The sequence below is a fragment of the Cydia splendana genome, chromosome 1, assembly GCF_910591565.1.
Source record: "Cydia splendana chromosome 1, ilCydSple1.2, whole genome shotgun sequence".
NCBI classification, from domain to species: domain Eukaryota; kingdom Metazoa; phylum Arthropoda; class Insecta; order Lepidoptera; family Tortricidae; genus Cydia; species Cydia splendana.
Window position 1 is genome coordinate 2,777,881 of NC_085960.1, and position 72,089 is coordinate 2,849,969.

Here is a 72,089-nt window from a genome sequence, read left to right on the forward strand (position 1 = left end):
AATAAATAATGATATTATAGAAAACTTGCAGTCATTAATTTGTTTAAATATAAACTGTATTTACCCTTATAATTAAATATTATTGAAATAAGAGTTGACTTCATTAAAATGAATATTTAATTTGCACTATGTTTCATTTATTTTTCCAATTTAACTTTAACGCCATCTATGAGATGCGTCATGCTTTTTTTCAGTATTTAGTAATACGTTTTACAAATCAGTGTCCTGTTAGTTCATTTAAGTCGCTACTTCTTGCGTGGCGCTGTTGTATCGTCATTGTATCTAGGGGCGGGATGGGTGGCGTGAGGGGAGGCTCGATTGTAGATTTCATTTGGGTACGGGAACGGCCTTAAGCGTGGGTCAGAGTGATCTCATATATACTTATAATTTGTTCTACAATCGTTTATTTTTTTTAGTTTTTCATAAATAACTCGTAAACGGTAGCCCATAGCAAAAAAAATATCTTTTACGTAAATAATCTACTTCAGATTTGTCATAAAATAAGTGCTACTTTTTTTCGCTACAATCAATATTAAAAAAGATATTAAAGGAAGAAAATAAATACTAAGGTCCCCTTTTTTAGTCATTCGTAAATAACTCGTAAAGGATGGCCAATAGCAAAAAATATTTTTATACATGAATAATTAGCATACAATTTCCTACAGAAAAGGTTATTCAAACTTTTTCGCTTGGATCAATATTTAAACACCTTAGAATTTATTTTCTCTCTTTAATATCGTTTTTAATATTGATCCCAGCGAAAAAGTTTGAATGACATTTTTAGTAGGAAAATTTATGTAAATTATTCATGTAATAAAACATTTTTTGCTATTGGCCATCGTTTACGAGTTATTTACGAATTACTAAAAAAGGGGACCTTAGTATTTATTTTCTTCCTTTAATATCTTTTTTTAATATTGATCCTAGCGGAAAAAAGTAGCACTTATATTATAAGAAATCTGAAACAGATTATTTACGTAAAAGATATTTTTTGCTGTGTGCTACCGTTTACGAGTTATTTACGAAAAACTAAAAAAATAAGCGATTGTAGAACAAATTATAAGTAACCTTCCCACCTTCATATGAGATCACTCTGACCCACGCTTAATATTATTTCTTATCTCCCATTTATCAACAGACTTGTATAATAAACCATATATTTTTAAACGTAATAAGTGTAGCTTTACGACTATATTTTTTAATTTCAGATTCCTGCAACGCTTTTAAAAAAAAATGGTAATTATAAAAAAATCAAAAATACGTTTTTAGTCTTTTCTACTTTATGCTTTTTTTTTTGTTACAAAGTGCATTGTTTTTGGTCTAAAAATAGATTGCTCGTCCTTAATTTATCCGAAAATGATATATCACATGCCCTAATAGGTATAGTTTTAGGTAAATGTTGCTCCAAGTGAAGCGCGGCAGCGTCGAACTTCCCCCCCTCCCTCCCACTAAATGAGAGGTGGCTCTCGATGTCTCCCGGTCTCTATCTGCTCAAGACCAGCTAAGAACCAACTGTGCCAAGTTTCAGTGCATTGTCTCAAAGTGCAAGGTCCCCATACAACGGTGTGCACTAACAAACCAGCTATACTAGATTCAGATTCAAAAGCGCATTTGTTTAAGTAAACAAGTATTTTTAATATTTGTCGACTTAATAGTTATAAAATACTTACCTACGAAAAATCAATATTCAATAATGGTACCTATACCTACATAATTTTATTTACAGATGAAGTCCATAATTGTTTACCTCGTATTTTCTCGGAAACGTTCGTATTTGTCATACTACTTCAGTCGACCTCAGTACTTTTTGTACCTACTGAGACTGACTGAAATAACAAGACACGTTCGTTGATACGTTATCGCAGTGATGGGCAAACTTTCTTCATGATGAGGGGCCAAAAGTTGAAGGAATTTCAGAGGAGGGCCAGATTTACAGCAAAAATGTATTATTATTATATTGCTGGCCATATTATAAATTTTTTTAAATGACCGGCGGCGGGCCAGATAAAATCTTTCGCGGGCCGGATCTGGCCCGCGGGCCGTACGTGAAAATACTAAGAAAAAATTATTATGCACTACATCTGTACAGAGTTTTGTCGGCCTTATTTACTAAACTTTAATATCCATTACCAGCACGGCTATCACGAGTACTAATTTGACATTTTATTTGATTTCGATAGCATTCCCTCTCAATCGCACCAATACGTCAGTGCGAGGGAGATGGACTGCGATCAAGTTTACGCAGTAGCTAACGTAAACGTCAAGTGTCAACTCGTGGTACTGATAAAGTAAGCCGCATCCATGAGTTTATACCAAGTTGCGGCAATAGACCACTGCCATTGTAATTTTTTTTGACAGAAATAGACACTTACCCAGAGGAACCACATTCGCTGATACTGAACACAGGCCAACGACGGCCAACAGGCAAGCAGTAACGTATTTCATCTTAAATCTCTGATCAAAAGTCCTCCGTGGTAACCCTGGTTACCAACTACCGAAACACTGAAGCAAAGAACGGTGATACCGCTATTTAAGCAATTTTCTGTAACATGCAATACAATGGTACCAACCATTTTATTTGAACAGTTTGTGATGAACTCATTATTTAAATTGATAATAATAAATATCACAAGTAACAAAATGCAAAAGGCACAGATGGGTGTAGTAACCAGAGTAACAGTTTCAATAGCAGTAGCAGTGCACATTCACACACCCTCTTCATTCCTTGACTGGCAATAACTTAATTTTCATGCGCGGACTGTACCTACATTTAATTTTGTCCGCTGACACCTCGCTTGTCCTCTGTCGAAAAAGAAGTACCAAAGTAACGCTAAATAACTCAATTCAGATATGCCGCTCCATGAAACATGGCACTTCATAAGTAGTTGGAGTCTAATACACCAAATTTTTGTATTTGTATTTGTATTTATTTATTTGCATAATCATGTACATTACATTACACAGATGTTATTTGCAAAGTAAGAGGCACTGATACCCTGGTAGGGCATAGCAAATATCTTACACACTTTGCGCTATTGTTAATTAGAATTAGGACATAATGTCCTGAAAAAACGGTTCATTAAGTACCTAATCGAAAATACAATTGTCTAAAATTTGACGCTGGTTGAATGTGTACACTAGTTGTACACAGCACGGTTGTACATATACTCGTAACGTTTTTACTCTGGTTATTTCAACTCTGCGTTACTATTATTGAGTAACCATTATTATAATAGATTGATACATTATTAATTATAAAGAAAGTTTACTTACAGCCTGATATTTGGCAGAGCTAAGATTCCACCTAAATATGCATGCCATTTTTAGTCTTATGTTATATAGTAATTCGCTTTATATTTACGTGAAAAACAAAGTAAATAAAATTGATATGACGTCACATCTTTCGACTCTTTTAAATCATTTTATTAGTCATATATGTATTTGTTTGCTAAAGTTAAAGCCCCAGCGATGGAAAAATAAGCGTTCCTTACAAATGTCAGTTATACAATAGGTGCAAAATATAACAATGAATCTATACAATAATTAATTACGCAGCTGTGCAATAAATTATCTATTTTAAAAACTTTCATATGTAAATGTACGAATGGTCTTCGGTTAACGCTATAGTTATCCATGAAATAAAACTACATATTAAAACTATTTAAAAATTTATAGGTAGGTATGTGTATTATATCGCGTAAATATAACGAACGAACGCTGTAAAGGGTTAGAAAAGTCGGGATGTATTTAGTTTTATAACAGAGTATCTACAAGGACGCTTAATGTGAATCCGTAGTGAAAGTTGGAATAAACGTGTAGAATATAAGAATTCGAAAGGAACCTTTAACAGGAATCTGAAATCAAAATTGTATATAATAAGCTGCCGCCATCTTGAATTTCTTCACTTTTGCTCCAATCATGATGAAAACTAATATCTGAGGATCCGAAAGGCCTCTTAAAATGGATCTGCAGTCAACATTCTAAAAACCTTTTATTATGATTATGATGATAATTTGATATCTATGTATGTATATCTGAAGTCTCGAAATGTCCCTTAATATGAATCCGTCAAAATCTGAGAGTGATTGCCATCTTGTTTTCTTATTTGTTTTTTTTGTCGTCATCTAGTAGCTATTCATTTTATTTTGTGTCTACTAATGTCTTATTTGTATCACATTTAATAACATTTTAATTGCGTTCGTAATAACCTTGCAACCCCAAGGTCCAATAACACAGTAACTAGCGCACAGCACATGACACTTGTTCCAATAAAATAAATCATTGGAATTACTTTTTTATATAAATTTTTATCTGCTCGGCCGGTATAAAAATATACACCGTGTTTTTATTGAATTCCGTTAACTTCGGGGTATAGTTAAGTACGTTTATAAGAACTAAATGGCATAGTTAATTTTCAAAAAAAAATTTTTTTTTTGTTTTCTTTTTTGTTTTTTTTTTTTGTTTAAAAGTAATTAAATGTAGCATATAGCGTTGTTGTAACACGGGCATTACATTTAACTCAACCAAACAATTGAAATCTGTGACATATCAATGTCATTTCGTACATCAATCGACCGAGATTGTACTTAAGTTTAGTAGCAAATGTATGAACTCATTCTAAACACTAATCAATATGTAAGCCGGCCCTAAGGCAAGTGTACACGCTTGTAGAGGCCTTATAGTAAAAAAATAAATTATGGATTATCTCCGAAATGGACTTAATTAGAACATCGGTGTCTTTGAGAAAGTTACTTGATTTAAGCTCAGGAATGCACCCTTGAAATTAACGGAAATCAAAAAAAACACGGTGTATGTTTAGGTGCTTGAAATTAGTTTGCCAATATAAGCAGGTCCGATGATTAGGTAAATTTTTTTTGGCGATTCAGTACCTAGAAATTTTTCAAAATGGGGGTCCATACATTTTTTTATTTAACTGTGCTCGCGAGGTCTACAACTCACAACTCACAGAGCCACTGATTTCCACTGATGACACAGAGATCTGGATTTGTTATGGATATGAGTAGGTAGTAAAACACTTTATTGTACACAAATCAAAACAAAACAGGAAAAATAACATTCGTCATTAGTACAAAGGCGAACTTATCCCTTTAAGGGATCTCTTTCAGTTAACCTTTGAGCAATTGAGGGAGAATTGGTGACTGTAGACATCCGTACTGTACCAACGGCATAAATGAAAGTAAAAAAGGAAAAAATATATAATAATATTAGGTCATTACCTATGAAATTGGCGTTTTGTCCGGAGAATTTCAACGAAACACGAATTTCCATACAATTAATTTTGCGGATATTTTTTTGATGGCTAATTCAAACCAAACAAAATTTTTCCAGTAATTTTTGACACCTTTAAGGTATGTTTTCAATATCTCCATTTCTTGAAAATTGGTACCATTAGAAAAATATAAGTAATTTTAATACTCGAACCGACAGCACATGAAAAGACCTATTTTCAAGGCTTAATTCTGAACACTTAACAATAAAAAATAACAATTAATTGTATGTAAAATCGTTGTTTATTGAGTGCACTGTAGTTTTATTGTAATTGTGTATGTACTTTTGTAAAAAAAAAAAACTAGGATCAGACTTATATCTATGAACAAAAACGCCAATTTCATAGGTAAGGACCTAATAATAACGAAAAGTTTCTAGTTACTTATAATATTAGTAGCTTACCTACAAAAATATATACATATATATATAAATACACAACTAAATACATATATATTCTATAATACATATTACATACCTATATACAAAACTACACTTGTTACATTACTACATTTGTTATTAAAATGTGTTGTTTCCATTCACAAATTTATGGCAACTTTACACAACAGATTCCGACAGACATGGTCTTTGGGTAACCGGAGTTCATGGATTAACAACTAGAGGTCACATGCGTTCTTGTTGTTACAGGCGTTCTTGGGTCACAGGCGTTTTAGGAGTCACAGGTGTAACTTATTTTCTCGGGCAGTCGCGTAGCTCCACGCATTGGTTAGTTTCCTCGTTCCTGACGATCGGCCGACTGCAGTAGTAAGCCTGGAAGTCGCATACTTAGTGACTACTGGAGTCTTTACACTCTGTAGGTACCCTATATCAATATTTGTTCTATAAGATTATTGTTTTACCTGTTAATTTGAGATATTACAAAATGTTTGAATAGGTTCTAAATAATAGCAAGATTTTCCTTCCTTACCGAAAATAAGTAGATATCGTGTAATTCGTAATGATTCGTTTTAAACTGGGTACTAATGCAAAAGAAGCTGTTACTTTCACATATTTATGGCAACTTTACACCTTAGATTCCGACAGATACCTAATTGGCGGCCAATTCGAACGCACACTGACATCAGAATGATGTCATTTAGTTATCGTACGTCTCGCTCGCGCCAATCCATGAACAAGCACGAGCGAAATGCACGATAACTAACATCATTCATCTGATGTCAGTTCAGTGTACGTTCGAATTGGCTTGTTGGGTTAGGTAACCAGAGTAAGGATTAACAACTAGAGGTCACAGGCGTGCTTGGGGTCGAAGGCGTTCTTGTGGTCACAGGCGTTTTTTGGGGTCACGGGCGTTTTTGGAATAACAGGCGTTTTTGGGGTCACGGGTGTTTTTGGGGTCACTGGCGTTTTTGGGGTCACGGGCGGTTTTGGGGTCACGGGCGTTTTTGGGGTCACGGGTGTTTTTGGGGTAATAGGCGTTTTTAGTGTCACGGGCGCTTTTGAGGTAACGGGCGTTTTTGGGGTCACAGGCGTTTTTGGGATAACAGGCGTTTTTGGGGTCACAGGCGTTTTCGGGGTAACGGGCGTTTTTGGGGTCACGGGCGTTTTTGGGGTCACGGGCGTTCTAGGCGTCACTGGCGTAACATGTTTCCTCGGGCAGTCGCATAGCTCCACGCACTGGTGAGTTTCCTCGTCCCTGACGGTTGGGGGACTGCAGTAGCAGGCTTGGAAGTCGCAGATCTTTCCCTTCGTTTCTTTTTCTGGCCTCGGATTTTTGCAGGTTGGTTCTGGTTGGAGGTAGTCGCAGCCGAGGGCGTACCTATAGGTGCCCGGTGGGCATTTTATTGGACCTAAAAAAAATTCAAAGTCTGTGATAAGTTTGCTATCTCTCAGCATAAATTAGTATTTTGTTCGATATTAAAATATAAATAATGTTACATGTGTTAAGGGGCAAAGAAACTAGCACTGATAACAATTTAGTTCGTTCAGTTAGGAGGCTGAAATAAGTGTGTCAACATCACGCACGGGAACAAAAGCTGTTCATAATATTTAAACATTTGTTCCACGCGCGTTTAAGGATGACTCACGTTAGACCGGGCCGGGGCCGGGCCGGAGCTTCCAGCGCTTCGTTTTCTATGGAAAGCACCACGTGATCACCGATCAGCCGTCATGAATAGAAAATGACATATGTCGGACGCCTCGACCCGGGCAGGGCCCGGTCTAGCGTGAGTCTTCCTTTATGCTGCTACCTATTAACCCTTAAACAGGTAGTGTATCTATAATTACCACATAGCAAATGATTTTTTTTTGGCGAGCTGAGTAAATACAACTACCGCAAAATATCATTGCCGTAAAGTCTATTAAGTGGGTGATATCGGAACGTAAAAAAATGACAGGTGTCAAAACAAATTTCTTTGAAAATTTAGTTGTCAAGTTCAAATCGACAAAAAATGGCAGTTTTTGTACGTTTCTCCCGCTGTATAAGTTCGCCACACCCAAAAAAAGTGCTGTAAGTATTTTGTTTTGTATTTTTATGGTAGATTATTAGATAATGTATGTGTAGTAAGTCATAACTTACCTTAGTTATTGTTTTCTGATAAAATATTCGATGTAAAAGTTTGTGGTTCGTAACATGAACCCTCTGCCCGTCTGGGGCACGTTCTAGTGGTTTATAAGTGGCCTCTGCCCTGCAGGGAGTTTACATGACATTTAAGGGTAAGATTCATTACTATGAATGAACCCTCATAGTACAAAAGTAATATATTTTCCTTTGGTTTTTAAATTAAATATTTATTTAACGGTCAATCTTACGAGCCACGACATCCATGCCAACCAAGAAAGTGCTGGCAGTTAGTGCATTTCGTGACGCAAGACTTACTCTTAAAACTACTCTGTATGGCTAACAAGGCAGTGGCCATATAAGGACCACGTAGCACCATTGGTAACGAGCAGTGGGCATATATAAACCACCGGGTTGTTTTTATTGAATTAGGGGTAATAAAAAAAAATCAAGAAATTACTTTTCTTTTTAAGCTATTACCTACCCGAATCAGTAATCAAAAGTAAAAAATGCGTCAGGCCTGTTTAAGGACAATATTCTAGCCGTCTACGAAGACAATACTTTTCTAACAGTCGATATGTTATGGACCAAGTGCTTTATGAGGGCATAATGAATCACACCATTTAATATAGTAATAAAAATCATAACAATCATAATACATATTCAAAGGAGTAAATAATACACAGGTAGGGTAGAAAAGGGGTGTCAATCAATGAGTGGAAGGGCGGCACCGTCGTCGAACCCAAGCCACATCATGGCAGTGGACTTAAAGCGGTGGCGTGTGCCTCGGATGCACACGCTGGTGGCGCGTATAACGGCGATACTGATCCTGCATCTCAGCGAGCCCAGTATGGTGTGGTGCTTAGTGAGCGGTTCCACCGTTGAGATATAGTTTCTACCATGTTTGATAAAGGAGGACATTTGGGGTGCATAGACGCTGTCAACAGATGTTACAAGTGGGGTGAACGTTGCATGTCGCATTTCGCAGGCCTTGGAGTATTTTCTCTGCTTTTCGTCATCGGCTGATTTTAGTACAGATGTGACGGGTCGTGAGAGGTGAGAAGGAGCGTCAGTGTCGACGACACGGATATCAAACAACGCCTCCCTCTGCGCATCCCAAACGCCGCGACAAGATAGATCTGCACGTAGGCCGCAGTCATTTTCCGAGATTATTGGTTGGGTCAATTTTCAAATAGGCATTTTTTGCTATCCCACGGCTAAAACTCGAAGTCCATAGGACTAAAAGACTGGGTATGTATATATTTTCATTCGATGTATTATATATGTCGCAGTCGAATCGTATAATCCGCCGTATTACATTACGGCTAGCCGTTTTCAAAAACAGGGGCGTTTTGAAATGCGGCGGTTTAACGATTAGCCGGATTGAATGCGGCTGAATGAGAATCCGCCGGAATGTATTCGGCGCCATACGTTCTTCAACACGGCTAGCCGTAATGTAATACAGCGAGTCATTAGCCGCCGCTTTGACAGTTTATAGTTCCCATTTTTAACACCCGTGGCGCTGCCTGACAAACGCTGGGGTGTCCATCAAATCTGGAGTTCGTCGGACTGTTTCTTTTCAAAAAACATTTCCTTCGCAACTTAACTAGACGGAGCCCCGCTTCGCAGGGCTCCTATTTCTGTGCGGTTTGCCCTTCGGGCATCTGAAGCTACCTAACGAACCTAACCTACCTACCTACCTATTGATTAGTGAGACGTCCGTGAAAACATTACACTTTGGGGAAAAAAGCGTAGGTAGGTAAGTAGGTTAGGTTCGTTAGGTAGCTTCAGATGCCCGAAGGGCAAACCGCCCAGAAATAGGAGCCCCGCTTGCGGGGCTCCGTCTATTTAAGTTGTGAAGGAACTGTTTTGGAAAAGAAACACATGTAGTGCGGTGGGACCATGGTAAAAATAAATTAAATTGCAAACATTGTCAAACTCCGGTTACGTAGGCGACCGAAAGAACTGGTCACTCTACAATCTAAAATAGTAGTACGATGCGGCTAAACGTAGGCCGCCTTATTGAAGAACGTATCGCAATGACAATCCGGCTAATCGTCGAGCCGCCGCATTTCAAAACGCCCCTGTTTTTGAAAACGGCTAGCGGTAATGTAATACGGCGGATTATACGATCTGACTACGACATATATAAGCTTTAAAATTAATGCACAACTGTACCTAAAATATTATTTGTTTCTGACATAATCGCATTTGAAGTTCCAAAAACGGCGAAATTTGCCGCTTTTTCGCGTGTCCCAGTGGCGGCATAGCGCAATAAAAAAAATCATAACTTTGGATGTAGGCAACGTATTATAAACAACTTTGTATTTTTATAAAGAGCATTTTCTAGAGAATTGATTTAATCAGATTGATAAATTAATGCGTTATTTAATAAAACCCTTTTTATCGCTGTCCCGCGCGGCACCTGTTTTGTTATGACTTAAATATACCCCCTATAATCTTCTTTGTCTATTGAATAACGGTTAGATTAAATTTATGACGCAATAGTGCGGTTAGTTGGGCATCGATTGACATCGAATGTAGACGCGGAAACAATTTAATTTATTTAAAAACAGGTAAGAATCTCTTTCGATATATTTTGGTACGACTACAATGACATTTGTTTGGACGCTTAATGCGTTGGTACATAGTTGAAATAAAAATGTTTATTTTATAATAATAGTTGCCAATATAGTGCTAAAATATATAGTAAAATAAATAAGTGAATCGGTTGTATTGTGTAGGAAATATCGCTAAAAAATATTATTGACGACATGTCGCGACATTTGTATGGCGACATTTATACGGCTATTTTGACCGTAAAAATGCCGATTGTGGCATACAAATGTCGACATAGTGTCATACAGATGTCGAGAAGGTGCAATAAAAATGTCGTCAGGGTCTTATAAATGCAACAAAAATAATAAAAAGTGGCATATACATGTGATACTGCCATACAATGCCGAAAAAAATGCCTTATACATGTCAAAAGCGCCTTATAAATGGCTAAATAGTGCCATACAAATGTCGAATTTTAAACGTCCATATCTAGCTAACTATATAAAGTACAGAGGTGCCTCGTACAGTATATTATTTGTTGTTAAAAACCCTTCCTAAAACGATGATTATAAATCAGATTTTTCAAAAATAAAAACATATACATAATGAGGGCATTATGTATAATTACAAGCTATATCTATTGGGCCAAGTGATTAATTATAATTACACATTTATTAATAATCTATTGTAACACATAATAATTATTAAAAGACAAACAGGAATATAAAACTAAAACTAACTACAATTAAAATAATTAAAACTAAAAATTAAAAATACGTATCATAATTTGGTGCCCTCGGGAGGGTGCCCAACACGCAGGCAGCGTTCCCGCGCTGGATTGCGATTGAAATTCTCTGCGCGAGAAAGCTGCCCGCGCGGGGGTCGCCCGTTGCCTCCCTCAGCCGTTTGCCGAGCGCCTTGTGGAGCATCTGTGCGCCTCTGCCCCATGAACCAAGCGTCTGGACGCCAAACGCGACGAATTCGTATTGGGCGCCGAGACAGATGTATTTGGCTACCTTTTGACGCTCCCGAGTGTCCGCCGCCGCGCCAGCACGCCTGCTGCTCGATGGGACGTAGGACCCCGCTAGCGTGTCAGCGCAAGTGGCGTCCCATACCAATGCACGACCCATCTTCCAGGGAATCGATGACATCCCGTCAGGGCGCTTACCGTCGTTCCGCACTATTTGGGGCTCCAGAGCGGCGGGAACGCCTCATTGAGGGTGGAATGGCGAGACAGGCGGCCGGCACCCGAAGAGCAGGCGAGCCCGTGGTGACCGAGGCTATCTACTTGGGATCCACAAGAAGCGAAGTTGCAGTCGCAGAGAGCAACTCCTAGCCGGAGGCCGGCGGCTATGCGAAGCATCTCTGGGTCGATAAAGGTGGCGGTGTTAGGCGAGGAATACGTGTGTAGCGAATGTCCTGACTCTGGCCTAGATGATGCCAGAAGCCTCGCTCGGTCCCTGCTTGTCGCGGTGTCCAGAAGTGAGTTTAGAGTTGAGTCTGAAGCTATGTTATCCCAGGCCCTTTGTATCTTCGGTCGAGACGGAAAATTTTAACTCGGTCCAGCTAGCCAGGCATTCGAGGCCTCAACCAGGCACGCGATCTCGCAGTTTGTAGCCGGAGAGGCTTTGAGAATATTACCTGCGAGATCGGAGGTAACACTTGAAATTTTACGGGTACCCAAGCCACCATACCTTATCGGTAAGGTGGATTGAGTCCATGCCTGCTCGTAAATCGAATGTTCAAAATTGATTCAATTTGGGATTTTAAAAGTAGGTCAAGAGGTCGGAGTAAATGGGGGTATTTCCAGATAGGACAACAGCGGAGCAGTAGGTGAATTTTGGAATGAGTAAACAAAATTTTAAAATAAACAGTGCAGAATGACTGCTAATTTTGAGAAGGCGGTCCGAATAGTCACTAAATTTTGAAATAGATTTACTCAGAAGGGGAAGGATGGCTTCATTGAAGATGGGTGCTCCGAGAAGATGTAGACTGTCTTTATATATATTTTTGATGGATGGCGCGATGTTATTAAAACGTTGAATAATTTGGGATGCCGAAGAAGAATCTACATTGTCGGAAATATATAATTCGTATTTATTGAAATTTAGTTCCAACCCAATATATTTAAATTTATTTTTAATTTGTAATAAATCTGCTAAGACAGTCTGTGAATCGCCACCTAGAGTCCCATCGTAGTAGTAGTAGTAGTAGTAGTAATCACTTTATTGTACACAACACAGGTTTACAAAAATAAATTACAGTAATGGAAGTACAAAGGCGAACTTATCCCTATAAGGGATCTCTTCCAGCTAACCTTCGATTAGATGAGAGGAAAACTCCAGACAGGTCAGATAGACAAACTTACGGGATGTACAGTAATATTTAGAAAAAGTAAACTAACGTATTGTCAACTCATAAAATACATAAATAATATTATTGAATAAAAATACATAAAATACATACTAGCATACATACATACAATACAATATATATATATATATATATATATATATATACACAAGTTTAAAGTAGAAATAAAGGTTTAGTACTTAACCAGATCACGCTGATTGGAAAGCCAAAGCTTCTTCAGATTAGCCTTGAGTGACGCCACAGACCGGGACCGCTTGAGCGACAGGGGCAACTCGTTCCACAACTTCACAGCGCGCACCGTAAAAGAATTTGCATATGTTCGCGTCTTATTAGGCGGAATAGTAAGCGTGAGATTACAGCTAGATCGTAAACGGTGATCACTTCCTTCACCCAGATAGTTAAATCTTTCCGTTAGGTAAGATGGGGAACGGGGGTTGAAGAGTATATTGAACAGCAACGACACGACATGCACATCTCTGCGTCGGCGGATCGGTAACCACCCGAGCTGGGAGCGAAAGTTGGAGACGTGATCTTATTTACGGAGGCCAAATATATACTTGATGCAAACATTTTGTAAACGCTCAAGTTTATCCAGCAATTCCTCATTAAGGTCCAGATACGCAACGTCACCATAGTCCAGAAGAGGGAGCAAGAGAGAACGGGCAAGAGTCAGTTTAGTATGAAGAGGGAGAAAATTCTGCAGCCGTCGAAGAGAGTGGAGGGATCCAAAAACTTTTTTACTCACCTCAGCAACATGGGGAGACCAAGAAAGCGTCTGATCCATGGTGATACCCAAATTTCGGACAGTAGATGAGAAAGGGATATTCGTCAAGGTACCACACGTTTAATTTGGAATTTAGACTGTGAATTATTGAAATTGTCAAACCAGTGATTAATTATTATCTAAACTTCATTATCTATCACATTGTCTGGTCATTATGAATATTGCTAAGTGACCATTGGGCAATTTGATAATAAATTTTATGGACCAAGTTATTAATGAGGGCATTGTCAATTGTAGGTATGGTGTGGGAAGAAGAAGATGGATTTTGAGTCGAATATTGCCAAAAATGCGAGCGAACGTTATACGTGTGCGCTTCGTTAGGGTGCAATGGCGACTAGAGGTCAAACGGTGCACACATGCATACCACTTCCTTCACATTTCGCTTTATTATAAAAAAACTGTTTCCTTAACTAGGTACATAGATGGCGTTACAGGTAAGCACACTAGGATATTTATATAAGAAATTTATTCATATATATGGTACAAAAACAAGTCAAAAAACAATAAATAAAATAACTTAAAATTACAATTAAACTCAATACAAACTATTCTAAAATAAAATTAAACTAAACTAAACTAAATCTAAAAAAGGCCCCTGTGGCAAGGTCCCCAAGATGCTGGCTGCGTTACCCCGCTGAACTGCCAGACTGAAGCGTTGAGCGAGGTAACTGCCAGCTCTTGGGTCCCCAGTTGCGTCCCTGAGTCTCTTTGAAAGGTCTCCAAAGAGACTCAGGGACAATGAAGTTTAGATAATAATTAATCACTGGTTTGACAATATTTATATTATATTTTTACCTAATATATATGTGTATTTATTTATGCATTTATAAACTATTATTATTTATGACAGATTTTACGTAGGTAAATGTTTTCAGGAAAGTTTTAGCGAGCATTATCCCACACAGGTACGTATGAGTTTCTATCGTTAACAGGCATTATGTATAATGCCCGGGCATTCGTAAAAACCTACGCCAATTCTCGGGATTAGTTGCCAAATTGTTGGTAAATGCCGGGATAACGCGAGAAAAATGATGAATGTCTACAGGTGCTAAATTATACAGATACTTACACCAAGGCCCCTTGCATTCTGGTAGCTCTCGCGCCTTCACAAACACGAAGAAACTTACTAGAATCGCGAAAAGTTTCATTTTAACCACGTCGACGCCAAAGCGAATGCTCTATCGTCACTTAGTTTCATACAAAATATGGAGCACTTTTATACCTTTTGATTGAAAAAACAATTCTTCTTGCTGTTATATACTTATGTGTGAAGTATTTCTTCAAGTGTTATTAAAGTTACAAGCGATTATGATGCTTGTATGCTTGACTTTTTCATAACTTTTTTTTCTACAATGGTGTAAAGTTTCATTTCACTTAAGTAGAGCATTTTTTGTTTTTTTCGTTTAACTTTATCGTATTAGCTGTGTTAATATTTGTTGCTCAGGTCTTTATAGGTTATGCCATTCAATTTATGAAAGTAAATAACATTAATCATAAGAAAATGCATTCATTAAGAACATTAATTTACCACATGGAATAAACTAACATAACTATTCAATTAAAAAAATTAAAAACTCTACGCAAATATGCCAAAAAATGCCTTGCATCATTTGGGAAAAGAGCTGATCCCCTTTAAACTGCTAGATCGATTTTTATCAATCATAGCTAAGAACCACCGCAAGGAATCTCGCTATCACGTAAAAAAACCGCATCCGTTTGAGAGCTACGATGCATACATACATATAATCACGGATTTCCACTTGCTACGATCCTGACATACCTCTTTCGCTTCCTTCACTTTCATAACATTCCTCATACACGCTCGCCGGTTTAGGGTGCTCTTGACCTGGCCTTTCTTCAGGATTTCCCCGATCTGTTCAGAGAAAGTCCGCCAGACACACATACCTGTATATTTTCTTGCGTCGGGGGTGCATTGCCCATGTCTAGCTCAATTTATGAGTTGGTTTGTTAATATGTGTTTACCTAAATGAAGGTAGGTATGTCAGATTTCAGATCTAAACTTAAAGATTTTGTTTTTTTTTCTGTTTTTTATTGAATAAGTATAAATTAGAACTTCTTCTTTCTCGTTCCGATATTGCTGGTGATCACCACCGCATGTAATTTGTCTCCATTTCGTGCGGTCATAACATAAGTCTTGTGGACTCAACGGTGCAGACTGCCGCCAGCCGACCTCTTCATAGCTTCCAACCAGGTCAATACATCACATACACATCAAAAATTATTCATGCATTTATTTTAAATAAATCAGATATCTATGGTTAAAAGAAATCTACAATCACTTACACTTAGAAAAGCATGTGCAAAAAATAATACAAAACGTGTAGCGTTTGTTCGCACCCGAATTGACGCACGAGGCGAACTCCACGTGCAGAGTGGTGCGTCATACTTAATAGCAGCTGGGTACCATCACGCTCCATGATTGTTGCGCCATTTAGGGTCCCAGCCAAATTAGTTGTTCACAATACTTACGCTATAAAATGTCCAATTTTTTTTTTATACCACATCGGTGGCAAACGAGCATACGGCCCGCCTGATGGTAAGCAGTCACCGTAGCCTATGGACGCCTGCAACTCCAGAGGTGTTAAATGCGCGTTGCCGACCTTTTAAAAACCTGTACACTCCTTTTTTGAAGAACCCCATACTGTAGACCCTCCGGAAAACCTCGGAAGGGAGCTCATTCCACAGCCGGAGCGTCCGCGGGAGGAAATTCCTCTTAAATCGCACAGTACGTGACCATTTAGGTTCTAGGGTGTGAGGATGAACACCCTGCCGACGGCGAGCGGTGCGGTGATAGAAAGCGGCCGTTGGCATCATGTCAAATAGTTCCTCAGAGCACAGCCCATTGTACAAGCGGTAGAACACACACAAGGAGGCAAAATCTCTCCTTAGACTTAAAGGTTCAATACCGCTTGTGAGTTTGCGATCATCGACGATTCATACAGCGCGCCTTTGAACTGAGTGGAAGGGTCCAAGCTGGCATCCAGGTGCTCCTGCCCAAAGGTAGCAGCAGTACTCCATATGGGGTCTGACTTGCGATTTATAAAGCAGCAGTCTTTGCCCCGGAGTATTATTGAGCACACCGAGTTTTTTGGATGCCAGCGCAGCCTTACCTTCCAGGTGGGTTCGGAATTGGACGTCACTGGAGATGTCAACACCAAGGATCCCAATACTCCCTGACATGGTAAGGGCTGTGCCTTGGTGGGGTTGAATCGCACTAAATTGTCCCGACCCCACACCGAAACTCTGGATAGAGTGCTCTCAATGTCCGACACAAGCTTTTCACGACTCTCCAGCACCACAGAACGAGGGATATTGGCACGGCCTGTGTAATAGGCATCCCCAGTACTGTCGTCTGCATAGCAATGAATGTCATCGATAGACAACATGCCATTGATGTGCAGCAAAAACAGCGTTGGGGATAGCACAGAACCTTGCGGAACGCCAGCGTTAATGTCCATGCTATCGGAGCAGCCAATCCAAGCCAGCAGTCCAATTTAGCAAGAACTCTAAATGCTATAACAATCCCGTGTGGTGGCTGTACAATGATTTCAGTTAAGTCAATATTAGTTCATTGGTAAAATTCAGTGGAAATAATATTAGCCGAACTACCTACTTAATTAAGTAATTACTAAAAAAAAACCGGTCAAGTGCGAGTCGTCCTCGCGTCCCAAGGGTTCCGTACTACACACATTTTCGAACGAGCGAGCAAAGCGAAGTTCTTAAGTACATTCAACTGTTCATTCAATTGTTCCACTGGCTAAGGGCACGCCCCGGCTTTTCCGTGTTTTAACTGAGCTATCAGAGGATAGTTACGCAATATTTTTTTTTTATTTTGTTCATGTATTGTGTTAAGCATAGTGCCAACATTTTTTTGCATTGGTTAGGCGTATCTCTGTTATTGCAAGATAACAGGGCTATAACCGCGCAAATCGAAATTCGCAAATAACTGGCATTTCTCTCTGTCACTCTAATTACGGTTTCATTGGAGTAAAAGAGAAATCTCCGCAATTTGCGAACTTCGGTGTTCGCGGTAGACCCTCTCATATACTACGTACTTAAACCAATTATTTGTTTATATTATTTGTTCTGTTTGAGCACTAACCTCCTACAGCTCATCCTTCGACCTTACGTGGAGACGCCACGCACCTCTCTCGGATGCTTCAGGCCTTCTGCCCAACGCAGAGCTTGGCCTTCGACCTTCGCACTAGCTGTCCACACCACGTTTCACGTAAACAATTGCGGTTGTGGCCTAGATAGAGCTTATCCGCAATTCTTATTCTTAAGTCCCGCTCACGCTTAATTGCAGAATTTTTATACATTTTTCCAGTAATAGGTATCGGACCCAATCGCACAAGATCAGAACAAAATCGACGATTTCCTTTGTAGGAAGCATGCACATGTCAGAGGCTCCGGGCATTCAGGGCCTTCGACATTCGCATTCAGACACTTGTACTGTAATTGTTCTGTGTTCGAGCACTAAGTAACCTCCCGCAACTCGGCTTTCGGCCGTGCGTTTCAAAAAGTCTGAGGGAAGCTTCGGGCCTTCGGCCCTACCCGTAGCTCGGCCTTCGGCCTTCGCAAAAGCTGTCCACACCACGTTTCACGTAAACAATTACGGCTGTGTCCCTAAAACAGCCCAACCACGTTTTTTTATCTTAAGTCCGACTCACGCTTGACTGTAGATTTCTAATAGGTTTTCCTGTCATCTAGAGGTGAAGAACTATCATGTGTATTTTTTTCAAAATTTTAGACCCAGTAGTATCGGAGTTAAGGGGGGGGAATGGTCATTTTTTACCTATTTTCTTAAATAACTTCTAAACTATTTCATATACAATTATAGAAAAAATATATTTGAGATCCTCAAAATAAGCCCTTTCATTTAATATGTAACACGATATGGTTTGCAAAACTTTGTTTTTTAATTTTCTCATATTCCCCCTAAAAGTGCCCCCTATACTTAAAATTCATTTATTTTTATTACATGTCCGTCTTTGGGTCACAGACTTCCACATGTGTACCAAATTTCAACTACATTGGTCCAGTAGTTTTTGAGCAAATAGGCTGTGACAGACGGACGGACAGACAGACGCACGAGTGATCCTATAAGGGGTCCTTTTGAGTTACGGAACCCTAAAAATAACTTAAGTAATAGTAATCAATGTTGCTCAATATCCTAAAATTTATTTTGTGACAGGGAATTTAAGTACCGTAAAATGGGGTGAGTATAGGGACGTAATCGAAGTTCAAACCTGGATAAAAGTTTATTTTTATATGTGGCACATTGATTTATATAAAAAATTCACAGATTTCGTGCCTCACACGACTATCGAGCACATTGGAAATGAATCTACGGAATTCGAAAAAATATTGTCGCTGAGCGATGAGAAAGTCTGGATAAGGAAAAAGTTACAAAATAAAACTACAACGTTGAATGATAATTCTTAGACTAACACAAGTATCCTGGACATAACGCATGTGAACAAACAAATTTCAAAATTTCCACACGCGTATCCAAGTTTGAATAATTGTCGCCGTGGCGCATAAGTATAGGTACACTCCCTCTCCCTCTCCCTCTATCTCTATTTCCACCACCACAAGAAAGCATAGATTGTCGAATAGTGCGTTATCTACGCCCGTCTCAAACAGGATAGATAGAGTTAGACCAAGAAAAATCTGCAGCGATTTTGAAAGCCCACGCAGTGCAAGTGTTATTCTGCCGTCATAATCCCGATAATTCACAACAAACACCGATAACGAACTCTGCGAAACATGAAGTCATAAATGTCCTGTGAAAAATGTCGTTCTGACTTTTTGACTATTTTAAGGTTAGGCTACAGGGCAAACCCTTAACCCGATCGTCTTTGTTTTAGGCTCAAATTGTAGCTGACTAAATTGTCCAGAGCCGTTTTTCTCAAATTTTTGATATCATTCTTCGTTTCCAAATTATCGAGCACCAAAATCCATAATTCGGAAAAAATTATTTTATTTTCACTATTTCGACCATAACTTTTTTTGTTTTTGACTTTCTCGAATAATTATTTTTGCACCTTACAGCTCTCGTGATTATGCGTCTTTTGAGCCTATTTTTTAATATCTTATCTTCACAACTTTCCGAGATATAAGGGGATCGCACTTTTTCGTGAAATCGGACCGTATACTGGAGCGAACGAAAAGACATTTCCAATGTCAAAATTCACAGATTTCGTGCCTCACACGACTATCGAGCACATTGGAAATGAATCTACGGAATTCGAAAAAATATTGTCGCTGAGCGACGAGAAAGTCTGGATAAGGAAAAAGTTACAAAATAAAACTACAACGTTGAATGATAATTATTTTATTCTTAGATTAACACAAGTATCCTGGACATAACGCATGTGAACAAACAAATTGCAAAATTTCCACACGCGTATCGAAGTTTGAATAATTGTCGCCGTGGCGCATAAGTATAGGTACAGCAGCAGCAGGATATATGAATGTTCAAAGTACAAGAAAATTATTACACGGCAAATCCGTAGTCAACTCGAGAAGTGGTAGCCACATCGCCGTTATCGTCACTCGAGTCTTGATCGGCAGCGGCCCATTTGCTGCAAGATATGAAATTTTCTTGACAGCAGTTTGACGCGACGAGAGATGACCATAACAGCGTTTGTCTATGTTGCACCAAACCTGAGTTCCAATAGGTACTACCAGGGTTCAGTATCAGCTTTCTTGGGTAATGCTCTACCATGTGATCATCATGACGAATCGGGTGTCCAAAACAGCGCGTGCCTATGTTGCACCAAACCTGAGTTCCGCTAGGTACAACCAGGGTTCAGCATCAGCTCTATCTTGTGTACTACTCTCCAAAGTGCTCATCAAGACGAGTCGTATGACCAAAACAGCGTGTGCCTATGTTGCAACAAACCTGAGTTCCTTTAGATACAGCCAGGGTTCAGCATCAGCTCTATCTTGGGTACTACTCTCCTAAGTGCTCATCGAGACGAGTCCGATGACCAAAACAGCGTGTGCTTATGTTGTATTAAACCCGAGCTCCACTAGGTACTGCCAGGGTTCAGCATCATCTATCTGCTAGCAGCCGCCAGCAACAAAATTATCTCTCCCTCGTCTCTCCCTCTCCCTCTCCCTCTCCCTCTCCCTCTCCCTCTCCCTCTCCCTCTCCCTCTCCCTCTCCCTCTCCCTCTCCCTCTCCCTCTCCCTCTCCCTCTCCCTCTCCCTCTCCCTCTCCCTCTCCCTCTCCCTCTCCCTCTCCCTCTCCCTCTCCCTCTCCCTCTCCCTCTCCCTCTCCCTCTCCCTCTCCCTCTCCCTCTCCCTCTCCCTCTCCCTCTCCCTCTCCCTCTCCCTCTCCCTCTCCCTCTCCCTCTCCCTCTCCCTCTCCCTCTCCCTCTCCCTCTCCCTCTCCCTCTCCCTCTCCCTCTCCCTCTCCCTCTCCCTCTCCCTCTCCCTCTCCCTCTCCCTCTCCCTCTCCCTCTCCCTCTCCCTCTCCCTCTCCCTCTCCCTCTCCCTCTCCCTCTCCCTCTCCCTCTCCCTCTCCCTCTCCCTCTCCCTCTCCCTCTCCCTCTCCCTCTCCCTCTCCCTCTCCCTCTCCCTCTCCCTCTCCCTCTCCCTCTCCCTCTCCCTCTCCCTCTCCCTCTCCCTCTCCCTCTCCCTCTCCCTCTCCCTCTCCCTCTCCCTCTCCCTCTCCCTCTCCCTCTCCCTCTCCCTCTCCCTCTCCCTCTCCCTCTCCCTCTCCCTCTCCCTCTCCCTCTCCCTCTCCCTCTCCCTCTCCCTCTCCCTCTCCCTCTCCCTCTCCCTCTCCCTCTCCCTCTCCCTCTCCCTCTCCCTCTCCCTCTCCCTCTCCCTCTCCCTCTCCCTCTCCCTCTCCCTCTCCCTCTCCCTCTCCCTCTCCCTCTCCCTCTCCCTCTCCCTCTCCCTCTCCCTCTCCCTCTCCCTCTCCCTCTCCCTCTCCCTCTCCCTCTCCCTCTCCCTCTCCCTCTCCCTCTCCCTCTCCCTCTCCCTCTCCCTCTCCCTCTCCCTCTCCCTCTCCCTCTCCCTCTCCCTCTCCCTCTCCCTCTCAAACAAAATAGATAGAGTTAGACCAAGAAAAATCTGCAGCGATTTTGAAAGCCCACGCAGTGCAAGTGTTATTCTGCCGTCATAATCCCGATAATTCATAACAAACACCGATAACGAACTCTGCGAAACATGAAGTCATAAATGTCATGTGAAAAATGTCGTTCTGACTTTTTGACTATTTTAAGGTTAAGCTACAGGGCAAACCCTTAACCCGATCGTCTTTGTTTTAGGCTCAAATTGTAGCTGACTAAATTATCCTGAGCCGTTTTTCTCAAATTTTTGATATCATTCTTCGTTTCCAAATTATCGACCACCAAAATGAAAAATTCGGAAAAAATTGTATTTTATTTTCACATATTCGACCATAACTTTTTTTGTTTTTGACTTTCTCGAATATTTTTTTTTGCACCTTACAGCTCTCGTGATTATGCGTCTTTAGAGCCTATTTTTTAATATCATATCTTCATAACTTTCCGAGATATAAGGGGATCGCACTTTTTCGTGAAATCGGACCCTATACTGGAGCGAACGAAAAGACATTTCCAATGTCAAAATAACTGTTCCTATCGCAAGTTAATTTTTTTTATTTTGTGTAATGGTAATAAAATTAAATTATTTTGTTACTGTTATGCAAACATTTATTTCAGTGAACGAAGTATAAAGGATCACTCACGCTAGACCGGGCCGAGGCCGGGTCGGAGCTTCCGGCGCTTCGTTTTCTATGGCAATCACCACGTGATCACCGACCAGCCGTCATAGAAAATGTCATTTATTGTATTAAGACGCCCCGGTCCGGGCACGACCCGTACGGTTACCATCAGTTTGTCACTGACATAAACGCCGTCGAGAACGTAATTTACTTTTTATACGTCCCGTTTGCACTAATATGTGAGTGCGAGCGAGATGTATAGAAAGTAAATTACGTTCTCGACGGCGTTTATGTCAGTGAAAAACTGATGGTAACCGTACCGGTCTAAACTTATTCAGTCTCACTGAACACAGAAAAAATATTTCCGTACACGGCGGGAAGAATTTGATAACTCGAGATATTCTAACGAAGAAATTTGCACTTAAAATAAAATTACATAAGGTTCAAATTTCTTCAATTTTTTCCCGCGAGTTATCAACTTCTTCCCGCCGTGTACGGATTTATCATATTTAGTTATGTGATCGAAAACATAAGTACTTACTTACATGACGTTAATAAAAAACAATACGATAGTAAAACCAATTTATTCATTTAAACATGACACATGTTTTAAAACGTAAATTTTCTCGATGTCTCACGAAAAATCGACTATTATTTCATTTATTTAGTACACTTGTCCAAGCTAACGCATTGCTTGGTCTTCTCGTCGCGCACAGTGGGCGCGTCGCAGTAACAAGAGGAGTAGTCGCAGATTTTTCCGCGTGTGTCTTCTTTGGGGTTCGGGTTGGCGCAGGTCGCCTCTGGGGTTAGGTGGCCGCAGCCCGTGGTGTAGGCGTGGGTGCCCACTGGGCATTGTTCGACACCTGGACAAGAAGTTTGCACGTTAAATTTGTGGCCGTTGTAAAAATATAATTATGTCGTATGCAGACTTAGCATACCTACGTATTTATTTATGGTTAAAATTTAACATTTGTCAGAATTAAAAAAACGAATTTTATACACTCTTTTTTCGACTGTATTTTACGCCCCAAAAGTACGCTATTGGGACAAATTCGAGACGCATTTCTATGAGATAAGCAGTTTCACTACCCTCCCGGCTCCATCATCACTATGTATAGCCCAAATTATGGGACCTTGAGCTTTTAAAGCTCCCAACTAAGGTCCAAAATTAACTTAAATACTTTTGTTACGGTTTCACTATTGTAAATGGAAGAAAACACTCAGAATTAATCAACATCAAACATCAAACATCAACATTTATTCAGCAAATAGGCCACAAGGGCACTTTTACACGTCATCATTGAATTTACATACATGCAAAAATAATAACATCAACAATTTTATAAAATAAAACTAAGAATTCAATCTAACGTATTACAATTACTAAGAGATGTATATGGTCTCTTAATGTCGAATTACATAAAAAATACAGATACAAAATACAAAAAAAAAACTATAATATTTAGAGCTGTAAATGTCTCTAGGTGTCAGAACTATAAGATTATATAGTTTATCAAGTTATCCTTAGAGATGTATAGGGTCTCCAAGAGTCAATATCCTGTATAATTAATACATTCATTAAGAGAAAAGAACATACGAGAGCAGAATGAGGCGTCTCACTGTAATTAATTAATAAAAATAAAGTTACTAAGTATAATAGCTTGTGTTAGCTTAAACAGACCAGTCTCCACAAACAGCACATCCATTGCTTTTTATACTTACCTTCTTAATTACGTAATGAACTTGTGGACTAGGTATATTTGTAGACCTGGAAGGACTATAGTTTTACGGCATAGGCATTTTTAATATTTAATATCTAGATTACATAATTATATACGACTATTTGAATAAAATTAAAACAGTTAAACTTCCTTTACTTTATTATATGTCTGTTAATTAGTTACAAGTGAGTTTAATAAAAATACTTATGTTTGTTAGTAAATATAACCTGTAGGTAGTCTTGTCTTGTAAGACTTGTAAGATTACAAGAAGTTTGTTTTTGTTTTGTTTATTTATGTTGCATAGCTAGATGAGATCACATCTTTAATTTGGGATCGTAAACAAATAATCATGTTGCTATGACATTTGTATTCAAATGTCACGTGTTCACAATAATATTATTTATATTATCGGTAGTCATAATACCTATCGATATCATCGATGAAAGGTCAATCGAAGGTGTAGGTATATGCCTAAGATAGATGTAACCTACCTACTGTCACGGTCAAGGTTATAACATTGCTATGTCGCAGACAGGTTGGGTTAGGTCTTGTTAGGTATGGGGGAGCATCGTGGTAGAATATTAGTGACCTCACGGTGCTCCCCTATAACGGTAGAGAGGGTAACGCCGCAGGGGTTTTAGTGGGTATTCTCCTCCCCTCCCTCTGATTAGCAGAGGGAGTTACGGGAGGAGCGAGTCCCACATACCACCCCATGATGGGCCTCTCCAGCCCGGGGTGGATGCATAAATGCATTTCCCCTGCGTCAAAAAAAAGGACTTGTAGATAAATATAGTAAGAATAGTGCTCACTCCATCCATACATCAGTCTTGGTACCAAAACGACTATTATTTTCGCAGTCGACATCTAGCATCGAGTAGCGGAATTATCACCTACCGCTGTCCGCTACTCGATACTAGATGTCTCTCGTGTGGCGACTCACGAAAATTGAATTGAACAACAATTTACAACTAATAATAGAAGCAGAAGGAGCTGAAAATTGTAGAGCATTGGACGTTTTGGTCGCCGCTACATCTATTGTCAAGTAGCAGTACTTACTGATAATTCCACTACTCGATGCTAGATGTCGACTACGAAAATAATAGTCGTTTTGGTACCAAAACAGATGTATGGAGTGAGCACTCTATGTACATTTTTCTTCTAGGTCTTATCTCTGGGAAAACGCGCATTTTTCAGTTTTTATATGTTTTCCGAGCAAAGCTCGCTCTCCCAGATATTAAATATAAAATGATGTTGTACATATAGGGTAAATCTTCAATTACTGGCCACCGGTTAATAACTGGATTCACCTAATAAACAAAATTCATGTTAGTATTAAGGCTTCAATAACTGGCTGCCCTTCAATAACTAGCCACCTTAACTATACTAAAATGAATTATAAATAAATAAATAAATAATAAATAAATGTTTATTTATTTAATTATAATTGCATACATGTAGGGGAGAGGGGGGTAGCCTGGTACACTTTTTACATTAATTGTCATAGTTCCAAATATTACCTATTGATACCAGTTTTAAGCCTTTACACAACAACTTACGTTATTAACCTATGTAATTACTGCATTTGCACATATATAAAGCTAAAGATAAAAGTACAAATTAGATTTTTGCAACTCAAGGAATAATGTTCGATACTGCCCCAAGAGTGGGTAGCTTTGAACTTACATGGGGCAGATTTGAAAAATGGGCTGTAACGGCAATAATATCGAGATATACGCGTTTTTTTTATCTGTACTTGGTACAATTTGTCACTAGAAATAATCGTGTTAAGAGTTCACTCGTATAATTTGCAGTTACAACAAAGATGGGGTAGTTTTGTACACATATGTTTTTTGGAGTGTTCAAAAGTGCCTCAGTGGGGGTACCTATGAAAAGTATTGAAATCTTACTAAAGCTGCCCCCTTGAGGCAGTTTTGCACATACCATTTTTCAAAACTACCCCAATAATGTTTTAACAGCGGATTGTATGAGTATTTATTATATTTTGATTTTCTTTATTTTTATAGTTCCTTACCATTTTTACCTGTTAACAAATAAATCAATAAACTGCAATGTTTTAATTATTTATAGAATACTAATTTAATATTTTGTAATATTCTACCTAAATACAAAATTCTAATAAATATTATATTAAACATGACTAAACGTAATAAGTACCGAACCACTTAGTTCATGGAATTTAGGTAAATGTATTATTAGCATTTACTAAAATAACTGAAATATTATTACGGTTTTAATTTACATACCTAAATGCCAGTCAATATCGGGGCAGATATGAACATTTCTTATGGCTGGGGTAATTTTGAACAAACTGCTATTCAAAACTGCCTCCTATTTATTTTTCATAACTACCCCAACACCTACTTAAAAAAATAAACTTCGTTATTTTATAGAAACATTGAAAATTTTGATTATTCATCCTTCTTCACTAAACATAATAGATTGTTCTATCTGATAAATTAACTTTCACTGACCAGTTCCTTCAAATACAGCCTGAGAAACCTTACAAATCTGCACAAATACCGCTAACGGGTAGCATCGAAAACAAACTAAGCTACTGATTCGTTCATGTTCTGTCAAACTTCAAATATGTCAGGCGACAGTTGTGTGGGTCGATGTTGCAAGCCCAAAATATGGATTTGGATCATTATTGCATCAAAAATACATTTTTAAACGCATTTGTTCTAAGCTGCCTCCAGTGATAGCTACCCCCCTCTCCCCTATCTATAGGTCTTCAGGTCTTCAAGTAATACTTAATCGTTTCAATTCAAACTTTACCCATATCGGGTGTGGCAATGATAGATGATTATAAAGAAAATAAGGTACATTATATCAATAATTATTTCCTCTAAGTATTACAATTAAATTATGTTTCCTACAAGGCAAATGAATACAATTTTATTTATTTGTCTTGATATTTATAATATGCAACTAATATTATATTCCGGCAGAACAAGTGTATATGTGGGAATCGTTTATTTTTATTTGGTTTATAGAGTTGGATGTTTTTACGAACTAAAGCTAAATTGAATAGGTGAATAGAATTAATTTTAATATAAGTTGGCCAGTTATTAAACAGTGGCCAGTAATTAACTAACTACCCTATAACTTCCGACTTCCGAAAGACGATTGGCACTAGCCAAGGTTCGGTCTGAAAGTTTCGTTACCTCTATTGAAAGAAAGAAAGAAAGAAGAAAGAAAGAAATTTGATAGGCCACCAACGCTTCTGTTTACTGTATTAGATACATTAATAATTTTAGAAGCCCACCTACTATCTTATGCTCTTTGGTAATTTATTTGGTAGGCTTAATTTAACTGCCGGTTTTTAATAGTATAATGGCGACTATTTTAGTGCTTAACTAAATTAATTGGTGCTAAAATATGAATAGATAGCTAAATTATATTATTACATGCCCAATTTTATTATTACATTTACAATTACATATAACAATTACAATTTGCCCCAAGGCTTTAAAATACTTAATTGTCGTTGAGGATACAAAACCCACTAGGTATATGCATAATTAACTAACTACCCTAACTAATGCATATAACATATACATTTGAGGAATTCCCTCGATTCCTTATAGATCAGGAGGTCCACCGATTCATCAGAACTAGATTTTGACAAAAATATGTTCAATCTACCAGTGTATACAACAACGAAATGAGCGCAAGATGAACGAGAAGATGTGGAATGTAAGTACATAAGATGACCTGATTACTTTTGAGCGTAATAACAATAACACTATTCTAAACTACTTACATTTCCCCATAATGTATCTACACCCTCTCGAATTGTCCTCATCTCCCGCAGGCTTGGCCAAAGCCAAGCCCACGAATAACAAGCAAACAAACACGGTCTTCATAGTAAAATATATCAATTAATAACTTAAGAATGTATATTTTCAACTGGGTTTCAACTCGTAACTAGAAGACGGATGTGCGGACACTGGTCAGTTGCGATGTAATTTTGTATATTTATAGAACGAAGCAAAGTCAAGATAAAATCAATATTTATATATACAAAACAAGTTTGCATACTGCTGAGGTATGAGGGTTCTTTGGTGATACCTAAGTTGATTACCTACCTACTTGATACCTATACCTAAATATAATTACGTAATGGCTTAAAATGGTTTGTTGATTTGGTTATTAGTGCCGTGGTTATTAATTTGATTGGTAATTTATTTACCTACGCAAACTGCAGTGTATGCGTTACCAAAATAAAAAAATACTTAATGTATATTTGTCTTGTACTTATTCTGTTTGTAATCTTCGTACAACATTAAATGTAGGTATAATAATACTCGGATCCCTTTGTTTTACATCATTATTGAAAGTCATAACGTAATGTTTGTTAGATTAGTCATCATAATTCTGAAACCGTTAAGGTTATCCTAAATATTTACAGGTTGGGTTAGGTTTGTTTTATGGCAATCCTGGAAAATACTAATTTTTGACAAAAACCAAATAATGACTAACGAAAATGCGGACAAACAATACATTATGACTTAAAACTTTATGGGAAACAATAGAGACCCATAAATACTATACATAAGTCAATCGAAACAGTTACCACAGCATTTTGATCATACTTACATCTGTCCAATATGTATCTACACCCCCTTTCAGTGCCTTCATCTCCGGCCGGCTTAGCCACCGCCAAACCTACTAAAAATAAGCAAACCAAAACACACTTCATAATAACTGTAGCTTTTAAATTTAGTTTAGACTTTCAAATTCAGTTTAATATATTTTGCTCGTGGCACATACGACTCCTACCCTACGAGTATCTACTTAGATTGACCAGTCGTCACTGTCTTGTCAAGGTTAAGTTATAGTTAATTTTACCCATTAAGCAAACCGCATAGCACTTCGTCATATTATAATGAATACAGGGTGACTTCAAATTGGTAATACGAAACACTTGATTGTGGCTCAGTTAATGCCTAATAGTATAATAATAGCTGATTTAATTGTCGCTAATTTTCTAATATAACAAATAATCAAAGTGTGGTTACATTAAATACCTAAGGGGCTGTCCATAAATGACGTCATCGATTTTTGACGATTTTTGACCCCCCCTCCTAAAATCATGCTTCGAATGACCCCGTTTCCTCCTACGTCATGCTACCATCATCCGATGTCCAGACCCCCCCCCCCCCTAATTTGAAATGACGTAATTTATGAATAGCCCCTAAGGTGGGATTCCACCAGTGTGCGGCAATGTGCGGCACAAGCATATTCAGTACAAAAATGCTTATGCCGCACAGTGCTGCACACTGGTGGAATCCAGCATTTACTGTCATACTGGTGACTCTTATTTTCTTTGACAAGTGACAATCACGAATCAAAACATGTGTGTAAGTACTTCATAAATACTGTGGCAGGTGATTGGTAACCAAAGAGGATTCATTTGAAATTCTTAAAACTTATTTGTTAATCATTATGTTAGGATAATCAATTAATTATGTAAAGCCTAAATAATGGGATAAATTAATACAAAAAAAAATATACTTTTGATTATTTTAAAAGCATGAGACTTCATTGAGGGGCTTAGTTTAGGGAAGATGTGTGTAAAACATTGATTATGTATTACCAATTCGAAGTCAACCTGTAGACATAGACATTTACTTAAACGTGTTTTCTGTGAGTGGCAGTCCATTTTAATAAGTAATTAATGGTTTGAAATAATACCGTTATTTGAGTTATATATTACCTTAATAGGCAACTGAATCTTACGGCGGAATATACTTCGATATTATAACGTTATCGAATAGATTTCCTACCGATTAACATTAATAATTGTGTTTTTTAGTTTTAAGATATATTTTGTAATAATATGTATGCTAGTTTTAAGGTCAATAGTTGCCTGAAAATAAATGTTTTCATTCATTTCATTCATTAATGCAGTGAATCGAGTAAACATCGAGTCACGCTACTTTTTACGAGGTAATTTGTACTTACAATAAATTCCCTCCAAAGTTCAACAAATCATGTTCAATGTTCATATTTTACGCCCATGGAAAATCGCTCTTATGGTATTACGGACCCCTGAACCAGCATTCGTATAATCATAGTTATAGATAAATATTAGACATAAACAATATTATACTTTACCTGAATCCTTGAGAAGGACGAGAACATTATTTTGTATTTATTAAACTGGTTCTGTCTGCTAGCAAATAAAGGAAAACTAATAATACCTACATGCTTATATTATTACCCGCTTGTTATCTTCCACTTGAACCAAGATGCGGCCAGGCCGATATGTGGTACCTATTCTGGAGGGAACTTTTATTACCTACGGAACTTCAACTAAATTGTGGATATACGATTAAATAGCTACTTAGAAGTATTAGAACAAATTAAATTATTTACAGAATATAATTTTAGTTTTAATTTTTATTTTAGTTTTTATAGCAACTTGCACATAAAGTTGGGTTTATAAAAAAATTATCCAGTGTAAAAAAATCCGCCTGGGCATACCTCACCTTAAAGCATGCCCAAGTAAAAAAACCGGGCAAGTGCGAGTCGGACTCGAGTTCCAAGGGTTCCGTACATTAAGTCCGACTCACGCTTGACTGCACATTTCTAATAGATTTTCCTGTCATCTATAGGTAAAGAACTGTTTTGTGTATATTCTTTCAAAATTTTAGACCCAGTAGTTTCGGAGATGGGGGGGGGGGGGAATGGCAATTTTTTTGCGTATTTCTTGAATTACTCCTAAACTGTTAATCCTAAAATTAAAAAAAAAAAATATTTGAGATTCTCACAATGAGCTCTTTCATATGATATGTAACACGATATAGTTAGAATAACTTTATTTTTTATTTTCTTATTTACCCCCCAAAAGTGGCCTCCATATTTAAAATTCATTTGTTTACCGTGTAACGTAAACTTCTTTGGGTCACAAATTTACACATGTGTACCAAATTTCAACTTAATTGGTCCAGTAGTTTCGGAGAAAATGGGCTGTGACAGACGGACAGACAGACGCACGAGTTATCCTATAAGGGTTCCGTTTTTTCCTTTTGAGGTACGGAACCCTAATAAGTAGGTACCTAATCAATAGGTGGTGCTACTCGTAAAAGTGTGAACTGTTATATAAATAAGATATATTATATATGGGATAATCAAAAACTAAAAGTCAAATAAGCCTACATGATTGATAATGATGTCGTTTTATTGCCAATAAGTATTATACATTTATCAGCTTTAATAGTTCAACAGTATCATGAATTTATAAACTTTCACAATAAATCCATTGTATCGCTGTCAACCTCATACCCTATTGATTAATCAAACACCATTAATACAATTAATCGCAACACAAAATTAATCCGAAGCGCCTACACTTATTTTCCAGCAACACGTATTAATCACAAACTTGCTATTATATTACGGCAGGCGCTCAAAGGCGTGATTGTAATAAAAATCAATGCTCTCGAATTCAGGTTAATTGAAACAGGGGTTCAGTGACCGCGTTTATGCCACTGCTACTGTTTTTCTTTGCTACTGGAAAACATTTTTTTTATGCTAATTTTAATTGGAATTTAGAGTGGAAATGATATCTTTCTTACTGAATTCTTTATCAGATGAAGGTAGTGGTTGCTGAATGTTTGTTCCAAAAAAATATTGGGTGATAATTCATCATCATCATCATCATCGGAAAATTACACACGTTGGAACTAATTTTACTCCATAAGATTTAATGTAGAAATTGTAGAGTTGTGCATCTAGCGAATAATAAGGCAGGTTTGCTACCGACTAGGCTAAAAGAGGCCGCGGGAGAGTCCGCACCAAGCTCGACCGAATTTCGTTCTCATTTTAAAACTACGTGTTGGATTGTAATGAAACTTTTCACATACAATGATATAAGGTATATCTAGTACTGTAATTAAGTAGTTTATATAGCTCCAATTTATAAAACAAACAAAACAGAGTAAAAACAAGTTTTTTATGAAAAATTTGAATTCGCTGTACTATATTTTAACTATATGGTATCTGAAGCTACATAAACTAATAACAGGACTAAATATACCTTGTCCTATTGTAAGTAAAAAGTTTCAGTGCAATCTAGCTAGTCGTTTTAAAATGAGAGCGTAACTACGTTTGTAAGGAAAACCGATCTTGCAGCAAGCTCTCTCAAGCAAGGACTCTTAATAAAAAGACAATTATATGATTCGTTTAGTTTATCTATTTTAACTGAAAGTTTAAATACACCTGTCAAAATATTAACCTGTCCACACCTACGTGTATATACGTGTATTAACATTGTCCACATGCGGGCTCGATACCATCATACCGACGTCAGAGACAGGTAAACAATGTAGATAGGTCAACTCCATACAAGCGTTGCTTTCCTCGTACACTGCTGTAGATGGCAACACTTGTTATTAGTGAGACCACGGCTTCATTTTTTCCTAAATATTAATTATTATAGTAAATGTAAAAAATCCTTTACTATTTGACATCACAAGATGGCTTTACGGTGTTTATCGTTGCTCAAAACGTTATACACCATAGGTACCTACCTACAACAATTTTTACTGTGGGAAAAACCCTGAAATCGCAAAAATATTTAGTCATTTTAGCCTTACTATCGAGGCGTATTGGCCTATAGATGGCGACACCTTTTAACAAATTTAACACATATCAGTGAAGTCAGGGGTCAAATTGCGTTCTAAAAGTTTTAATCCTGTGTTGAAAGATGGCAGCAACATTTACTGTGACTACAAAATTTACTTTGCGTATTGTCAATATCTCCATTCTAAATTCTATTTGCTACTAATATTATAAATGCGAAAGTAACTGTCCTTCTTTCTGTTGGCATTCACGCTTAAACCGCTGAACCAATTTAGATGAAATTTGGTATGAACACACGATTTTGAATAAAGATTGAAAGTGTTTACTATGTACTGTCTCTGCCAACCTACCTACCTCTACTCGATAACATAGGGAAGTAAGTGCCAAAGAAACGCATTCAAATTAAAACCTTAATACCATGTATTGGAAAAAAAAATAGTTTGTGAAGTTTTCAGGTTTTTATGCAAAGGCTGGTTGGTTGACATAGTGAAACATATCGGAACAAAATGCTTTATTAAACTTTGTTTGTTTTATGGTTTTACCAGGCTGTGAACATTTTTAAATGTGTAAATAGATTAGAAGGATATATTTTTAATTAGATGTAAGATTTTTAAAGCATTGAATAAAATTGAGATTAATTTCTCACAGTTAAAGCTATAGTTTGGCAAGTCAGTAGAAAAAGGAGTCAATTTAAAAAATGTAGACGCGAAGGGTTGTCCTAGAAAATTTGAATTTCTACTGACATAATGGGTTTGCCAGAGTATGGGCCTGATTCGGATTTTGAAATAGACATCTATTAGACATCTTTTAGACATCACCAAGATACGATAACGATATGTTTAAGATTCTGAAGATACTGTTAAACGATTTCCACAGGATATGACTTAGAGATCCAATTCACATCTAATAGATATCTTACTCTATCTAACGTAAAAGTGACATTGGTTGCCCGAATTGCGCTGCAAAAGAGAACTAGTTGATATCTAAACTATAACGTATCTAGAATGGATCTAGTACGTGTAGTCTCTTGTGAATATCTTGAAGTTCGAATACGGCAGTATAAAGGATGACTTTACACTCGTCCGGGCCGGGGCCGGGCCGGAGCTTCCGGCACTTCGTTTTCTACGGAAAGCACCACGTGATCACCGATCAGCCGTCCGTCAATGTCGGACGCCCCGGTCCGGGCACGGCCCGGTCTAGCGTGAGTCATCCTTTAAGGAAACCGACGTCAGAGATAGGTAAGCAATAAAGAGAGGTCAACTCGATACAAGCGTTGCTTTCCTCGTACACTGTTGTAGATGACTCAAGCTAGACCGGGCCGTGCGCGGGCCCAGGCGTCCAACATGTAATTTTCTATGACGGCTGATCGGTGATCACGTGGTGCTATCCATAGAAAATAAAGCTCCGGAAGCTCCGGCCCGGCCCCGGCCCGGTCTAACGTGAGTCATCTTTTACTTAGTCTAAGATCTGTTTATCGTTGGATTAATTGAAATTCATTTATTTGTATAGGACTGACGTTTGGCGGGATACCTAACTGACAAAGAATACCCTGAAATTTTCTAGTTATATGACCAAAGTATCTTAGGGAATGAATTGTAATAGAACTATTTTGTAGTATCGAACATCACAAAAAAAGGTAATGGATTATGGACTTATATGATGCCAATGTAAATTCAAAATCTAAAAGATTATACCTACCAATAAGCAGAACATTATACTTTATTAGAGGATTTTAATTCTATGGCACTTTTTTTTCTAAATTGCATGCTTAAGTTAAAAACATACCCACTTGGAAAATAAAGCATGACTGTATTAATTTAAGCTTTATAACATGAAAATAAAGTCCATTTTTGTTTGAAAGTAACGTAGGTATACTTACTTATCCCTGTGTATGCTCTCAAACGATTTGTTTAGAAAGCAGCCACTTTTTTAACTATTAAACTAATTAGTTCTTTGTTCTTTGCTCGCATAAAGGAAATTAATTAAAAACGCACAAACCTTTCAGCATTTATGTTTCATTTTGCAGTCGCGAAACATTATTATAAATTACAGTCGTTCTTAAACCTACTTAGAACTACTTAAAATTACGATCACATACAGTTCGGGCTCTAGCACATCTCACTGCACGAGTTGCGCGAGATAGACCCATCTCTTTCTAAGTATTGTGAAAAAGAGACGAAAGATACTATCTCGCGTCTGGAGATGACATAGCCGCTCAGGTCAGTTAAAACGCATTATTACCTAGACCTTGGTTCATTGCGTTCAAGAGATCACCGTTGTCAGCATCTATTTCCCAAGCGAATAAACCACCGAGTTTATTCGCCCTCACATACTTGCCCTTGGCAATGACCGACCTTGCGTCATCATAAGTTATGAGATCGCCCGTCTCTTTTCTGAATACGTAAGGAGCCTCCGCGACACTGTCGTATGTGTACTCCCATTTTCCTTGCGCTATTTCGTTGGCTATGTCTCTGTAGTCAACGACTCCGTCTTGCCATGAACCCTTGCAGGGCCCTGTAGCGTTTCCAAGGAAGGGATTCTTCGGGTCTTCGTAACCGTGAACGCCGGTCCAGCCTCGGCCATACATAGCGACGCCGACGACGATCTTCTTAGGATTCACTCCTTGAGCAAGCAGCATCTTTGTACCGAAGTCTGTGGTGTAAGTTTCCTTAGGCCTCCAAGCCGGCGCGTGTAAAGGAGTCTGGTGTCCAAGCGTATCGTTAGACCAAGCGCCTTTGAAGTCGTAACTCATGAGGAAGATATGGTCCATGTATTGCTGAGCCTCTTTGTAGTTGACCACTTGGATCTTGTCCCAGCCAGCACTGATGGCCGATGTCAGCTCGTACTTCTTACCAGTTTCAGCGGAGAGTTCGTTCAGCATAGCACGCAGTTCCTTCATGAGAGTAACATATACTTCGCCATCCTTGGGACTTCCTAAATGAGGGTTGGCTCCCTTGCCTCCAGGGAATTCCCAGTCGATATCGACGCCATCGAAGAACTTCCAAGTCTGGAGGAAGTCCTTGACTGAGGCTACGAAGCGATCACGCTTGACTTTATCGTCGAAGAAGAAGAAGGGATCGGCCAGAGTCCAGCCACCAACGGAAGGCAGGATCTTCAAGTCTGGGCGGGCCTGTTTAAGAGACATCAGCTGGCCGAAGTTACCCTTGTAAGGCTCGTTCCAGGACGAGAGCCCCTTCTGAGGCTTTTGCAGAGCAGCCCAAGGATCGTGGATGGATACTTTGAAATCTTCGCGACCACTGCAAGAACGCTGTAGAGCTTGGAAACTTCCCTCGATCTCCTTCAGACTGTCGTTGATGCCGTCGCCACCGCAGATTGGGATGAAACCGTACAAGAGATGGCTCAGATTGGGCACAGGTATTCTATCCACGGGGAACTTCCTAGGATATACGCCCCATTCAACAAAATACGCTCCAACTACTTTCCCCGATGTCTGCTTGAAAGGCTTATTCCTTTCTCCCATGGAGTAATCTAATGGTGGCAAATGGCTACCATCAGTGTCAGCAACAACGATTTCAGTTGGGTCGCTGGAGCTGCATCCGTCCTTGTTGCATAATTCTACAACCATTTGGTAGCGTCCTCCCTTCTTGACTTTGAAAGAAGCTGAGCCCGTGGACTGCCCGGGTCCCGACCAGTATTCCTGTCCGTTGAGGAGTACCCTGGATTTTTCGGCGGCGTCGCCAGACCAGACGTTCCAGGTGACAGAGACGTCGGCGGCATCGTGGCGCTTGACGAGCTGGTTGTAGGCTGTGGCCGCTTGGTTGACTTCCACGATGGCGAAGGTGCGCTCCCCCCAGCCGAGGGAAGGCTTCCCCGGCGGGGCGGCGTGCGCCAGCGCCAGCGCCGCGATGACTAATGCCACTGGATACCCCATAACCGGTCCCAAAGTTCAACGCGCGAACTTCGTTAAGCGACGACACGAACTGAACCTGCATATTGAGACGGATCTTTTATATACTCTGATATTAGTAGGCCAACCGCTAGTACGAGAGCATGTATCAATACTGCACCGCAGAACCTATATGGCGAATGTGTAGGCTTATTGTATAGAGCGTCATCCGTATAGATTCTGGGGTAGAAAGTACATGCTGGAGCGATTTTAGATACGAAATAAATATCATTAGCACAGTTTTGTATCACGGTTAAATTTCTAGAGCGGCCAAGGTGACAAAAAGTGTGTTGTTTTTTTAATTAATGATTTATTTTGATTTTCCATTTAGACTAATGGACGATGACTAAGGAATGAAACAACGGCTTTGTTATCTCTGAGTGTTTCCTTTCGTTGGAAAATAAATCAACTATTTTAAATGCCTACTACTAAATGTTGAATCATTTCTGTTGTCAAAGTTTCCTTTAATTTAGTTTTGAATTATCAATTGAAAATCTAGATAGAATTAAATTTAAATTAAACACTATAGTAAACACCCCTATAATGGACGTGGAACCGGTAATGGCACATAAAACCACAAATCCTCTAAAATAAGTATCTAAAAGTAGTTTATAAACACTGGTTATATTTTATCATAAATAAAAGTCCTAGAGCTGTTTCAGTTTGAATTTTTATTAAATTCGGTTATTTTTAAGAAATTGACGTCAACCCAAAAGTTGTCGTGTCACTGAAAAAAATTACCACTAAGAATTCTTAACAACTTCGCTAAAAGAGGTGAGTTCATTTATTAAATTTTAATTAATTATTACTTGATGTAAACTAGAATGTGTTTTGTTAATTGCATTTACCATGAGATTAAGGTATAGGTACAACACACTCTATGTTGTGACTCGACAGATGTAAAAAAATAGTAGTATTTGGCCCAACCCCATTATAGGAGCTGTAAAACTGCATACCTCCTATGATGGGACAATTTACATAATGATGCTTGCCATGCCATAATTTCATGTTTAAACAATACAGAAGTAAAATGAAGTTACGAAATATGTCAACCAGGAGGTATGCTCGGACTTCGGATAAATTAATATCGTTTTTCCAAACTTTTATTTAACTTGCCCTGTTAGTTAGTGTGGGTCAAATCTTGGTAGCTGAATTTGACCCACTTTCCGATTTCCGATTGAGTTGAAATTTTGTATACGTAATTAAGTATGCAAATCGGATGATAATGCAATATTATGATAACATGGACCTGATCTGATGATGGAGACAGGAGGTGGCCATGGGAACTCTGCGATAAACGCAAACTAATTGTGTTTGGGTATGTTAGAATTGTCTCGATGGGTATTAGTTGGCTTTGGAAAGAAAAATACATTCAGCGATAAAAGCTTATACCAAAAATTGATTTTTTTGCCAATACTTATTCCGTTTTTCAATATTTTATACTGATCGAGCAATGTCCATTATAGGGGGCCCATTACTGGATCCACGCCCATTACTGGGGTTCCATTACTGGAGCTTTGGTGTCCATGACTGGAGAAAAAAAGCATAGTTTTAATTTGTTAAGTATGTGAAAACACACTGCAGTATCTTGTATACAACACGCCTGAAACATGAAAGAGGGATAGGATATTCATCTTCACGCTAAGCGGTAGACCATTTACATATATCAGGGAAATATCACAAATACTCCAAATTTCCTCTTAAATGTCCCATGACTGGTGCTGTTACCCTAACTAAAAATTTCTGAAACAATTTTACTTTATTATTTTTTTTCATTTTAAACTGGAATTACTTACACATCTTATTGAAGAATCTAATTATTGAAACGCATTTAACTAAAACGTAATGTAATTAAACTGAGTTTTTTATTACATAAAACTAAAAGAGGCACGAGCGTTTTCACGGGCCTGTGATCCTGTCTTGTACAGTCGCCATCAGATATATCGGAACGGCCAAGGTGCTCACAAATATCTGAACACGCCTCTATTGTCAAGGCGTTAGAGTGCGTGTTCAGATATTTCCGAGCACCACGGCCGTTCCGATATATCTGGTAGCGACTGTACGGTCACTTATACTGTTATTCCTAAACCTTACGTGGTTTAGGTGGAGCACATAAGGGCTAAAACCGCGAAAATCGAAGTTCGCAAATTTCGAGCAACTAATATCTTTGTCACTCTAATTACGCCTTGATTGGAGTAAAAGAGAAAGATGTACGAAATTTGCGAACTTCAATATTCATAGTACCGTATGAAACAACGCGCCTAAATTATTTGCGACCCTAGAATACTTTTCCAAATAGAGATCTCTACAGTTCTCGTTCAAAATCATTTCCTACAGTCTAATTGTTCTATATAGAGATTATGTCCGATTTTGTTAAGCTATTATTATACTTTTGACGCGTAGTCCGCATAATCTGTTACCTTTGCTGACTGCACGTACTATAAGCTGCAATTTTGTTTTGATCTACTGATGCACTCATAAGGTTATTGACATCAACTCGTCAACTGCATTGACAATAGAGTCGGTATCATACAATTGTGGTTTCCCTTCTACGTTATAATACAACAATTAAACAAGCTTGTAATTACGCACAGTCATTTATAAGCATAGCCAAAACAGGTCATCGCAAAATCACATTAAAACAATAACTTAGATTTTTTTCACCTCAGCAGCTCGAACAAGGGTACTTTGCTTCTTAAAAACAGTGAGCAAAATGCGATTTTGCTCACTAAGTCATTTTGTCTCACTCAGTGAGCAAAATCGCATTTTGCTCACTGAGTGAGACAAAATGAGTGAGCAAAATCGCATTTTGCTCACTGAGTGAGACAAAATGTCATTCAAGTGATCTTTATAGTCAAATGTCATTTCAACATGCGGGGTCTAATACAAGTTCGATATACTTGGGTTCTATTATCTCTGTCCCTCTAGGTATGTTCTCACTGCTTAGGGTGAAAAATTTTGTGTACTACACGAGATCAAAGTTATTTACATCTCGTGCGCTTTTGAATCCCTTACTACGCTCAAGATTCTAAATTAGATTCACTCGCTACGCTCGTGAATCTATTATATAGAATCATTCGTTTGCACGGGACTCAAAATAAGCACTCGATGAAATATCAAACTTTGATCTCTTGTTGTACAAATAACTATTTTAGCATTAGAACAATAATTGAAAAAAAAAATCACAGCAAATATGTAACAATTTCAATTTACTTTTAGTTTCATAAAGGACCCCGCAGCAAAAATCTAGGGAAAAAGTGGTTTCAGTTAAATCTCACGAAATTTTATTATGGTGTAGATTGAAGTCTCCTGATATTTTTTTATAAAGGCACAAATCTCTCAGAAGTATACTTTCAGAGATAATCAAGTTAATATTTTTCTATTTCTACGAGTATGAGTTTCCTGAAATCGGTACATTGAATTGACAAAAATGAAAGTAGGTATATACTTCTGAGAAATTTATGCCCTTATAAAAAAATATTTGGAGACTTAAATCTGCATGAGAATACTAAAATTTCGTGAGATTTGTCTATAACCACTTTTTCCCTATGTTTGTTGCGGGGTCCTTTATGTTGAATAGGTATTGTGGCGCTTTCACATTTTTTTGCTGCCAAGAAGATGCAGCTTGGATGGCCTCACGCTAGACCTGGGACCGAGGCGTCCGTGACGTCATTTTCTACGGCTTTCTGACGGCTGATCGGTTATCAGGTTATCACGACGTGATTCTTTCCATAGAAAACGAAGCGCCGGAAGCTTCGGCCCGGCTCTGGTCTAGCATGAGTCACACTTTAGTTAGACTATAAACGTCGGATTTTACAAAAGAAATTTGATGTTTACCTACAGTGAAAAGCTAACTTATTTGGATTAGGTAACTACACATGAGTCACGACAGATACGCAGACAGACAGTCAGTTGTTACGGTGTGTATATAGTGGGTTTTTAGTTTCCGAGATATAAGGGGACCCCCCAATCTGAGGTCAGTTGTTATCTAATCTATGTTCTAAATATGTACTGCCATCATAAACAAGCGTGTTTCAAAACAAGTTTGAATCATTCGCGCAACAAATATTTGTGATAAATATACAAATAAATAAACTTTTACCGGGATCCGAACTAGTGATCCAAAAGACTCGAGCCTTTTAAGGCTCGCCTCATCTCTTGACGCCTAACGGCTAAAAGCCTATTTCTAGCCTAAAGAGATAAGGCGAGCCCTAAAAAAGAGCTAAAAGGCTCGAGTCTTTTGGATCACTAATCCGAACCCAGGACCTTCAGCTTCGTACATATTCATATGTGTGAAAAAGATGAAACCGTAAATGCAGGCTTAATTATTGATACTGTACAGTCAAAAAAACCGGCCAAGTGCGAGTTGGACTCGCGTTTCTAGGGTTCCGTACATAAGTCAAACTCACGCTTGACTGCACATTTCTAATAGGTTTTCCTGTCATCTTCAGGTAAAGAACTATTCTGTGTATTTTTTTCAAAATTTTAGGCTCAGTAGTTTCGGAGATAAAGGGGGGGAATGGTAATGTTTTGGCTATTTTCTTAATTAACTTCGAGCCTATGTATTTTAAAATTATAAATAAACATGTCCATCTTTGGGTCGCTAATTTACATATGTGTACCAAATTTCAACTTAATTGGTCCAGTAGTTTCCGAGAAAATAGGCTGTGACAGACGGACAGACAGACAGACGCACGAGTGATCCTATAAGGGTTCCGTTTTTTCCTTTTGCGGTACGGAACCCTAAAAATTATTTGCGTACCATTTCGTACCTTCTCACAGTGACATTATGAAAGTAGCGAGGGACAACGTGACCCTATTACTAAGACTCCACTGTCCTGTCCGTCTGTCTGTCTGTCTGTTTGTCTGTCACCAGGCTGTATCTCATTAACCGTGATAGCTAGACAGTTGAAATTTTCACAGATGTATTTTTGCTGTCGCTAACTAGTTATAACATCAAATACCTACTAAAATGTACGGAACCCTCGGTGGGCGAATCCGACTTGGCCGGTTTTTTTAAGGATTGATAGTGAATTTATTGCGTCCGCGACCCGCCCAATTTGAGGTCAATTGATATCTTTGTAACATATAGTTCTAAATACCAATTATTGGGGGATCCCCCCCCCCCTATCAAAACATTTTTATCAGTTTTTTTTGGGACACCCCAACATTTTTTTTTTACAAATGATCACTGCATTACTCTCCTAGAATCATAAAAGGCAACGATGTTGTTTACCTACTTACTTTTTGCACTAGGTATAAAAATAACGCTCTTTTGCCAAGATTATTTTTGGATCACTGATCCAAATAGGTAGTTAGTTAGTATAAAAATAACATATTATAATTAATAATAGACAAATAGACGTACGTGATTATGTGCGCCGCGCCTACGTGTGTTACACACATTTAAAACACGTCGCGTCGTAATCTCGTTATGATAGCTGGGTGATACTGATAAAATACAATATCTATTTATAAGTCTATTGATAATATATTTTAATCAGCAGGGTGGGACTATATAGCACTATATCTCAGCAGGCAGATCTATATCGGGATCGGGATTCCTAAAGTTTTTTCTCCTATTATTGCATTTCTTAGTATTTTTTGCCATAATGATCATTTTTCCTAGTTAATGTATCACTATCATACCTATCCTCATAAAAAAGTGAAAACTGACTTTCTTCGCATGACGGCATTACTAAAATGCAAAATGGTGACCAGACCACTTAAAAATTGAATCGATTAAAATATATATTATGCAAATTTGAAACGTGAACTTGGCATGTTTATGTGGCAATGAACTGCTTATATAATATTAACATAAACTAATATTCATTTAACATGTTTCATATGCGGTATTGTTCCTATCGTAGGTAAATGTTCGAATTGACTAAGGATACCTTAGTACAGTCAATACCATTTCGTACCTTGTCACAGTGACAATAGTATGAGAGGACCTCACTATCAAGTTTTTTTGGTCTTTGTATCCTCGTTTCGGGCGGGATAAATACGAAATAATATCTTATCCCGATAAAAAAAAAACCTATGTAGGTAGGTATGTAATTAATCGTTGTAGTTTTCGTAAATCAGAGGAAGTTTTTTTTTGGATATTAGATGAAATTGTGCTTGTACTTGTACAGACTAGGGAACTCTATCTACTCTACGGGTACACACTAAACTTTAACGATATCTGAGGAAAAAAAAATCTAGGTATACCTATCAAAATAAAAATGAGAAATATGATGCAATAAGCATTAGCAAGTGAAATTTAACTTTCCTTCTCAAGGACGATTTCACCAAAAAGCATAGGATAAATATTATTAGGTGTAAATGTAAATGACGGTGAACTTGAAGCCTGTTCATTGACCTCAAACTCTTTATATAACTATGTGCAAACTGTGTACGTTATTATTAATCAGTTGATATTAGTTAATTTTGCGCTTTATACGTATTAGAATCATAAGAAAATATTAACTTAGTAATTAAGTTATTCGTCTATTTGTTTATGTATGAATATGGACTGCATATGTATATCTATATCCAAAACAAAACTTTCTAATAGCAACTCTAATAATAATTTTAATGATATGTTATATTATAATGTAATGTTACGATTTTTGAATGTTATATTATAGGTATGTGTTATCATTTTTGGAGTTAAATCTTATACCTTTAAAAAAAACCAGCAATTCTTGTATTTTTTTTATATATTTCGGGGATCTCGGAAACTGCTTTAACGATTTCGATGAAATTTGCTATATTATATACATTCGGGGGCGAAAAATCAATCTAGTTAGATGTTATCTCTGGGAAAACGCGCATTTTTGAGTTTTTATACGTTTTCCGTGCAAAGCACGGTCCCCCAGATATTAATATTTTAAACGATAACAGATTACTAAGTGAATTGCGGCCTTTAAGTTACAAATAAAAATAATAAAACTGTAAAAAAGAAATCGCAACGTAAATATGCAATATTTAAATTAATACAAACTCAACACGTTTATTTTAATACATACACAAACAGAAGTTAACGGGTTATTCATAACCATGTAAATAAACATCCTTAGTTTATTTACATTATCCTTTCTCCGCTTCCGAATGTATTTACCCCACTTTCAAGAATTTACGACTCCACCTATATTAAAAGTGATTTTGTATTTAATTGGATACTTGTGCTGATTAATTAACATATCAGATTAAGTACCTAGATTTCAAAATTAGACTGTAAAAATTATTTAATTTAATTTTAATGTACCTAATGTTTTATGAAGAGATATTTCGATACAACGAGGAAATGCCGCCAGCATCCTTGGTACAATGCCTCAATGGCCTACATTAGATTTAAGCTAGTTATTAATTTAGTTTAGTAATACCACTACCACTGTAGGTATAAATCATAAACCATATATTTAATTGTAAACATAGGTTTTTACAGATATAATTGTACACTTAAAAAGAGTATCACTATGTTTAGCCATTAGGCATCAGTAGCGGCGGCTTCATACAACCCGATTCCCACCGGCTTGCCTAAAATTTATTGCTACATATATATCCATAACGAAAACACTACGTATTACCTTGTAATCGATAACACGATTTACTAAAGCTTCACTATTGATTAAATTTCAACTAATCATAGCGGGCGCGCGGGCGACTAAGTTTAAGCTTGAGTATTCATTCATGAGCCACCACACACATACGAAAACTCACGCACACGCTCATAAAGTTCGCTAAAGAAAGTCCGCGTATTTACGCATCAAAATAACACGGTTTTGTATCGAGTTATTCATTTAAATAAAAACCTTAAACGTAACATGATAAGGTTTATATTGGAAAAATGCACGCACACAGTCAAAGTCCGCGAGTGGCGAAGTGCTGTACACCATGCTTCATTTGAATTTAAACCTTAAATACAAATAGGTAAGATTTATATTGGAGTGTAATGTTTCACAATTTTGAATCGAGTCGCGTTTGCCGCTCGTGTGGTTAATGTTGCCGTACCAAAAAATTGAATTGAATTAATGGGTAATTTTTTTTTGTATTTTGCTATCATTAATACCAAATTTTCAAAAAAACCTTTAAGAAAAGAAATTTTATTACAAAATCTAAGAATATTATGGAGTCGCAAGTTTAGTTAAGGTAATTTGATAACGAGGGTTTCTTCGAAGAAAGTACTGTTTATAAATTTGTAGTAATAGGTTTTGGAAGTCCGTAGGTCGTGGGTGAAAATGGAATAATATTATGACAACACTTCCGTTCCGGTTATTGCCAAGATTTGTTGTTATTGTTGTTTTTATTAGTTTTATAGGTTTTAATGAGATTTTACTTAGTTGTGTGCATATATTTATATATAAAGACTAAAGCAGTGAATTTTTGAGTGTTATTAGTGTTGCGTATTGATCGTGCAGGTGTTTCAAGGTCAGTCCTTGTTTTTAACAAGCTTTTATTAGGACGATCTGTATGTAACTAATGTAATGGAATCTAAGGTAACTAATTTAAACATCTTCCAAGGATCGTAGCGTCATGAAAATTGGCAGCTGTATGTAGTTCTGCTGACAATACAATAATATCATACTGTCGAACTGATCTGATGATGGAGACAGGAGGTCGCCATAAGAACTGTGATGGAACAACGCAACCTAATTGTGTTAGGGGTTTTTAGAATTGTCTCGATGAGTATTAGTTGTCTGTCGTAAGAAAAGTATAGTCAGCGATAAAAGCTTGTACCAAAAATGAAATTTTTGCAAAAAACTTATTAGTTAGGATTGTTAGGAATTTAGGAGTAGGAATCCGCTTTTGTCATACACGACATACACTGTTTATGTGACGTCAGTGATGACAAGTATGGCAAAGGTGGTTATACACTAACTGCAAAAGAACGAACTCAAGGACACACCTAGCGCTTTACTTTACCTTCGCTTATCATGAAAAAATAAGTACATAATGTAGGTGTTTCATGTAGGTGTTTTTTTTTTGCTCCGAGTTGTCTAGCGAAAAATTCCACGCGCCGCCACTGTTAGGCATACAAATATTTTCCAGATGGTGCATGCATATTTACAAACTTAATCTATAAAAATAAAAAATAATTTAGTAATTTACATTCCTACATATACCTATATAATTAATATTCTGTATCAGACAAATATTCTCCGATCGAGTAGTATGCTTTCCTAACTAAAAATTTAAACAGACTCTTTTTGAAAATACTAATGTCATCTAATTTAGTGATATCATCTGGCAGTTTGTTATAGAGTTTAGGGGCCATGCCGAAAATACTTTTGGCCATAAAAGCCGTTTTAATTGATTTTATATAAATTTTGTTGCAACGACGTGCACTATTGGTAACAGAAAATTGGCCAATATTATTTTTAACATATACCGCTACTTCGTAAATATACAGGCAAGGTAATGTGAGTATGTTGAGCCTAATGAAATTTGGTTTGCTGGTTTCGGTTTGTGGAACCCGACACACTGATCGTAAACATTTTTTCTGTGCCTTGAAGGCCATATCTCGGTCTGTGGAGTTTCCCCAGAATATTAAGCCGTATCTTAAAGTTGAGGTAACATAGGCTTGATAGGCGGTTAATACTGCTGTTTCATTGACAGTTTTAGCCAGATTATAAATGATTTATCTATCTATCTATCTATCTATCAATTGGTATAAATTAACCCCTTAACACATACAATGCCATATATGGCGGATATGATATTCACCTCTATTGACAACTATTAAAGTTTAACTATAAACAAATATTATTTATTGCATACAGTAAGGGGTTAAGGCTTAGATGCGCTCTCGAACTATACCGATTACCGATTACCAAGGGTTCCGCGTATGATTCTTTTTTATACGTCCACGTAGAAGTAAATAACAACTTTCAACCCCATGGGGTGAAAACATGGGGTTTTTAATTTCAAAAAAATCTTTCATACTAGAGCTCTAGAACATATTCATATTCATTATTGCTGCCATGGTATACATACAGTTCTTAAATAAAGAATAATATCTGGGAGACCTAGCTTTGCTCGGAAAACATATAAAAATTCAAAAATGCGTTTTTTCAAGAGATATTTAAGACCTAGCTAGATAGATTTAACGCCCCCGAAAACCCCCATATAGAAAATTTCATCGAAATTGTTAGAGCCGTTTCCGAGATCCCCGAAATATATATATAAATAAACAAGAATTGCTCGTTTAAAGGTATAAGATTGACGTTATTCGTAACCCACTACGAGTCCCAATTAACTACTTGAACCTTATAAAATGATATGTATATGAAGATATATAGAATATAGGTAAGTACCTATCTACCTATTTAAAATTCTAAGAACCGTTTTATATCTTACACTCTACTAGCCAGTAATTTCGAAAAGTATGTCAGAATGGGAACAAAAAAAAACAAATCTTGTTTATTTTAAATCCAAAAGTAAGTTTACGAGTAAGCCATATCCGACGTTAAGAAACCTCTATCTTTGCACTTAACCTAACCCTAAACGCTCGCGTATATCTGGGTTGTTGACTTTTTGCACATTTGCATACAATAACCCCACTTTCCGCGCATTAGGTCGTAAGTGCACAACACGGCCCGCGTATATCCGACCTTGTTCTCCGAATATAGGTTTTATCGTGCCATTGACCGTGCAATCAGGTTGTCCGAGTGCAAGGGTTTGAGTGCGTATTGGGAACAGAGAGGCGTGTGTGATTTGCAATAAGTGTAGAGAAAGTTTAATTTAAATAATACATGTTTGCAACAATACAATATGTAATTTAACTAAATAAGATATGAAGATATATTTCTAGAAATATGTCACTGTAGTATCGTTTTTAATGAACATACTAAAGTTATATAGGTAGCTAATGGTTTAAGTAGCACGGAAGGAGAGTTAGGAGAGAAAGTTATAATGTTATCTAAAAATGTGTATTTCATGAATAATAACAGCAATTGTTGAGATTTTATTTTTATTTTTTGTACATATTTCGCCATGTTATATTATATCCGATTAAAACGAAACTATTATTCTAAGGCATGTGGCATTGGTACAAATGCTTATTTATTGTTCAACAATTGTAATCCGCTGCATAATGCCCCACTAGCATTTAACGAATCGTTATATACGTGAGGAATAAAGTCGTATGTGTAACAAAACGTATGTGCACATACAACTTTTTGCTATTATAATATAAGAAGGTATATCATTGTAAAGCATCCTGTTGAAATTGGTACATCTCTATGTTTAGAGACTTGTAAATCGACGTTTGTTTACCAACATAATGCAATTGAAAAATAAAAATCGGCAAAATGCATACAAAAACTTACGCATAATAATTTTTAATAAAAAATTCAGGGAATTTGTGGTTAAAATAAAGGTGGTATTTAATTTATTTGGAATTTTTACATTAATGTCTGTTTTCGACAAGTGTTAGTGAGTGTTAGTGAGTATGTAATGTAAATATACAATTAGATACATAGGTAGGTAGGTACGTTATTTTTGGCAAGATGGATGCTATATTAATAACGCATTTTCGGCCTCTGGAACGAATCAGAAGTAATTGCGTTTTTCGATACATTTTGGCTGATCAGATGTTGTTATTTTCTATGGGAAAGCCAAAGTTTTTTTCGCGAATCCGGCGCTGGTCCCATAATAAAAGTTATTCAGTGTATGACTCACGTTACAAAATATTGCCGGTAATAAAAACACCATGTGTAAAACGGCTTGTTTGCATGAACTGCTTTATCAAAAATGTAGTGCAATGCATCACAGTATCGCATACAGGCCATCATAACGGCGCCATTGAAATGTCAACTTTCGATGACACTTTCTAAATATAGACAACACAATAGCTTTCCAACAACCTTTTTTGGGGTCGGTACGAACTCATACTGACAACTGACACCTCTTTTCTCTAGAGCAAGTATTCGTAAACTACGGTGTGCACTTACCAGGCTTTGTATTTGGTTTTCATCATTAGGTAACGAAAACCTGCCTTTTTAAAATATTAAATATTTTTTATCCAGCGAACGAAGCGACGAAACTCAGTTTTGATGCTCTAACTAAATATTCGCTTAAATTAGTTTTGTTAACGACAATAGACAAACGAATAAAATAAAATTTATATTCAGGTACTATTTTCAATAGAATTTTTATAAAAAGAATATAAATTGTAACACGCGCGAAAATGCTAAACAAAATTCACAATTTTGTTCTCTAAAATAAAATTTTCCCAATATTTTCTTCATTACGAAATCACTTCACATTCCTTAATTAGGCCGAGAGATAAAATTTCGGGGTTAATTTAAGGTTTATCAACTGTTCGACTTACTTCAGTAAAACATTGTTCAATTTCCACTCTTATCACCTTGACTTAAAATCCAAATTGGAATGTTTTGAATCTACAGGCTCTGTGCTCTCGATTTTCGAAGGGACAGTAACGGTAAAGCGTAAGAGCGTAACGGTTTAACAATAAAGTTCCGAATTTAAATTTCGATTTGTTCGAAATTCGGATCGTTTGCCGTGTAAAGGGAATCAGTATTGGACTTTTTTGATTAGGTAGGTACAGTCAACTGTAAAAATATGGGTGTAGCCAACTTATTCAAAAATATGTTCCATAGTTCTTAATTAGCTGACATAAGAGCAGCTATGGGACATATTTTTGAGATGATTTGTGCACCCATATTTTTACAGTTGACTGTACATTATTCAATTTTTAAATTTGGAACTTTGTTATTTTTTTTTTTCGTTTTACCTGCATGTGGTATAAATTATATTTATTGTAATTCCGAGACCAAAATAAGAATGGAATTGACGAATTGACCGATTTCTCACTATGAAATGTAAGTGTACATGCTAGGAACCTTTTTTGAACGTCAACTGTACATATGTACTCATAGGTAGGTACTAATACATATAAGTTTTCCAATTCCTTCCTAATCGCAGCCTTGTAATTACAACAAACCATAAATGTCTCGTAAACTTTATATTGCACGAAAAGGTCCGTAAATTTATGCAAATCTTCGTTTTGTGTGTTATTTTCGTCAGTGTAACTACAACCATAACTCAGTAAGTGACCAAAATAAAGCTCATATCTCATTAAGGATTTTAAGAGTATGTGTATGAGTTTTTGATTGTCACACTGATGACTAATAAACACACAAACACAAGACTGCACTGGTCTGTTGCACCAAACAATTTGCCACCGATAAAAAGTTCGCAAAATTTTATTGTACCTATGGGACATATAGTTCACTGCTAAATGGCGTCGATTAGTACTTTTTTGTTTGGTGCAACTGGCCCTTAATCCAATTTTAACGCACACGTTTTAACACAAAGCATTTTCGCGTAAAAAAACTAGTAAACAATGTGTTTTTACCACTTTTCGCGTATCGGCGCGCACAGGCACCGCTGGCTCCCCCGACACTGATTCTTGCTAAGGACTAGCTTGGCATATAAAGTGGTTCTCCAGGAAAACCTCATGAGTAACTTATGGTGTATCGTAATGCTGTACACGTATTGGCTGCGGGGTACGAGTGTGGGGGAGTCATTGGTTTTGCTGAACTGTGTACAAAGGCAATTGTAATTATACAGGATTTTGACTGTTGGAGACCCTATACATCTCTAAGGATAATTTGATAAACTATATAATCTTATAGTTCTGACACTTAGAGACATTTACACCTCTAAATATCATATTTTTTTGTGTTTTTGTATCTGTATTTTTTATATTATTATTATTATAGTTATTTTTTTATGTAATTCGATATTAAGAGACCATATACATCTCTAAGTAAGTAATTGTAATACGTTAGTTACGTTAGTTTGAATTGGTAGTTGCAGTTAGTTGTATTTTAATAAAAAATGTTGATGTATTGTTATTATTTTTGCTTGTATATAAATTCAATGTTGACGTGTTAAAGTGCCCTTGTGGCCTATTTGCTGAATATACATATGTTGAAGTTGAAGTTGTAGAAATTTGGAAGAATGCCATGCGATTTGTGTCTTAATTACTTTATCTGGGGCTGATATTTATAATATACCTATTAAAAAAAACTTACATTTAAAATTTTGAAAAATGGATACCGTATTCAACTTCTTTCACAGAATACCCCTAGTTGTTGAAGTGATTAGGTATTTTTTTCTTATTAATTATAATCGGAGTAACTGCAATATAATGAAACTGTCATTTAAACAACTTATTTAAGTACCTAAACAAGGATTAATTAATAAAGGAGCAAAACTCTCACGTATAAAAGACCCTTACAATGTTAATAATATCCATACACTTACAGTGTAATGTTTAACTTTAAATATTATGTTAAACAAATACACGTACACGATTCTAAAGTTAGGCAGCAAGATACCATTTCAACGAAGTCGATTTTCTTTCACGAAGCTAAGGTACAAAGACTCCATTTTACGTTTTTAACCGACTTCAGAATGGAGGTTTTTAAGGCGATATAGGCTTGATTATTAATTAATAAGTTTAACCATCGAGCCGTGTCACTTGTTTCACAAGTTATTTTTTTAATTAATTTTGCTGACAACAATTTACCAGGAAGTTGCGAAAAGATTCCAAAAGGTTGGAAATGTTCCCGGAAATTATGGAAATATTTTACAAGAATCAAAGGAAACTTTCGTTTGGGAGACGATAAATCTTTATCTCCATTCAAAAAATTAGAAGTTTCCGAAATTATTTCTGGAAAGTTCGTAAATTCGGCAACATTCCGACGGCATTCATGGACAAGGCTCGCTGGCTAAAGTCTAACTAACCTCTGTAAATCTTTGAACTTCACCATAACAATTTTATACGTGTTCATCATCATCATCTCAGCCGAAAGGCCTTTGTCCAGCAGTGGACACTGCTGGACAAAGGCCTCCCCAAGGACACAGTACACTAAGAACAGTAGTGAATCTAAGGCCGCTCGGCAAGTTATTTACCTACTCTTGCGTTGGCGCTTAGGGTTGTCACTTTTATTTTTAGTTAAATATTATTTGCGTATTATGAGTAGCACTACATTTCTATTTATTATAATGTTGCCTAAGTCAGGTACGAGATTGAAAAGCTTAATTATATCACTATTGTATACAATACTTTTTCTACGAGTCAACAAATATAATACTTTAAACTAGTAGAATCATACAAACAACCCAAACCAAAAGTATACAGCTAAAAGCGCGAGCAGCCGCGATACTTTCATACTGGTACGCGTCCCGGCCGCCGCGCCCGGCGCGTTGGTCAACGACACCTTCTCGTAACTCATGAGGCCCTGGTACTTGCTCCGCGCTAAATTCAATTTTTAGACAGTTGTTTTCTCGATATTGGCCACCGTAGCCTATGGGGACTAACAAGCAACACTAAGTGGTTTTCGTAGTCTATGGATGTTGCTATATTAAAGGTGTCACATGCGCATTTCTGACTTATGAACCAATTGTTTCTACTATACAACCTAAAATAAATAAATAATTTGAGCTATGGTTTTGTTTCGTCCTCTTGCTCGCGGCGAGCTGTAATTGGCCAATTTCATTATAGTTGAGTAAACTGTATCGAAATGAATATTATAGTTGAGTTGGGAGCCCATACATTAAAAATACCCAATTGCAGTATGGTATAAGAAATCTTAATTCAAGAATTACAGTTGACGAGTAGAAAAAATACTATTGCCTCTGTTCGAAGTCATGGTCAAAAAAATTAAGGCCTACCGTCAGAGCAGACAAATGCGAGCGGGCGGGCAGCGTACTCGAACGCGATCACAGTCGCGGTACGGCCCACACTGCCGCCACCGTATTCCCCCGTATATTATGCTAATGTGTGCGTGACAGCGCGTGCGTACACGGCGCCCGGCGCGCACGCACACATTCATTAAGCCGGCAGCGGCACATTTCTATGAAGATTCACTACTGTTCTTGTACTGTGCCAAGGATCTCCACAGCGATCGGTCATTCGCTGCCCTCAACCAACGGTTTCCCGCGACTTTAACCAGATCGTCGGTCCATCTAGTCTGGGGCCTTCCCACGCTGCGTCTTCTGGTACGTGGTCGCCACTCGAGAACCTTTCTGCCCCATCGGATCGGCCATCGGTTCTGCGTGCATTGTGGCCTGCCCACTGCCACTTAAGTCTGGCAATTCTCTGAGCTATGTATGTCAACAACTTCGGTTCTGCGTATCTCCTCATTTATGATTCGATCACGCAGGGAAACTCCGAGCATAGCTCGCTCCGTTACTCTTTGAGAGCTTTGACTATCCGTGTTATTTTGATTAAAATCTTCTTACCTTAAATATAAATACATTGTATTCCTCTAACCACTGCAGTATGCAATCGTTCACAAAAGACTAGTGAATTGACCATCCTATTTTAACTAGTTCAGTACACCTGTTAGGGTTGGCAGTCACGGAAGTTCCACGATTTTTTGTGCCTTTTTTAACTTGACACATAACGTTACCACTACACCTTATAAAACATAGTCCCTCGCCGCGTCTGTCTGTTTGTGTATAGGTATGTATGTTCGCGATAAACTCAAAAACTGCTGAACGAATTTTCATTCGGTTTTCGCCTATCGATAGCGTAATTTTTGAGGAAGGTTTTAAGTGTACAATTTGTTAACCCGTGCGAATCCGGGGCGGGTTGCTAGTATCCAAATATGACATCTACTTAATACGTAATATGCTATGCATCTTAACCACAATATTTTTTGTAGTTATAGACAAAACTTTTCCATAACACATTCAATTTCGGAGGTACTAATTTGAATGAAATGGCTGATGCCTGATGGCAACCAAGATGGCTCTGCACATAATTTTACAGTGACAAACTATGGTAGTCACGTCACAAATGTAAATTTCACTTATAATTCTGTTTGAGTTAGCTTAGACGGACGGTTTTTTTTGACGATTCAGTTTTGGAAAATGTTCAAAATGGCGGAGCGAAAACAGCTCACAGAGCCATTAGTAGTAAAATGTGCAGACCAACGTCACTTATCCAAAGGGCACATATTTTTATGTCAAACAAAAGGTACCGACATAGTAAAAACGTTCGTCATATTCATCTGCTCGTAAGTGTTACCCACATTTCTCTGATTCTCTCACTTCTTTCCCGTATCGAAATTAAACTTTCGTGAGACATATTTAAACTGTTTAGATGACAACGGTTTCGCTCACTTGAATTTTTAGTCGCTATTGGCGACATGTTTCGGGCCCGTCGGGGGCTCTTCCTCAGGCTCGAGTGCTCGCGGCAGCTGCACTTCGTGCAACTAAAGATTCAAGTGAGTGAAACCGTTGTCATCTAAATAACCTGTCCCGTATTTTTTTTTATATTGATTATTTTGGATAGCGCGTCGTCGACAACCCTGAACCGATTCAAACCTACCCTCCAATTCTACTATCATTCTCATCACTCTAACATCAGCGATTTGTAAAGGACAACAATATTCAATACACATAATTGATCACGAATAGCTAGTTATTCAACTGAATGTTCCGCATGAGTTAAGCACGAAAAAAACATAGTGTTATAACTGTAGCAACAAAAACGTATATGAATGTATCCAGTGTGGCTACCACCAGGGCTATAACCGCGAAAATCGAAGTTCGCAAATTGCGGGCATCTTTCTCTGTCACTCTAATTACGCCTTCATTGGAGTAAAAGAGAAAGATCCCCGCAATTGCGAATATTGATTTTCGCGGTAGATCCTCAGTTAGGCACTGACATAAACGCTATCGAGAAGGTAACTTACTTTCTATGCATCTCGCTCGTACTCGCAAGTCGCATATTAGTGCTAACGAGATGTATAGAAAGTAAATTTCGCAGAGGGGCGTTTTCAGAAATAAATATTGAAAACCTGATTCTTTCACATCTGGACGTTCTTGGGCTCATTCTACTCAGAATCGACAGCATTCTCCATCCCACCATTAAAAAAAGATGTCCCAAAATATCCATTCCATTACGTCACGTTTTAGTATGAAAATTTTTTTCACTTGTATGTGCGTGACGTAGTGTTATTTTTCATACAAATTTTTGCGACATTTTATATTATCATCAGAATTGAATATGCTAGTGATTCTGAGTTGAAAGAACCCAAAAACACCGGGATCTGTGAGAAGCGGGTTTACGATATTTATTTCTGAAAACGCCCAGAGTTAAGCCCCCTCCAGACTATGCGCGTGAATCGCGGGCGAAGCCGAAGCCGCAAACGCGAGTGTGGAGTCGATTTTCGCAGACAGCGAAATCGACTCCACACTCGCGTTCGCGGCTTCGCCCGCGATTCACGCGGATAGTCTGGAGGGGGCTTTAGACCAAGATAAGTCCAGCACACGCAGTGCAAGTGTTATTTCAAAATAACACGCAGTGCAAGTGTTATTTTTAATTTTGTGGCAACTGAAGACCCTAAAAATTTCGAAACGTTGCCTTTCTAAAGAGCCCCAAAAACCAGAGATATTTTACTGTACAGTAAGTACTTAAATGAAACTGGTATCTTGATACCAAATTTATTGCACGCAGTAATTCGTTATCTCGCAACTTTGTCCGGACGCAACTTTAATAAAAAATAACTGCAAAATTTGGTTGATATACGCAGGCAGCCTAATAGGGGGTTTTACTGCAATGTTCTGCCGCCAGAGCGCAGCACTAAGCTAGCTAGTAAACCATAGGGTAACTTATACTGTGCCTTAAACAGTTTTTTGACAATTTTTCACAGACAATAAAATATGACATTGATGAAGACGGTTTGTTAACAAGGGCCTACCGGGAAACGCGAAAATCGATATTTAATTATCTGTCTCTTTATCGCTCGAATATCCAAGAGTGATAGAGAGGTTAGATAACGAAATTTCGATTTTCTTGTTTCGCGTTAGACTTCCAGATTGTGATGGATAGTGGTAGTGGCGTAATATTCCCTATTACGAAAAGTTTTTCATCAACGTAGTTCGTATGCTATTTCTTGCCTACTGTCAAAAAAGACCGACCTCGGTGGTAATTTTTTAAAACTGTTCAAGTTTTAACTTCCAAAGTGAAAAAAATCCTTAAATTTTATTAAAAAATATATTGTTTATCAACTAAGTAAGTATATTAATAAATATAGTTCAAAACAGCTTCGTACTGTTTAGTATGGGGTGCTTTGTGAGTTGTATACGATTGTCAGACTTTGACCGGCGTTTGTATCGCAATGACTCCCATATACAGAGTGGCCAAAAAATAAGTGCATTCCCGTTGCCAGGGAGGTTTTAGGATTATACTGAGCAAGTTTTACTATGGGACCAACCCCGAAATCAATGATTCTCTCTGTCTATGTTTGAATTGAGAGACAATATATTTGATTCCCTTAACAAACCGGATCGACTGACACCATTAAAAAAGTACCTAATGTCTTGCCCTTAAATATTGCTTAGCCTGAATACTTAACTAAACCCGGAAATAAAAAAAACATAAAAATGCAATAAATTTAAAATAAAATAAAATCAATGACTCTAGTCCTGAACCCCGTGTTAGTGTCTTTGCCCTTACCACAAACTTATTGATGTAGTCAATAAACGCAAAACAAAGAACTTTTCATACTGATTTGTAGGCAGCTCTTAGAAAAACGACTACAATGACTGAATATGTAAGTTTGCGTGCCATCCTTTGTGCGAGTCACGGTGAAAATATTACAAGTACTTTAACTCACATTCCCATTTTGGGGGACCGTATGTCCTTGAATTTTCAGGACGTTGGATTATGAGCCGGAATATTTGGCCAAGTCCAGAAAAACAAGTAACGTGTCCGTAACTTTCACTCGATATTCCAAATTTAAATTTCGTATTTCCGGACATGAGAGTCTGGTTGTATATTCCACTCATCCAAAATTACACCTTTCAGGTACAATAATGGTTTTCAGAAACCATGCCTGCCACGGGCGGACAGAGACAGACAAGCAAACTGATATAGACAGATAGGGCGAAACTATACGGGTATTGGCTAAAAAGACCTAAGATTAGTTGAAGGTATCTCATGATTCCGATGATTTACGACCTGGGGGCCGATTTTAGAATTCCGATCGATCGATTTCGGCGCTCGAGAATCGGTGGAAAACGGAGAAATGCTAATTTTTGAAATACGAGCGATCAAAATTTGGAATCTAGTGGTATTGACCACTCGTTTTCAATTCTACTAGTAGAATTTAAATGCCTAGCAATGGAGATATTAATGAACGAAATACACGAACTCGAGCGGTCGAAATTAAAAAATCGGGCCTCGAATCGTCATCTAGAGTTACGATTACGAATTACGATACTGATTAATATATTTAATACTTATATTGTCCACGTGGTCATACCTGACCATTCAAATTCCTGGCACGTAGGTACGACGAGACGGAAGAATTTTATAATTTCCTCGATTGTTAGTGCACAATGCGGTTTGATAAGGAAGTGGCCCATTGTTGTGTCACACGTCGTATAGTATCATCTGTAACATAAGATGCGGACGTTTTCCAATTATACAATGAGTAATTATCGGCCTCCTAACCTAGAGACCAGTCAAATTTACCTTTTGATGTTAAAATGACATCAAAATGTCATTTTGGTGTTCTTCGCCCGTGCGTCTCGCTCGTATCAATACAGGTACGAAGGAAAACGAGCGAAATGCACGTGCGAATGACACCATTTTGACATGAAAATGTATACAAGTTCGAATTATTACTCGCTAAGATACGCGAGCAGCCGCGATACCTTCATACTACGGCTTCATACGGCCCGGCGAGTTGGTCAACGACACCTTCTCGTAACTCATGAGGCCCTGGTACTTGCTCCGCGCTAAATTCAATTTTTAGACAGTTTTTTTCTCGATTTTGGCCGCCGTAGCCTATGGAGACTAACAAGCAACGCTAAGTGGTTTTCGTAGTCTATGGATGTTGCTATATTAAGGGTGTCACATGCGCGTTATTGACATTTTCTGTAGTGAAGTGTCACTACAGAATAAAATGCCAATAATTCGAACTTATTAGGCAGTGGCCTACGAAGCTATTGCGAGTTGATTGCGAGTCGCAATATTCTAGCAATTTGAGACGAGCAGCGCCATCTTTATTTATTTAATTAATTTTAATTGCTTACATCTATGTACCTACATATGTCAGGTCCATCTACTTTAGCTATCTTTACCGCTATAATGTGTTTCACAAATTCAACTTTAGCCGTACCTACCTATCAAACATTTCCACGAAAATACCTGCAAAATAATTAAACTATAGACAGCAAAACAACACATCAATTAACTAATAAGAACGAGCGATTATGTTCGTTAAATCTCGAGGCTTCCACAAAAACAATGTCTCGATGTCAACATCATTAACCGCCATTAATTGGGTGATTAAAACATAGCACGTCGACATTCCTCGCGCGTTCAAACTATTTATATCTTTTATCTTCGTCTCAATTATGTACAGTAATATGTGTCTGGTACGGTAGGTTTCTGGTCTGGTCAGTAGGTAAGTTTAATAATTTGACTAAGTTTTGATTTTGAGACGAGTAATCCGTATTACTTAAAAAAATTCACAGATTTCGTGCCACACACGACTATCGAGCACATTGGAAATGAATCTACGGAATTCGTTGCTGCAAGATATGAAATTTTCTTGACAGCAGTTTGACGCGACGAGAGATGACCATAACAGCGTTTGTCTATGTTACACCAAACCTGAGTTCCAATAGGTACTACCAGGGTTCAGTATCAGCTATCTTGGGTAATGCTCTACCATGTGATCATCATGACGAATCGGATGTCCAAAACAGCGCGTGCCTATGTTGCACCAAACCTGAGTTCCGCTAGGTACAACCAGGGTTCAGCATCAGCTCTATCTTGGGTACTACTCTCCTAAGTGCTCATCAAGACGAGTCGGATGACCAAAACAGCGTGTGCCTATGTTGCAACAAACCTGAGTTCCTTTAGGTACAGCCAGGGTTCAGCATCAGCTCTATCTTGGGTACTACTCTCCTAAGTGCTCATCGAGACGAGTCCGATGACCAAAACAGCGTGTGCTTATGTTGTATTAAACCCGAGCTACACTAGGTTCTGCCAGGGTTCAGCATCAGCTATCTGCTAGCAGCCGCCAGCAACATGCTGAGGTGAGACCATTTCGTGGCACTTTCTCTTTTTTATGTTTCTCTGTATAAGTTTTTATTTTGTGTTTGTGCTCACGAATAAAATTATTTCTATTTCTATCTCTACCTCTACCTCTACCTCTACCTCTACCTCTACCTCTACCTCTACCTCTACCTCTGCCTCTGCCTCTGCCTCTGCCTCTGCCTCTGCCTCTGCCTCTGCCTCTGCCTCTGCCTCTGCCTCTGCCTCTGCCTCTGCCTCTGCCTCTGCCTCTGCCTCTGCCTCTGCCTCTGCCTCTGCCTCTGCCTCTGCCTCTGCCTCTGCCTCTGCCTCTGCCTCTGCCTCTGCCTCTGCCTCTGCCTCTGCCTCTGCCTCTGCCTCTGCCTCTGCCTCTGCCTCTACCTCTACCTCTACCTCTACCTCTACCTCTACCTCTACCTCTACCTCTACCTCTACCTCTACCTCTACCTCTACCTCTACATCTACCTCTACCTCTACCTCTACCTCTACCTCTACCTCTACCTCTACCTCTACCTCTACCTCTACCTCTACCTCTACCTCTACCTCTACCTCTACCTCTACCTCTACCTCTACCTCTACCTCTACCTCTACCTCTACCTCTACCTCTACCTCTACCTCTACCTCTACCTCTACCTCTACCTCTACCTCTACCTCTACCTCTACCTCTACCTCTACCTCTACCTCTACCTCTACCTCTACCTCTACCTCTACCTCTACCTCTACCTCTACCTCTACCTCTACCTCTACCTCTACCTCTACCTCTACCTCTACCTCTACCTCTACCTCTACCTCTACCTCTACCTCTACCTCTACCTCTACCTCTACCTCTACCTCTACCTCTACCTCTACCTCTACCTCTACCTCTACCTCTACCTCTACCTCTACCTCTACCTCTACCTCTACCTCTACCTCTACCTCTACCTCTACCTCTACCTCTACCTCTACCTCTACCTCTACCTCTACCTCTACCTCTACCTCTACCTCTACCTCTACCTCTACCTCTACCTCTACCTCTACCTCTACCTCTACCTCTACCTCTACCTCTACCTCTACCTCTACCTCTACCTCTACCTCTACCTCTACCTCTACCTCTACCTCTACCTCTACCTCTACCTCTACCTCTACCTCTACCTCTACCTCTACCTCTACCTCTACCTCTACCTCTACCTCTACCTCTACCTCTACCTCTACCTCTACCTCTACCTCTACCTCTACCTCTACCTCTACCTCTACCTCTACCTCTACCTCTATCTCTATCTCTATCTCTATTTCTATTCCCACCACCACAAGAATGCATAGATTGTCGAATAGTGAACACGTTATCTACGCCCGTCTCAAACAGGACAGATAGAGTTAGACCAAGAAAAATCTGCAGCGATTTTGATAGCCCACGCAGTGCAAGTGTTATTCTGCCGTCATAATCCCGATAATTCACAACAAACACCGATAACGAACTCTGCGAAACATGAAGTCATAAGTGTCATGTGAAAAATGTCGTTCTGACTTTTTGACTATTTTAAGGTTAGGCTACAGGGCAAACCCTTAACCCGATCGTCTTTGTTTTAGGCTCAAATTGTAGCTGACTAAATTGTCCAGAGCCGTTTTTCTCAAATTTTTGATATCATTCTTCGTTTCCAAATTATCGAGCACCAAGATCAAAAATTCGGAAAAAATTGAATTTTATTTTCACTATTTCGACCATAACTTTTTTCGTTTTTGACTTTCTCGAATAATTATTTTTGCACCTTACAGCTCTCGTGATTATGCGTCTTTTGAGCCTTTTTTTTTAAATATCATATCTCCACAACTTTCCGAGATATAAGGGGATCGCACTTTTTCGTGAAATCGGACTCTATACTGGAGCGAACGAAAAGACATTTCCAATGTCAAAAGTGCGAGCCGGAATCGCCCACCGAAGGTTCCATACCTACTTTTTAGTATTTGTTGTTATAGCGGCAACAGAAATACATCATCTGTGAAAATTTCAACTGCCTAGCTATCACGGTTCATGAGATACAGCCTGGTGACAGACGGACGGACGGACGGACAGCGGAGTCTTAGTAATAGGATCCCGTTTTACCCTTTGGGTACGGAACCCCAAAAAAAGAAAATTATATAACCTCAATTATTCCAACTGTCAATTATCCGGAAGCTGACTAAGTTTATCCAGATTCTCAATTATCATGTGATGGTAACCTTAAGGGCCGATACATATGGACTGCACCCGACTGCAACTTGTATGGGAACTGCACGCCAACTGCAACGTCGGCGTGCAGTTACCATACAAGGTTGCAGCCGGATTGCTGTCCGTCTGTACCGGCCCTTAAGGTTACATTCAGATGGCAAATGCAACTCAGCGTTGCCCCATTTAGCAATGTGCAAGTTGCAAAACATTCGATATTAAACTTTCGTGAGACATATTTTAAAACGGGCCCGAAATATGTCGCCAATAGCGACTAAAAATGCAAGTGAGTGAAACCGTTGTCGTATAAAGATTTTGCAAAACATTCTTAAAAATTCCGCAATTTCTAAAAAAAAATCATGTGAAATTTCACATGCAAGTTTCCAGTTAGAAAATTCCCGTTAAAATACTAGCAAAAAGCAGAGCTTTATAAGGGCTCGCGGAGTTTTTCTACTTAAACCTTAGAGAATATAACCAAACGGAGTGGTCATTAACAGGCGTTCCCCTCTGTCGAAAATAGGCAGCCAATGGTCAACCACATGTATGGACTGACGTTTATCTGACATGGCTATTTTGATTTTACGTATACATTGGATGTGCCCCTCCCCCGCAAAAAACGGCAGACTATTTTGTACCAAAAATTATAGACATGGCGTCTCCGTTCTTCCGTACCGAACCGCGCCGCGTCTTTGATCCAGTCCGAGGCTTGTTCCATGTTCGATCGAGTGGGTACGTTATAAATCCGTTAAGAACGCAGCAATAAGTGAGAACAAGAAAGAAATATACTGACCCGTGTGCTTATGTTGCACCAAACCAGAGCTCCACTAGGTACAGCCAGGGTTTAGCATCAGCTCTATCTTGGGTACCTACTACTCTCCTAAGTGCTCATCAAGACGAGTCGGATGACCAAAACATCGTGTGCCTATGTTGTATTAAACCCGAGTGCCACTAGGTACTGCCAGGGTTCAGCATCAGCTATCTTGGGAACTGCTCTACCAAGTGATCATCATGACGAGTCGGATGACCAAAACAGCGTGTGCTTATGTTGCACCAAACCAGAGCTCCACTAGGTCCAGCCAGGGTTCAGCATCAGCTCTATCTTGGGTAGGTACCTACTACTCTCCTAAGTGCTCAAGACGAGTCGGATGACCAAAACATCGTGTGCCTATGTTGTATTAAACCCGAGTTCCACTAGGTACAGCCAGGGTTCAGCATCAGCTCTATCGTGGGTACGCTCTTCCAAGTGCTCATTAAGACATGTCGGATGACCAAAACAGCGTGTACCTATGTTACACCAAACCTGAGATCCACTAGGTACTGCCAGGGTTCAGCATCAGCTCTATCTTGGGTACTACTATCCTAAGTGCTTATCATGACGAGTCGGATGACCAAAACAGCGTGTGCCTATGTTGCACCAAACCTTAGTTCCACTAGGCACTGCCAGGGTTCAGCATCATCTCTATCTTAGGTACTAATTTCCTAATTACTCATCAAGACGAGTCGGATGACCAAAACAGCGTGTGCCTATGTTGTATAAAACCCAAGCTCCACAAGGTATTGCCAGGGTTCAGCATCAGGTATCTTGGGTACTGCTCTACCAAGTGATCATCATGACGAGTCGGATGTCCAAAACAGCGTATGTTTATGTTGCACCATCGACAATATTGAAATTGAAAACACCACATAGGTATCGCTGTCCGTGTACCCACTACCCACAACACAAGCCTTCTTGAGCTTACTGTGGGGCTTAGTCATTTGTGTAAGAATGTCCAATATTTATTTTTTACTACCAACGCCATCTATCAGAAAAACAAATAATTAACATTAGCACGAATGTTAATTAATTCATCACTTCTCCAACAGATGGCGTTAGTAGTAATACAAAGTGTTATTCTTTTATTTTATTTTTTTAGGTTTATAAAATGATATTTTAATGTTTGATAACACATCTAGACATAAATTTAAATTACTATGGTAAATTGCAAACCAAACAGTGCAGTAGTTTTTCCGTAAAGTGTACCACAAGAATGCATAGATTGTCGAATAGTGATAGGGCTCGCTTCGCTCGCCCTAATAAAACACTTACAAAATTTCGGATAATTCAGAATCCGGATAAACTTAGTCAGCTTCCGGTTTGAGAGTTCGAATTATTGAGGTTATATAATTTTCTTTTTTAATTTTCTTTTTTTTTTAACTATACTTACGGATTACTTTTAACAGTCTCAAAATCAAAACTATTATTAAAATATTTATTAAACTTACCTACTTATAACTAGATAAAGCCCAAGTTATATGGCATTAAGCCTCCACGTGTTATAATACAATACATATATAAATATTAATACATAGCTGGTATCCGCAATAAAGTCGTACTACAAACATAGGCGTGACATGTATGTAATAAAGTACAGGAAGACAATTTCACTTAGCTGGGAACATTTCGCGATACTTGAGAGAAGCTTGCGTTTCCATTGAATCACGATATTTTAAATGTCATTATTATAAACTGTTCAGAAGTGTTACCTCTCTAGTGCTCTCTAACTATGACAACGAGTTGCAAGAAAAAGGTGTACCGAATTCACACGTACATACACATACATACATCACTGGCTCAGTGACCCAAAGAGGATCTTGGCCTCTGACACAAGAGAGCGCCACTCTGCCCTATTCTGCGCCACTTCGCGCCAGTTGGGTATTCTGAGGGCGGACAGGTCTTTTTCGGCTTCGTCACTCCAGCGGTATCTGGGCCGCCCGGACGGAATTCACACGTACCTACTTTAATATTTCATTTATTTATCGCGTTTTCAACATAGATCATTGGCGAATATAGTGGTTACTACTGGCTACTATCGGATAAACAAAATAGATTCGCGATAGAATGTTAATTATTATTTATATTTAGAAAAATATATGGGCAACAAACGAAAGAAAAGAAATGCATTAAGTAACTCTTTATTGTGGCTCAGGATAGACAGTAGATACAAAGTCGAACAGCTTTAGGGATTTCTTGAGTCTCTTCCAGTTAACTTTTGAGTGGACGAGAATTGATGAGGAACGGTAGACAAGTATAGCAATGAGTACAATAGGCTAGAGGAAAGTCAATAAAAAAATTAAAAGAGAGCGATAAAGCAGAATGAACAGCAAATGTTTATTATTTATTTACTAAAATTTACAAGCATCTATATCTGATAGTTCTGATACAATATACGGGCATCATGAATTTCCGTTATCGCGTTGCTGATCGAAGTCGGACTCTGTCAATCTGCCGCCGTGGGGTGAGCCGATTCCATTATTACGAACGTTTCTCGTGTGACAACGGAGCCGCGCCCTCACGGAATAGTAAACAACATATCGGATGTAACACTCCGCATCCGAATTACGCTTTAATTACTGCCGTATACACGGCTGTATATCGGCACTATTTGCGAAGCTGAATTAATTTCACCACAAGCTTTATTATGGCCATGGACATTTACAGTTGCCTAAATAGGATTAAAGATAGTCGGATCTATTCGTTTATTAGAACATTACAAACATGAAAAAGGAAAAAAGGGTCAATAATTCTAATCAGACCAGGTGTATTTCTTTCATTAGAGAGCACGATTTTTTAAACGTTTCCTTGTTAGCGAAACGATTGATTTGATTGACACCTCATTTACTCATTGATCAAAAACGGCTCCGAATTTTCAACATACCTTAGGCTTATGCTTGTACCTGTTGTATACCAATTTTCAGTTACATATATGTTTTATTAACCTCCAGTAGAAAGATTTATGTGCGTATTATGCACTTCTGATTTATGTATCATGTATGACTGTATGTGTTCTGAATAAATAATAAAAATAATAGTAACGTTACGGTAGAGGACATATTATAAGTACATAAAGTTCTAAATACGCCATACCATAAATAAATAAAATTACTGATTTAAAACACGATTTTAAAACATCTATTATTTAGAAAACAACCCCTAAACATCCTGAGCGTGCAAATTAATGATCTAGTTGATAAAAAAGATCAAGTGCGGGTAGTTCGAAAAACGCACCCAGCTAAATATTGATGTCAACTTTAGCCAATCTTTCGTGACCACGGGGAGTACGGGGACAATGCCGTCCTCGAAATGTCGGACGTAATTTTAAAACTTAATTATACGCGATTAAATCCGGTTTCCGTAAAAAGAATAGATTTCTAAAATCATTAACCCTCCTTAAGATAAAAAAACTCAATTTTTTCCACTACCCACCCAATCAAGTGAAGCAGTAAAGTAACTGTCAGTGGATAACTCGATCGCGAACTTATGATTAGCGGCTGATCAGGAAACTTTTCTCTTTAATACGCGACTTTCGGGGACATTTGTAAGAAACCCCAACTTTCCTGGGTCGTGGGAGGCTTGAATTAGTTCGTGAGGAGTTGAGGACTCGAGGATTTATCCACCTCCGATTATATAAGTTCCACTGCTAAACTGGTTAAAGGTTACAAAGAAGAAGGGAGTGGCACAGGGAGCCATGGAGCGCGCCATGCTCGGCATCAAACTTCAAGATCGAATGAGTAATGTCGAGATCCGACGTCGCACCAAGGTGCAAGACGTCGGATACGTCATTACCAAACTTAAATGGAGCTGGGCGGGACATGTTGCCAGGCAGAGTGATGGAGGTGGGCCAAAATGTTAACGGAATGGTGGCCGCTTACAGACGAAAGGAGTGCCTGGCGTCCGTTGGCTCGTTGGGTGGACGACATTCGGAAGATTGCGGGTCACTTCTGGATGAGATTGGCTCGGGACCGGGATAAGTGGCGTACTCGAAGAGAGGCCTATGCTCAGCAGTGGGCGATAAAAGGCTGATATGATGATGATGATGATGATGATGATGATGATGATGATGATGATGATGATGATGATGATGATGATGATGATGATGATGATGATGATGATGATGATGATGATGATGATGATGATGATGATGATGATGATGATGATGATGATGATGATGATGATGATGATGATGATGATGATGATGATGATGATGATGATGATGATGATGATGATGATGATGATGATGATGATGATGATGATGATGATGATGATGATGATGATGATGATGATGATGATGATGATGATGATGATGATGATGATGATGATGATGATGATGATGATGATGATGATGATGATGATGATGATGATGATGATGATGATGATGATGATGATGATGATGATGATGATGATGATGATGATGATGATGATGATGATGATGATGATGATGATGATGATGATGATGATGATGATGATGATGATGATGATGATGATGATGATGATGATGATGATGATGATGATGATGATGATGATGATGATGATGATGATGATGATGATGATGATGATGATGATGATGATGATGATGATGATGATGATGATGATGATGATGATGATGATGATGATGATGATGATGATGATGATGATGATGATGATGATGATGATGATGATGATGATGATGATGATGATGATGATGATGATGATGATGATGATGATGATGATGATGATGATGATGATGATGATGATGATGATGATGATGATGATGATGATGATGATGATGATGATGATGATGATGATGATGATGATGATGATGATGATGATGATGATGATGATGATGATGATGATGATGATGATGATGATGATGATGATGATGATGATGAAAGGTTACAAAAACTCAATGGAATCAGTGAGCCAGAATTTAAACATTTTAAAACACACGCCTTTTTGTGTGTCCCTCACACAAATAGGCTAAGAAAAAAAAAAACATTTCTGTTTGGTAGATAGAGAAACATTTAACAGAGGTTTGTAAGCGGTTGCAAAATTTTATAAATAAGGAGAAAGTGTAAAGTTATACCCCTGAACTAACGCCGTTTAAAATATAACTAGAATTCGTCATAAAATTCAACATGTGTCATCATCCCTATTGTCTACAATACGAATACAGTTAAAGAATACAATACATATTCAATGACGTCATAGCGCACATCTGTACTGAATAAAGGGAAAACTCTAGGAACAATTAATACTACGCACGTGATTACGTCCTTTTGTCGTTTCCAGTGACTTCAGGATCTCCCAAACCGCTACCGGGAAACACAGCTATAGAAACATACCTACTTAACTACATATCTTCTTCCTAGTCGAATCCTCATGTCTGAGGGTCGTGACCACCAACACCATAAGTCGCTCTGCGCTGTAGTGCTCTCCATCCTGGCTGATTCATTGCCTTCCTTAAGGAACCCTGGAACCCCTCGCGTGTAACCTCTTGAATGGCGTTGAACCAGCGTGTGGGTATCCCTCCCTGTTTTCGATGGCCTTCAACAGGCCCAACTAGCAGAGTCTTTTCCAGGCTATCAGGATCACGCCGGGCCAAGTGCCCAAAAAAGCCAAGCATTCTCCCACGGCAAATAGCAGAACATTACCTACATATAAACAGTGATGAATAGACATCTTAAGCACCGTAACTTGCACGTCAGGGTGTCGCTATAATACGCGTATAGCGTTGTCTCGCTCAAACTTCGGAGCGACGTGCGAATCGGACGCAGTGTGCCATGCCCCATAGTCACGCATATGACGCAAAGTGGCTAAGCGGGCGAAGTGTGAAGATTTGGTTCTCACCCGAAACTTGCTGCTTACTATATCGGGATCAAAAGGGCGAGTTAATGTAATAAGTTAAAGTAATGTGAATGTCTAAAACAAAAATTAAGGGAGGGTACTATAAATTTGATTATCTACTAAACAGATAAGTATCTATCAGTATCTAAATCCTAACAATAAGAAAAAGGCGACCTAATTCTTAATAACTATTAAACTTAAAAACCCCCTCAGCTATATGCCATAAAATCCATTTTATGCCAAAAATGCCTTACATCATTCATTTTGGAAAAGTTCTGATACTCTTCAAACTGCTGGATCGATTTCTACTTAGAGGATATAACCAAACGGAGGCGCAATGTCTATAATTTTCGGTACAAAATAGTCTGCCGTTTTTTGCGGGGGAGGGGCACATCAAATGTATACGTAACGTCAAAATAGCCATGTCAGATAAACGTCAGTCCATACATGTGGTTGACATGTGATTGACCATTGGCCGCCTATTTTCGACAGAGAGGAACGCCTGTTAATGACTACTCTATTTGGTTATATTCTCTAAGGATTTCTATGAAACATTGCTAAGAACCACCGCAAGAAAATTCGTTTTCACATATAAAAACCGCTTCGAAATTGGCCCATTTGTTTGGGAGAGCTACAATGTCACAGACAGACAGACATTGGGGTCAAACATATGGCCCAAAAATTCATTAAATAGAGTATAGGTAATTCATATTCTTTTTGTTTTCGTAACCCCCGACGCAATAAATTATATGTGTAATAATATAACACATAATTATAATTACATACATCATACTCTATTACATATATCATACTCTATTTAATGATTTTTTGGGCTTATTTACTAATGCACTTATCTATCACTTAGGTTAGTAGTTAAGACTTAGGTCCATTATTTATCATGCTGTCATAAAGTTCGGTTTGTTGCTATTAGCTGCTCTTTCTTCTGCAATTTACTTGGCATTTTGATGCTTTTATCGCCCTTAATTGCACTATTTCGCTTGATTTACTATTATAACTCTATTTTATAGTTAACTCTGTGCGATCAACATCGCTAGCTCATACAAACACAAACTTATAATATATAAACTTAAAAGAGAGATTTTACTGGGCTTTCAAATTGAATGTTAAAAATCGAAGTCACTCGTCAAACTTAAGTTGTTCTATTCTATACTTAACTTTCGAAATTAATTAAGCTTTAGATTATTTTTTATTTGAACTTAGGAATATGAAATGAAATACTTTCCGTCAGTAGAAAAAGGCGTCAAATAAAAAAAAGAGTGCATGTATGGTTGTCCTCCCATAGAAAATTTTCGTAAGTGCCCTAAATAGGAACTTTGTTAAAACAGATGTAAAGCTTATGGTAAATATTTGCTGTTTATTTCTTGTTGCCCTGTTTTTCTGTCACTTATAAGGTGCCGACTAATCGGCCATTTTTGCCGACTAGTCGCCGACTAATCGCCGACTACAAATGAGGCCTGATAGTTGGCTTTCCCGACTAGTCGACGACTACTCGGTACATCCCTAATAAGTACCTATACATGTACCTACATGATTAACAACTATTTAATCACAAAAAGTATGTGTTATAAATTTAGCATTTGTATGGCTGCCGGGTTAAACAATATATTATTAGCACAGCAATAAAGTCCTATAAAATTTGTAGGTAGAGTTTTTAATGGGAAAAAGTTTTAATGTACCCACCTAAGTATCTAACACTAACATAACCTGCGTTTTATCATACTGGTCGGAAATATTTGATGGCGACGTATTATTGTTGAGTTTTATAATTTTCACATAATATCTCTTTTTTTTTCAGATAATTATATCTATTTTGTTGATCCGCTAAATATTTTGTCTAATTAATAGTATTGATTGCTAAAACCAGCTGTTAATATCTCGTTCGTTCTTCAAAATGACAATACATTAGGACAATAAAAATTACCTATACGATGTTAGTACAATATAATTAGTGCGTATGAGTGTTAGGACAAAAAATTACCATTTTGACAAAAACTATTAGCGAATTCAAAAATAGCAGAATATACTTTAGGAATCCCGATATAGATCCTAAAAATATCCTTGTTGCTTCTAAGCATCTTTGTTACCATAAAGCCAGGTTTTATAGACAAAACGTCCGCTATTTATATTCAAATTTCTATAACCATTAAACTATTAAAGTATAACCTCTATCCCAACCTATATTCATTCACTGTCGGCCGTGCTTTAGAGCCGTCCTCGTAAATAACGCCAGATAGGTAATCCTGCCTGATTCTATTAAGATATGTCTGTGTATGTGTTAACGGGCTCCTTGTGTGGCCTGTGTAAGTGGGGACTTTACTTTCAGCGCTTTAACTTGGCTAAAATATTACAATTTCGAGTATTTAGGGGGAAGTCCCCCCGTGGCGGACAACTAAAGGGGCCCACTGATTAACAGTCCGCCGGACGGTATCGGCCTGTCAGTTAGAACACAATTTTGACAGTTCCGAACAACTGACAGGCCGATACCGTCCGGCGGACTGTTAATCAGTGGGCCCCTGGCTTTTTGAAGAAATTAAAATATATTTATTTATGAATTAAACTTTAGTTAACAAACTTTACAAACGAAATAAAATAATATGAAAAGTTATAAGAATACCACAAAAATAATAGGTAATAGGCAGTTTTCAAAAGTTATTTGCATATTAAGCGTTTTGAATTCCCATGGCAATGTGTTAGTATATACCTACAGATTATATTCAGATTGTTACTTTTGTAAGAGTTACTGTTTTCTGATTAAATTTTTTGATACGCGGGTCTGCGAGGTCTTAAATAGGTATTTACTCACCAAATAACGCTGTTATAGAGAGTACTTAGCTTACCAACCGTCAGTATCATCACAAGTACCTACTTAACTATTGTTTTAACAAAAAATAGTTTTGAAACCTTGTTCCTTTTCCTTGTTGTTGTTGTTGTGTTTAAAACTATATCCTAAATAAAAGTAACAAAAATGTAACAAGGACTTTCAATAAGAAAACAATTAGGGTTTCAACCTTACTTTCGGATTATAAAAGGTTCGGATTTATTTGGTGAACTCATCAGCGCCAAAACTGAAGTAGTCAACAAACAGCAGAGAATAGGGAAAAGAATTACAAAAAACGATAAATTAGGCGGAAGCAAACTGTTAGTACAGAGCTCGTTACTAGGTGTAACGACGTACAGGACTTCCATAAATATCTACACACTTTCACTCTTATGTCGTCGGAATAAGGCGCAAACGTGTGTAGGTGTTTATGATAGCGAGCGCACGCTGTAACTACGTAGGCAGTTACATACAACCTTACATGGTTTTAACGGTCCTTGCATTTGTTTTGTATGAGTTTGGGTAAGTGGGTTTATCCCAATTCATTGGTTTATCTTCTTGACGTAAAATGTTAAATGTTATTATGTTTCAGCTAAAAAAAACGTTATCGTAGGTACTTACTTAAATTAAAAACCGCTTACTTATCAAAAATTTTAACTAAATCATAGTTTAAGGTTAAGTTACTAATGTTACTCTTGGATTTTATTCCAATAATCATAGGGAGTTCTGCTAAATATGAGACCTATTAGTTTTTCGACAATTGTCCAATGTCAAAAAGTAGGTAGGTAAGTATGTCAATTTGTGCCCACATAAGTTAAATTTTACTTACGTGTGTAACTAAGTAACGTGAGTAATACTTGTCATACACTCATACATAATAGAGTCTGTGCGGAAAGAGAAGAGTCGTGTAAAGTATGGAGCCCAATACATTCTACGACTCTTCTCTTTCCGAACAGACTCTACATAGAGTCGGACCAAAAAAAGTCTGCAGCGGATTTGATAGCCCACGCAGTGCAAGTGTCATTTATACGTCATAATTTCATAGAAGTTTGACGTTTAAAATAACACTTGTACTGCGTGGGCTATCAAATCCGCTGCAGACTATTCTTGGTCTGACTCTACCTTGACATTTCCTATTACCTATTGACATTTTCCAACTTCAAGGACATTTTCACACGCAAGTTCCAATTCCAAAACCCATGTTTAGCCCGCATGATTCCAAATAAAATTTAAACCTATTGATACACATTCTAACCCCAATATTAAAAAGCCTCAAGTGTTCCGACAATTTTGAAATGGTAAGCCCTTTTTAAAATAAGTACGAAATACACAAATACGGGTTGTAATGACATGCTGCAGTGATTCGTTTTTGACAGGTGCCCTCAATGTGCAGTTATCACTTGGTTTTACCGTCCTCGGGCTAAAATGTGCAGTATTTAGGTGATGGGCGCGTGAGAGCGGCTGTGGTAAACAATGTTCTAATCTTGTTTACATACTTATATTGAATAAGGCCAAACCTTTGTTAAATAGGCCATTTTCGATTTATTTCACAGTTTTGTTTTTTTGACAGATTTTGATAGGCGTGCATGCGTTCAGTATATATATCGTTTATTGCAAGACTGTTTCTACCCTCCATATCTATACATATACCTAATATATACCAGTACATAGGTTTGCAGAGCCCCATTCTGGTCGGAATAAACACGAAATCTAAAGGGACAAAAAATGTATGTGAATTCCCATTGAGTTTAATTGCGAAAATTTCATACGTTTATGTAAATATGTGGAAGACTTTGTAGAAAATACGGTAAAATTGCGCTTATATTGCACAGAATAGGGAACTAGCTGTACCTACCTACAC

The 72,089-nt window shown here is 38.1% G+C and overlaps 3 protein-coding genes across 3 annotated transcripts in view; 1 reads left to right on the forward strand and 2 right to left on the reverse strand.

Annotated features, from left to right (window-relative positions):
• Window positions 1–2,435, forward strand: part of LOC134794542 (uncharacterized) — an 8,378-nt gene extending 5,943 nt beyond the window's left edge. The window contains exon 6 of the mRNA XM_063766354.1: window positions 2,359–2,435. Within this exon, the coding sequence (XP_063622424.1) occupies window positions 2,359–2,435 (77 nt within the window). The remainder of the gene's footprint in view (window positions 1–2,358) is intronic.
• Window positions 2,436–22,813: 20,378 nt separating this feature from the next.
• On the reverse strand, window positions 22,814–27,927 carry LOC134789719 (uncharacterized). The gene is made up of 2 exons (XM_063760350.1): window positions 27,751–27,927; window positions 22,814–23,108 (listed from the first exon to the last, which is right to left on the reverse strand). Exons 1-2 carry the CDS (start codon window positions 27,851–27,853, stop codon window positions 22,906–22,908), a joined length of 306 nt encoding a protein of 101 aa, XP_063616420.1. The 5' UTR covers window positions 27,854–27,927; the 3' UTR covers window positions 22,814–22,905.
• A 6,644-nt stretch (window positions 27,928–34,571) lies between these two features.
• On the reverse strand, window positions 34,572–49,937 carry LOC134789474 (chitinase A-like). The gene is made up of 2 exons (XM_063760056.1): window positions 49,853–49,937; window positions 34,572–36,523 (listed from the first exon to the last, which is right to left on the reverse strand). The coding sequence occupies exon 2, from the start codon at window positions 36,466–36,468 to the stop codon at window positions 34,801–34,803; it is 1,668 nt and encodes a 555-aa protein (XP_063616126.1). The 5' UTR covers window positions 36,469–36,523; window positions 49,853–49,937; the 3' UTR covers window positions 34,572–34,800.
• Between the last annotated feature and the right edge of the window lie 22,152 nt (window positions 49,938–72,089).

What these genes read in the sequence shown, in the direction of transcription:
- LOC134789719 (XM_063760350.1), bottom strand. Translation starts at nt 27,853, where the DNA reads ATGAAGACCGTGTTTGTTTGCTTGTTATTCGTGGGCTTGGCTTTGGCC. An exon ending in TAGATACATTATGGGGAAAT is followed by an intron (nt 23,109 to 27,750) that starts GTAAGTAGTTTA and finishes CTTCTTGTCCAG; the next exon opens with GTGTCGAACAATGCCCAGTG.
- LOC134789474 (XM_063760056.1), bottom strand. Translation starts at nt 36,468, where the DNA reads ATGGGGTATCCAGTGGCATTAGTCATCGCGGCGCTGGCGCTGGCGCAC.